Raw genomic sequence first — 71,014 nt, forward strand, 5'->3', positions numbered from 1 at the left:
GAATAAATTATGGGCAAGTTTTAGTTTTAGATTATTTAACTAAAAAATATATAATTTGGTCACTTCTTTGGTCATCTGCATATTAAGTGGCAATTTTTAATTGGTATAATAACAATTTTAATTCTCAACTTTTATATTTTATGTCAATTTGACCCATATTCATTATATATATATATATATATATAAACCTCAAATTCATTAAAACTTTGAAGTTCATATTATGGATTTAAGTTTTAGTTCTCTATTCATATTAAAAGAAAATTAAAATCTCTAAAACAATCAATTATAAACCATAAAAATAAAGTATGGTAATTAGGTTCAATAATTGCTCAATTAAATTCATACGATCAAATTAAAATATAATAAAATATTAGAATTTACAAGTTATTCCTTTCGACACAATTATTTTGTATTTTCATAATGCAGTTCGTGAAATTCATACAGTCATGTGTCTAGCTCGTATTGCTCCTAAAACTTGCTCTGATTTTTCGTTTTTCGCTCCTAAATGTTCTCCTAAATATAGAAACATGAATTTAAAGGATTAGGAGTATAAAATTTACTATTTTACATACAAAAACATATTAAAAATGAGACTAAAACATGTTATTTTTAGTATTTATCAAACTATAAATAGGAGCATAATGAATTTCAGCGAACTCGAATCCACGTCCCCTATATTGACAATAATACTTATAGAAGAAAATTCAAATTATTCTTAAACAAACGTAGTCAAATTTACAATATAAAAAGTCCCGATGTACAATACAGAAAGCTAAAACGTAGTGTAGGTGACGTAACGATCACGCGCACAACTGAGAGTGGGTTTACAATTGTTATGCATACACAAAATACATTGAAGAGATGAGATCAGGTGGCCGCGTCATTTCTGAGTAAGAAACCAATACAATATTAAATATGTAAAACGAATACAATCTCTGTCTGTCACTTTTGCTTTTATTCCATAAATGTTCTGTTGTTACACATAAATTCAAAAACCATATTTATGTGAAACTGCCACCTTTTTCCTTCACCAAAAACAATAAACTTGTCCTTTTCTTTCTACCTTCTGTTTCTAAGAGAGAATATGAAGAAGAAGAAGAAGAAGAAGCAGCAGCAAAGGTCTATAAGTTTTTGAACAGACATTTGCAAAGGTAAAATTTATTTACGTAAAGTATTTGCTTTTGACGTATCTCCTGACACCTGTAATCCCTCCCTATGTATTTTCTTTCGGTTTTTTCTGCATGTATTTCTTGTTTACAGTACCATAAATGAAAACTACAAACAAATTTGCTCTGTTTTCCAGTTCAGTCATTTTCTTCTATTTTCAAGATTTTGGTTTTCTTTTTCCTTCTTCTGTCCATCTATTCTTTTATGTTTCCTTTATACATGATTCTCTTAACAATTTGTATGTTTCTTTCATCTCCTTTGATATAGAGAATTCATCAGATAAAAGGAATCAACTTCTCTTTGTTATGTTGTTGTAGGATGATTTCTTTTGCAGCTTTTTAAGCTTTGCTTGATCTTCTCTTCTAGATATTAGAATGATTACTGAAGAACGATAGATTTTGGCTATTGCTGGTATAGACAGTATGATATGCTCGTCTACTCAAACTCCAGTTGTCTATATATATATATATATATATATTAAAGGTCTGAACAGCAATATTAGAAAGCAACAAAATTCACATAAATTTCTACGGTAAATCTGGGGAAATTCGTTTTTCTTTTCCTGTGTATGCTCTTCTTCTTCTTCTTTTTTATAGCAATCCAAAATTCACATCCTTCTCTTTGAAAAAGATGCTGATGGTAAAGCTCCCCCCAACTTAATTATTATTATTCAGAATTGAATAAGACTGTAGTGATGCTAACAGTGAGCTTTAGGGGTATGTCATTTTCTTTTATATATTTGTAGGGTCATACCTGAGGTTTAAAGGCATAAGCAACGAACTTACCTAGTTGCTTAGGTAAATGGACTGTTGTGGTACGGATGATAAAGGGGAAAAAAGCAATTATTAGGAACCAAATCCTTGTGTTAATTCAAAATCGTTTTGGTGTATTTTGTTCTTCCCTTTTTGTTTTGTAGCATTCATTCTAATCACATACTGCCTCCTGCTTGTGGGGCCCCTTTTTTTTTTTTCTTTTTATCTTTTGCGACTCCAAACAGACTATTGCAGTAGTAGGCACATGGTAGTGAAAAATGAAAATTTAGGTGCATCTATTTTCTCAAGCTGGGGTTCTCAAAGGATGATCAGAAGACTGTTGTTTTTGAATCCCTTTTCCATGCTTTACCATTGAGCCAAGAGAATTCCCACTTGCTTTGTTTCATTCCAGGTTTGGAATCGTAGAGCTTTACTTGTTTATACTTCAAGTTAAAAGGTTAAATACAAACCGTTCATGATCGATTAGGTTAAACTTACTCACAAGTGCCTGATAAATCTCCTGTAGTAACTTGTAGTTGAGGTATGTAACTTGCCTTTCTTCTTTATTAAGTACTTTGTTGCTCTGTTATTTGAATTTCTCAATTAGAAAAAGTAAATGATTTGTTAATGCTGTGCCATTATAACATACCTCTAAAAAGGGAGGAGAAAAGCATAGCCACAAAGCCACCTTTCATTATCAATTCATAAATATATAAGTCCCTGCAATTGATGGTCCTCCATTTATGTGCAGATAATTTACAGCCATAATGTGAATCTGATGTCCATCTATAAGGGATTGTCACATTAAGTGTCAACCTTAACTAGAAGATAAATCATCAAGAATCCCTCTTGTTTCTTCAAAAACGGTAGTTCTCTTACTCTCTTAGACAAAATTTAATAATATTGTCTAGCATTGTAATTAAAAGCTCCTTTAAGTCCACCTAAAATACACGTCTTCCAATATAGAAGTTCTTAAGCTTTCTCAATTCATTTGCTCTTATTAAACAAAAGTTTGGAAACATTTGCATTGCTATGTTTTACTTTGAATGAATTTTCCACAATAATTTTGGTTAGATTGTCGGGTTAACATGCTTCTTGCCAAAAGCAGCTAGATCATACATGATGTTCTCCTCCATCATTGTTGGATGGCTTGCATAGAAGAATGCGCCTTTGGCTTTTGCTTTCTGCATATCCTAGTGCAAATAGACTACTCTTACTTTCCTTGAGGGGGGGGTGGGTATTTTGAAGGTTTCTAGCTGATTAACAAATAGTAATATCTTGTCTACATATTTAAGTCGGTTTCAGTTTTGGAGGAAGGTCAGCTTCTGTCTGCCGTGAGAAACACATCCGGAGTATTTTGAAGCTGTGGTTTAAATGGCTAAAGCTTGTTGGCCATACTTTGATCCCGAGTATGAGACCCTAAGTGCCAGAATGAATCCTCCAAGGTTCTTTTTCTTTCTCTGTACACATTTCTAAAGATCATTCGTCAATTTTGTTCCAAAACGAACTGCATTCAGCAACCTTGATGGTTTAGTCACTATAATTCATTGGATTTACAGTTTGCTAAAATAGGTACTTTGATCAATTTTATGGTAGAAATTTGCGTGCTGGTGGTATGGGTTTTTTAGTACTAGAGGAAAAGCCAACTTATAAGACACTTGCACGCATTTTAGCTGCTCTCATCCTTCTATAATTATAACTCTTTGTTTCTCATACCTTTTCTGGCAGGGTGTCTGTGGACAACATTAGTTGCAGACACTGTACTGTTGTAAAGGTAAATTTCAATATAAATGAATTTTGTGCCTCGCTGGCTTTTGAACTTCTAATACTTTTAGTACCAACAAGTATTTCACCATTTTCATATAGATTCACAGCGTGAATAAACCTGGAATATTGCTGGAAGTTGTGCAAATACTAACTGACCTCGACTTCACTATTACTAAAGCGTACATCTCCTCTGATGGTGGATGGTTCATGGATGGTACGGATACTGCCATTTACCAAGTTCTTTTATATTAGGTTATAGAGCTTTGTACCTATATAGTCCCTTCCCTGTTTCCCCTAATCTCTTCCTAATACTAAGTGAATATTTGACAATGTTTTTATTTCTTTCAAACAGTGTTTCACGTCACTGATCAACAAGGGAAAAAGATCACTGATGGAAGAACAGTTGATTACATAGAAAGGGTACGACCTATCTTTTCCTTTGGAACTCTTATGTTCCTTGGTCTACTAAAATTGCCCCTAAACAAAGCTCAGCTAGTACTGTTTTGAATGTTCCTTTCGAAACAACCATACATATGCATTATGAATCCGTACCCGTTGCCTCTTATGATTCTTTTCTCATATTCCATATATTTTTTTGGTCCAACTTACATGTACTGGGGAATTTGGTATGGCTCCGTGCAGAACTCAGACACTTGTAAGTGGCAAGGGTTTCCATAAATGCTTCATTTGGGCATTTCCCTTATATGCTCTCATAATGATTCGGAGTGAAATAGGAAGCACTCACTAATTTATTTGAAAGATGCAGCAAGTGTTAAGATAGCACCTAATTTCCTCGTAAATTAATGACCCTGAGCTGTTATCATTCCGAATAGAGATGAAAAGAAAACAAATAAAAAATGAACCCTCAACAACCCTTTCCTTCCATTATTCTCCATGCGTCATATTCAGTGCACTTTCCTTATTACTGTTTTACATATTAGCTGCATTTTATTTCAATAGGCTCTAGGACCCAAGGGCCATGCAGCTGACGGGATGAAAAACTGCCCTGGTAAACGTGTCGGGGTGCACTCCGTTGGTAATCACACTGCAATTGAACTCGTTGGGAGGGACAGACCTGGTCTATTATCAGAGATCTCTGCTGTCCTTGCCGACCTTCAATTCAATGTTGCTGCTGCAGAAGTATGGACACATAATAGGCGAATAGCTTGCGTGCTCTATGTCAACGATTATTCCACAAATCATGCTGTGCATGATCTAAACAGACTGTCTATTATGGAGGAGCAGCTTAAGCATATCCTGCGTGGTAGTGAGGATGACGACAAAGTGGCTCGTACAAGCTTCTCCATGGGATTCACACACACAGACCGGAGGCTTCATCAAATGCTGTTTGCTGATAGGGATTATGAAGGCAGTGGAGTGACAAGTGAAGTTGATTATCCCTCATCCTTCAAACCCAAGGTCACAGTTGACCGTTGCGAGGAGAAGGGTTATTCTGTTGTCAGTGTCCAGTGCAAAGATCGAGCTAAGCTCATGTTTGATATTGTCTGCACACTCACAGACATGCAATATGTAGTTTTCCATGCCAATATCTCATCCAATGGCCCCTATGCTTCACAGGTATGCTTATCATTTGTCATAGCTTTAAAGAAAAAAAAGGGGGGGGGGGAGGGGGGGCATAAGTATTCTACTGAAATATCATTTTTGCAAATGTTGTTAATCAAGTATCCCAAGTTACCAAAAATGAAAAAGGCGATTTTGCTCACTTATGCACATAGAAACAAAATTACCTGCAAATATGGTATTTATGGCCAAATTTATACAGATACAAATCATCAATTCCGTTCTTCTACAATCTGAGGTCTCATCGTTTAGCTATATATATTATAAAGTTGGAAAGATTAATGACCTTTGGAGGAAATTATGGCTTATTAATGAGCACAGTTCAAATGAACAGAAGTTTCCATGGCTCAGCCAATTGTAGACTATTTGTAATGGCTTACATCCTTTAATCACTGTGCTAACTCCAAAAATCGTTTTTGAAGGATTACATATGCATAAATTATCTTAATGGCTTTCATGCAGGAATATTTTATCCGCCACATGGATGGCTGCACACTTGATGCTGAAGGAGAGAAAGAAAGAGTCATTAAATGTCTAGAAGCTTCAATTCATCGAAGAGTAAGCGAGGTGAGTTGTATATCTAACTGAAATGTTCTGTTCATGTTAAGCCATTGATTGTTTTTGTTGTAGCTAGGGTACCTTTCATTCAATTAAGACAACAAATGTTCCTTTTTCTATTGAGAAACATCTACTTGTCATTTAAGATTGGGTTTCAACGAATGCAGGGTCTAAGTCTGGAGCTTTGTGCAAAGGATAGAGTTGGTTTGTTGTCTGAAGTAACGAGGATTCTCCGAGAGAACGGATTGTCAGTAAGAAGAGCAGGGATCTCTACAATTGGGGAGGAAGCAGTGAATGTTTTTTACGTGAGAGACACTTACGGGAACCCAGTAGAATCGAAGAAAATCGAAGCACTCCGCAGGGAAATCGGGCACACGATGATGCTTAATGTAAAGAAGGATCCAGGCAGTGCCAAAGCACCCGAGGCTGAGGCTATTAGTACTGGATGGGCCAAGACAAGTTTTTTCTTTGGAAACTTACTGGATAAGTTGCTGGCATGATCAAAGAAAATGAAATATCTCCATGTTTGACTGTAACAGAAACTCTGAACTGTCTACAATAAATTCAAGCTTTTGCATACCCACCATGCTAAGAACTTGATGTCCCTGCTTTGTTAAAGAAATAAATGTTAAAAAATTTGTTTCAAAAATAAAATTTTGTTTGTCTGACAATCTAATTACTTAAACCAAACTTTGACAACCTACGTTTGTGCTCATGGGTTTTCCCCTTTCCTGTCATTGAGTACAAATTATTTAATGTGTTTATATCCTAGACACCCAACCTATTCTTGCTAAAAGTTGAAAAAAGTTCATAAATTTTTTTTAGCTGGAAATCGACTTAACTATTAGAATTTTAATAGTAAAGTAATTTTCATTAACTTTTTTCTGAAATATTTTTTTTGAACTTTTATGAAGTATACTAAATTTCAATACAAGTTGTCATATTAACATCATTAAAAATTTAATAGTTTAATTGATTGAGTTTTACTTTAGTTTTTATCGGCATTGTTATCAAAAGAGAAGAACATAAATTTTAGTGCGCTTAAATATATTTTATTTTTCTATTCAAGAGTTGAGAGATATTATAAATATGAATATTTTTAGGCATTGTATAAAAAAAATAACGGCCTAATTAATTTTTTCATTTGAAAAAAAAAACCATTTTAACTAAAATTTAGGACAACTAAATAAAAGAATAAAAGCTAAAGGAACTAAATTTATCATTTTATTAGGGTAATCTCGATTCCATTAACAAATTATTACTTAAAAAGAATTGTTAAATGACAAAATTTTCATTCCTCTTGTCTCGTTTAGTTACTAATTAATATAAGCTGATTTTATATACATTATATAATAGCTAATCATAAAATAAAAAATAGTTAACACAAGTTTAAATTTAAATTTTTCTCATGAGAATAATTGAATATTATTAATTAATATATTTATTATTAAAAAAGATAATACACTCATATTTATACTACAGGAAGGTGTTAGACCTTAGGCCTTAAGGCCTTCCTTCCTTGACAACAGTTCATTTCTATTTACTTTCTTTTTCTTTTCTTATGTAATAAGCTGTAAGGCCTTCCTTATTTGGACACTTTCTCCATTTTCATTTCTTCTTCTTGTTTATATGTTAAAAAAGTTTTTAATAAAATGTAAAAGAAATAAATTAAATCCTTATATTAAATTCACATTCAATTAAGGCTTTGTCATTAACTGAAATAATCACTTAAGCCCGTGTGGACGAAAATAGATCATGTCCTAAGCCACATTTCTTACCCAAATAGATACCAACTTAGTTTCAACAATTTACACATCAATAAGCCAACAATAGAATAAATGCATAATATCATTCATCAAATTTATACAAATATAAAATTTTAACTGTACGAACTTACCTTGGTTGAATTGTAGCAATTGCAAAAGTTTAGGGACTATTCTATTATTTTTCCTTTTTCACGAGTTTCTACAGGATCTTGATCTAAAATATAAAATTATTCATTCATTAGCATATATTTTACTTCCAATTCATTTCACAATTAATACCCTTTTATTTTTTGAATTTACACAATTACCCCAAACTTTTACAAATTTTGCAATTTAATCCTTTAATTAGTTAATCTATCAAATAACTCATTTTCCTCAATCAATAATTTATTCAAATATTCTAAGCCATTATATTGTCCCTAATAAACCAAAAAATCACTATAAACCCTAATATTTTAACATTTTCACAATTTAATCCTAAAATCAATATTTAACAAAATTACTTTATAAAATCATCATACAACACAATCAAAGCTCTAAATCCATGTTATTCATCAAAAACATCTAATATTCATCAATGATAACTTCCAAATTTTTTAATAAAATCAAAAACTAGGGTAATATTTAGTTGAACCTAATTGTAACAATCTCAAAAACATAAAAATTACAAGAAACGGGTAAGAATTGAACTCACTTGAAGCAAAAATATAAAAAAAAAAACCAGCTTAAGCTCTTCTCCTATGTCGATTTTTGGCAGAATATTGTAAAAGAAATGCATAAAAAGCTTTTCAATTTCAATTTGTTTTATTTAATTTCATAAAAAATACAATTTTGCCATTAAAGGCTTTATTTTATTATTTTTTTCTCTTATGCCGCCTCATCCTTTTAAGTTAGGTTTAATTGCTTCTTAAGTCCTCCCTCATTTATTTATCAAGCCATTTAATCACTTAAATTCTATTGTTAGCAAGTTTTGCATCTTTTTCAATTTAGTGCTTTTTAATTAATTAACTATTGAAATATTAAAAATTTTTCAACGAAACTTTAATACTACCTTAATGACACTCCGTAAATATTTTTATAAATATTTACAGCTCGGTTTATAGAAACGAGGTCTCGATAGCTCACTTTCTAAAACCACTTGATCTAATAAATCATTATAAAACACAAAATACTAATTCAAAAACCTTTTTAAAACCATATTTGACTCATAAATATCTTACTCGCCGAATTTGGTGATCCCGAACCACTATTTCTAACACTACTGAAAAATCAAACTGTTACAGAACCACTTTAAAGATTGGATATTTAAAAGATAACATAGCAGCTACCACACCCATCTAAACTACTACACATGCACGGCTTGACCTTAAAGATATATTGAACACCCTGAATCAATAAGTCAAATGCTAGGGTTCTAACCTAAATCAAATGATTCTAAAATATATATATATATATATATTCTAATCTTGTTGTCATGATGCGAAAGGAACATGAAGTTATTGAAGATAATAATTTAGAGAAAAGTATAAGACCCAAGCTAGATATATCAATAATGGACCCAATTTGGTTCAACTTATTTAAAAATCATCAATGATAAAAGAAATTCAACATCTATCAATCAATTATTATAGAAAATATATAAGCGTCCGTTAATAAATCAGCAAAATGCTACTGGTACAATAATTTCTTTTTATAAAATATAAGTTTAAGTTATCCTTCTTTTGTTTTTATTACTCCATAATCACCTACTCGGAGAATACGATCAAAAACACCAATCAGGTTATTATTAAAAAAATAATTAATTGAATAAAATTAAGGGTAAACTATTAAAATAGTTATTTTTATTTATTTTAAATTACATTTTAGTCATTTATATTTGAAATCTTATGTTTTAGTCACTTACATCAACGTGTTGTAATATTTTAGCCACTGAGCCATTAATTGTCGTTAATGGTGTAACGGTAAGTTGATGTGGCACGTTACATTATTATTTCAAAGAAAAATTTTAGGTTAAATTATAAACTTAGTCCCCATATTTTTTCGTTTTTAGCAATTTAATTTTTTCGTTTTATGTTCTTTTAGGGTTCAAGAACAAGAAATTTTTAGGCTTCAAGTCCCTGTGCATTAACCCCCCATTGAATGACAATTATGACCACCTTCACGATTTGCCTACACAAATTAGCCGCTTCCTTTTCTGAATAATTACCTTTGGTTATAATCCGAGCAAACAACTCCCCTCTGACACATAGTTCTATAATCAAATTCACTGAGTGTCGATCCTCATAAACAGCTTTTAGCTCAACAATATCCCTATCAACAACACCATTAACTTAAAAATCTTTAAAATGATAAAAATAAACAATAAGTTTTGCTTTGAGAGGGGCACCTGTGGCCAGTGAGATGATACATTATCTGAACTTCACAGCAGACATCTTCGATATCATTATGGTTGATAAGCTTACGACTGGAGATGGATTTACAAGCGAACTGTTGTTTGGTTTCCTTATGAGTTACCAAGTAGGTAATGCCAAACTGACCATAGCCGAGTTCACGGTCGAAGACGTAAGTTGACTGGACATCCTCCATGGGGCGGCTGAACACACGATTGAATAAGCTGTCTATAAACATAAAAAAAATTTTAACAAATGGAAAACATAGAAAAACTACGTTAAAAGATATGGAAAAAGGAGGAAAACAGAGGGAGAAGCAAAAAAGAATAGAAAGAAAAGAAAAAAAGTTAAAAATAAAAAATTACTTAAAACAAAAATATATGGAGCCCAAATGTATAATTTAACCTAAAATTTTTGTTTGAAATGATAATTTAACGTGTCACGTTAGCTTACCGTTATACCGGTAATAACAATTAATGGCTTAATGACTAAAATATTACAACATGATAAGATAAATGACTAAAATATAACATTTTAAACATAAATGACTAAAATATAAGTTGAGATAAAAAAAAGTACCTATTCAATCATGTCTTGAACTCAAAACTTTGCTTTTAAGTTTTGTACTTGTTCTTGTTTAATAAGGCTTTATTAGCAAAACATTTTTGGCGTATTTTAGATCAGCCTCATTGTTTGTTAGCCAGAGTCTTAAAAGCCCGTTATTATCCTTATTCTGATATTCCATCAGCGAAAATTGGATCTTACCCCTCATTTACCTGGAGAAGTATTTGCAGCGCTCGTGAGGTGATTAGAGAAGGGGTTTGGTGGCAGGTTGGGAAGGGTGATCGCATTAACATCTGGAACGATCCCTGGTTACCTGGAAGAGAGAATAACAGAATTCCAGTTCAGGTGATTAGCCTTCTTGGACTACTATTAATCAATTAATTATGACTGGAACTAGTACCTGGAATAGGGAGCTGGTTCATAACTTAGTTGATGAGAGTACAGCTGATCGAATTCTCTCTATTCCCATATCTGGAAGTGGTCCGGAGGATAGGTTGGTTTGGAAACATGAAGGTTTTGGGGACTACACAGTTAAGAGTGGGTATCGAGTCCTAAATAGAGAATACTTACAGGACACTATATACATGTCCTCTATTAATGAGGATTACAAAGATTTTTACAAAGCCTTATGGTCGTTGAACATTCCAGGAAAAATTAAAATACATATTTGGAGACCGGTGAATAATTTGGTGCCTCACTTTGGTAATTTGGCGCGTAGGACTTTGTGTATGGAAGTATCTTGTCCACTGTGTAAGGCAGAGCTGGAGGATTCTGATCACCTGTTATGGTCTTGTGGTATTCTGTAGTGGGTGTGGGCTTCGCTGCAAGTAAAGATTCCATCCTTTGAAGAGTCGATGTGTCACAAGCTTCGCTTTGTTAGAACATTTTCTGCAGCAGATGACCAACAAAAACGAATCATTGCGATTTCCATGTGGAGTATTTGGTTTCATAGAAATAAACTGGTTCATGAAGGGGTTAAATTTTCGCTGTAGGTGGTGTTGGGTTTATTCGGGGATATGAGCAAGATATTTGTCTAAATCACATGAATCTATGTCCTTCTCCTAGATCTATGGTTAAGGAGATCTGGAGAACCACAAACCATGGAGTTATCAAGTTAAATTTTGATGCGTCTTTTCTAAAAGAAGAGAGGCTCGCTGTAACAGCAGTTCTAGCCAGAGATTTTATAGGTGAAATCGTAGGGGCAGAAACTTATCTTTTTGAAGATGTTGCTGACGCGTTTGTGGCAAAAGCAATGGCTTGTGAAAGGGCTTTAATCTTTGCGAGTATGATGTGCTTTCGACGACTAGTTGTGGAAGGAGATTCTTTGACAGTTATAAAAAATGTTAAGAAAAATGAGGAAGATAAATCGGTGCTCAGACAGATTACACATCATATTTATACTTTGGGTATGCTTTTTGATGAGGTATCTTACCTTGCTGTGCCTCGATTGGTTAATGAAGCGTCTCACAACCTGGTGCTGGAAGGCCGAAGAAGAAAGATTTGCGGGAGTTGAGTTAATGGAGTGCCTGAATCTGTGAGGATGGCGGCATTGAATGACCGTTTGGTTTGGAACCAGCGGATCTAAGGTCATTTCATTTTTGCTTTGAAAATGGTGGAGGTTCGTTCAAAGTATTTGTTCTCTCATTATACTCGTTTCAGGTTTCAGACGGTGAGGAAAGTATTGGCTGATATTGGGTTTATTGAAGCAAAGCTGGTTGTTGGCTCAAGAGTTTCTTTTTCTGCTCTTTTGGAATTGGTAGTTTCTAGGCTTTGATTGTTCTGTCTTCTAGGCTTTGATTGTTCTGTTTGCTTGCCAGCTGTTTTCCTTTTCTATTGTGTTTGCTGGCTTTTCAGCTGCTGTTTTGTCTTGAGCCGTGTGTTAATAATATTAGTCTAATTTACAAAAAAAAAAAAAAAGCTTTGTATCACCCGACCCGCATCAAATAATTCTCTGTAATTTCTTTACATGTTTGATTATATTTCACAGCATGGGGACTCCTCTATTGACACCAAATAAAAGACCCAATGTTTTACGAAATGGATATCCAACGTCTCATCTTGACATAAAGTCGCAGGTTAAAAGTTGACAATGCCGTCACGTCTTTCAAAAACCCTTACTTGAAAAACTAGAATGGGAATCTCGTGATGTGAAAGTGCACAATCAAGTTCCTCTATCTCTCTAAAAGCCACTCTATCGACCAGGATAATGAACCTAGACAAGTTTTAGCGTCCAATTCAAGGGACAAAAGCAGTGATGGTAGGGGAGGCAGAGGTAAATAAAAATAGTTGATCAGCTTTAGAGAAAACAAAATACGAACTTTTTATTATTTTGGTGGAAGATTACATGGCAATGGCATTTATACGATATACAAACAAATAAAACTGAGAAACTGATAGAAAAGAAAGTTCCAGAATGCATTTACTTTTCTCCACATCTATATCTCATTTAACGCAGGTACGTATCAATGAACGATTTTTTAACATAAAAATATATTAATTTTTTTCAGATATTTTTATCAAATAAATTAATTTAATAATTTTTAAAAGAAATTAACGTTTTAACTTTAAAACACCATATAAAATTAAATATTTATTTTTAATATGCCAAAAAAAAAAACTATCATAAATATCATAAATATTATAATTTCAAAAATTAAATTAAAAACACTTGGCTTTAGTCTTATTTTTCAATACTAGTCATCCTAAATTGCACAATTTATTTTTTCATAAGATTGAACTCATCAATAATAGAATTTGTTAAAAATTCTCAAGTTATCTTTTTTTTGATATATGCCACCAAGTAAGTTGAAAGAAAATTATCATCTATTCTACTGTAAGATATTGTCTTCACAATTTTCATGGCTAAAAATTCTTGTTTAGTTGTTACTATAGACACAAGAAGAGTTAGCACAAAAAGAATAATTCTATCAATAAGATGATAAATACTTGACTTAAATGAAATACAGTTGAAGAGGAAGCAAATTATATGAAATACAATTTGAGTAGAGGGGCGAAAGTTATACAATGTGGACACCAAATCTAAAATACATAATAATTTATATATAAAACTAAAAAAAAGTGAAAATTTAAAGGGAACAACGACCCCGCCTCCCCTGAATCCATTCCTGGTCATGTAAAATTAGAAATTATTTTCTTATAATTAAGTTAAGCTAGTATTCATATTTTCTTCTTCTTACGTTGGTCTCTTTTTAATATGTTTTATTAGTAATAAATAAAAGATGAGGATACAGTTGCATCCAAATTCACTAATCTGCTTTCCAGTTGACCAAAGAGGATTCAGGGGCTTTATTAGATCCTGCTTCACCCTTTATTTTGATATCTAAATGTAATGACATTAATACTTTATTGTTTAATTTTGGCGGTAGGGTTATTTAATGGAAAATCATACTTAATTAATAATATTAATAATTAATTTTATATCATAAACTTTAAAACCTGAAAAAATAGCAAAATTTCAAGTTTAGGGTTGATTTAATAAAAATTAATTATTAATAATAATATTTTTAAAATTATGAGTTTTTAATAAATTAATTTTAAAATTTAAACTGAGCACTAAAAAATTAACATTGTTACACTTACATATTAAAATATATAACTTTTATCAATGTTAAAAAAAACACATATACTATGTTAGAGAAAAAAAACTCAAGTCTCAAAGTTTAAACCTTAAACAAAATAATAAAAAATTATCACTTAAAAAACTCAAATGTCTAGTGATTGAACCATGAGGATTTTATATTAAAAAATTTTAAAAAATAAAAAAAAATCAATAAAACCCTTGTATTAAAATTGCACTCCATTAAGCCTTTATCATTAACTAAAATAATTAATTAAGCTCTTCTGTTAACGATTTTCTTTGTTGATCATGTTGATCGTTAAAATAAATTGACGGGCTAATAAAATTGTGACACGTGATATCTTTTAGTTTAATCTAATATTATTTTCATAAAAATAAAAAATTAAAAAATATAAAATTGATATGAAGATATAAAAAAATTATACGGTCCCCTCATGCACTACTATGTTCATCTTCCAAACAAACCACCATCTTCCTCCCCGGTTAATCTGACTGATTAATAATAATACAAAAGATTTTTAAGGTTAATAATTTTGGGCAAGTAATACTCACCAGCCAAACAAATCTAAACTACCAAAAATGTTTATTTAATTCTATAATGAGCTTTGATTTCTTTTTATTTCCCGCCTTGATTTAATGCGACATCCACCCGAATTTTAAGAAAGTGGCATCTTTATTCTTTTATATTGCTTTCTAGTGCGGCTTCTGTTTTAAACAAAACACACCGAACTTTCTACATTCACCTCAATCCCTCTTTTTTATTTATCCATTTTTTTGGAAACAAAAATAATCTGATTTCTTTTCTCTCTTTTTCCCCAGAAAAAGAAAAAGGAGAGCTTTTGTTATGATTCCTTAATCATGAAAATCTATTGGTCCTATTACGTTGTCACGGATGGATTTCTGACACGTATCCCCTAATTCTCTTCCCGTACGTCTCTCTTTTTTTTTTAATCTCTCTTTTATGTCTTAATAACCCCCCCCTTTTATCTTTACTTGCTTCTCTGTTTTTCTTTCTAAGAACACAGAAAAACACCCAAACGAATTTTTAATAGAACAAAGCAAAGAAAACGAAGAAAACCCAGAGAAAGGTATGATTATAATCTGAGCTTTCCATAATTTTCATCCCTTCTTTTGTTTTCTGTTGGGAGTTATCTGTCGTTTTAATTTTTGTTTCATCCATTTCTTTTTGTTGCTTAAATTTGAGCTGCATGTTTTCAAGCTGATTCATTTTTAAATCTTTTAGTTGAAAAACCACAAATTTCTGAACTTATATAAAGTTGTTACTTTTAGCTACAAATATTTAGTCAAATAAAAGTCATGGTTTTAGTTTCCTTTTTCGTTTTCGCCGATCATTTCTGTACTTCTTTTTATGGCTATCACTCTAATATCCAGTTTGTTGAAATGGGTCTTTCTTATACCCCAAAAAGGTTTGCTTTTGTTTTTCTTATGAACTACCTGTTTTGGTATGTCCCTTGACGAGTTAAAGCTAAAAGGAAGGTAAATTTTTTAGTTTGGTCCAAGGTACTTAGAATATCCAAAAAGAATTTTTTTTTTTAGGAATTTGATTGTTTTTATGGTCCTCTGTTTTCTGCAGTTTTTCTAAGGTTTTGGCACATAGAGTTTGTTGCCTTTCTATACACTCGTCGTTTTATTAGGCTTTGGTCACTGAATTTAAGGTCTGTTTTTTGGTTATAGGCATAAAGGAATAATTATCTACTCCATAACATAAAAATATAAGTTTGTGTAAGGTGGTGGTAGAGAAAAGAGCTAAATGATAAGCAAGCAAAGGTGAGAAGTGAAGAGTTGAACTCGTGCTTTGAGAAGCTGCTGATGGTTGCTGCTGGAAATAGTGGCGTGGGAGTTAGGATGGAGGGAGCGGTGATCACTGAGTGGAAAGATATTCCTATGGAGCTGCTGTTGAGAATTGTGCCTCTTGTCGATGATCGGACTGCTATTGTTGCTTCCGGTGTTTGTTGTGGGTGGAGGGATGCTATTTGCTTCGGCCTCACACAACTCAGTCTCTCATGGTATGTGCTCTTTTCACTGTTTACTCTTATATAAACGTACCAACACTTGTGCAGTTGTGCTTTTATTTTTCCTTTTTTTCCCCATTTCAACCATTGTTTGATGTTTATGTTATGCTTTTTGTGCAGGTTAGCTATTATTATATCTCAAATAGTTATAAGATTAGAACTACTAAGTAATAGTATCTCCTTTTGATGTAACTGACGAGTACTGGCACAAGCAAACACATTATTTTTCCTGTAAAACAGTTTTGGGGGTAAGACTTAGATAATAAATAGGTTTTTGTTGTTTGTGAAAACTAGATCTTTGAATTAACATAAAGCTGATTTTCTGTTCCATGATTGTTTATTTCTAGCTCTAAGGTAAAAACCTTTTAGTAGTTTTGATCAAATTGCAGCCTATACTCATCAGATAGCAAGGCTTTAATCCAGACCTTTTTCTTAATGCTATGTCCATGGTGACAATATTGTTGCTCTCTTTGCATAATATCAATTCTAGATACTGTTCATATACATCAACCCCAACTTGAGGAATTGTGAATTTTCTTATTGCTAGTTTCTCAGACTGATAGGCAACAAGAGCCTAAACCATTCTCCCAAAGTACTCAATATACTGGATTGATTCACAGTGCTAGTTATCAAAATGAACCAACTGTTGCATCAGTCTCTATTTTTAAGTGCCTTTAAGGCTTTTCAGTCTTCCTCCTCAAGAATTTGTTTAGTTAATCTCATAAATTTCCATTTTCAGTTTGCTTCTGATTCATGCCTTTTCTATTTGCACTGCTCACTTTGTGTTTGAATTATGATAAGCCAGCAAACTTGCACGATTTGGATTGCTGGCACCTCCCGAGTGGTATATCCTGGTCAATTTTAGCATTCATAGCGTGAAGTATCTTACCTTTTGGCAGTTTAGTTATTTATTTGTCTTGGCTTTTTTTAATTTTAAGGAAGCTTCATTAGGGATATAAGATTATCAATAATATATTGGTCATCCCATGTTTTTATTAATATTGAAGATAGTGTCTGGTTGATTTTATCAGTACTCCGAACTTGTAATGCCTAACATCTCTGTTTCTGAATGGATAGCATAAACTTATGTGATCCATGAGCAGAAACCTAACTCCAGCTTGGGTTGATCAATTGTCCTAATTTACCGTTAATCATGGTTATGACAGTTTTCGTGCTCCACCTGATAGTTATTACATAACATGAAAAACATATAATCTTAATACTGTTAGGCTTGGTTTAGAAGGAGGATCTTCGGATATCTTAATTCTAGCTTGTTGGCCACAAAAGTTTTTCATATTCTTCTTAGCTGCATTTGCATTTTTTTGTGTTTGTCATGCATTTACTTCTTGTTTTCTCTCCTGTATGTAACTTGTTAAATATTAATTTTTTTGCCCAATTAATACTGTTTTAGCAATGAGTGACGTGCGATCCATTTCCTTATTTTATCTTTTAATTTATTCTTTGCTCGTATTTGGGAAAACATCAGATCATTTGTCCTTTGTACCTTTTTTCCTCAATATCCTACTTGTCATATAATTGGTTTGTGTGAAATCTTGCATCAGGTGCAGAAAGAATATGAACAACTTGGTTCTCTCTCTTGCTCCTAAATTCACCAGATTGCAAACTCTAATACTGCGTCAAGAGTATCCGCAGCTCGAGGACAATGCTGTTGAGGCTATTGCAAACTTTTGTCATGATATACAGGAGCTGGACCTAAGCAAAAGTTTCAAGCTTAGTGATCACTCTTTGTATGCATTGGCCCGTGGTTGTCCTAACATTACGAAGCTTAATATCAGTGGCTGCACATCTTTCAGTGATGGAGCTCTTGAATATTTGACTAACTTTTGTCAAAAACTAAAAATATTAAATCTCTGTGGATGTGTTAAAGCTGCAACTGACCGTGCATTGCAGGTACGAACAGTACTCTGAATAGTTATTTTTGCTGATTAAAAACGAGTTGCTTTAATTGATTATATGCACAGGCTATTGGACGAAACTGCAAAATGTTGCAATCTTTAAATCTGGGATGGTGTGATAATGTTGGTGATATAGGAGTGATGAGTCTAGCTTATGGATGCCCTGATCTCAAATGCCTGGACTTGTGCGGCTGTGTTCGCATAACAGGTATTCCTTGGATTCGGTGCTTAGTTGGTATATGTATATGTATATGTATATGTATATGTATATGTATATGTATATGTATATGTATATGTGTGTGTGTTTATAATTCAACATATTGCTTTGGTTTCTGATTCTCTAGCCAGATTTATATCTATTTTGTATTATATAGATATGTATCTTTACCTTGCATGTTTCTTCAGGGAATAGCCTTCTATGTGTTGGCGAGGGTAGCAGCAGTCTAATATAGTGAATATGCAGCACCTTGTCCCAATGCTAGCATATAAACTCAATTTTAAAATTATTCATACTTTTTATCGAGTTGAATTTGTCTTGCCCTTCGCTTTTCCTAGAGGTGATTTTGTCTGTCTTCCCGTCACAGCAGTATCAGATTGAAACATTATTTGTTGATTTAGGAACTAAAGTATGGCTTGTTTTGTCGATGAAGACTGATAAGCTCTAAAAATCTTATTGTAGATGATAGTGTGATTGCGTTGGCAGATAAGTGCCTCCATTTAAGGTCACTTGATCTGTACTACTGTCGCAATATCACAGACAGGGCGATGTACTCGCTGGCTCACAGCCGAGTGAATAACAAGCCTTCGTTGTGGCAGTCCATGAAGGGTAGATATGATGAGGAAGGTCTTAGAAGTCTGAATATAAGCCAGTGTACTGCACTGACTCCTTCAGCCGTACAGACATTATGCGATACGTTTCCAGCCCTTCACACTTGCTCCGGAAGGCATACCCTTGTCATGAGTGGCTGCTTGAGCTTAACATCAGTGCATTGTGCTTGTGCGGTCCAAGCTCATCGGACACTCAACACTATTCCCCATACTGCTCATTGAAGGGGATTTCAATGTTGATATTGTAAGTAAATCTACTTATCCAAGGGCTTAGGCCAAAGAAGAGAGAGAGAGAGAAAAGACGAGATCTTCTGTACGTAGGGTTGTTTTGAAATATATATTTATCATCTTGTTGGACAGCATGGATTCTATGCACTTTATATTTGGGTCTGGTTTTCTTCCATTACTTTGATCAATCTTTATTCACAAGTATGACTTTACAATTTATGTAGTCACGTGAATGGTAATGAGAATATATGAGCCGGATTTTAATCCTTATAGTAGCTATCTCGGTCAATTCTGAGTTCTTCTTAAAGCTTGTTGCAGCAGCGGATGTTGCCTTAATTTTGATGGATATTATTGTTTACCGAGGTCTATTTATCAAAAAAAGCTAATTTTTTTTAAATTTACTGAAATGGGCTCGGTATTTTATTATTTATCAGAATGAGTCTCTTTTCCCTAAATTACGTATACGTCAGTGCGATGTTAGGGGATGTGTCAGCAAAGCGCGGTCATGTCAGAGCGTTTTGATGACGTGCAACAAAGCGAGGCCTTGAGAGCGCGATTTGCTATCACGTCAGCAAAGTGTTCTGACGTGGCCGCGCTTTGATGACGTGACGCGTCCTTGGGACGCGATTTAGACCGCGCGTGAACAGTGTAACAGTCAAAAATTTGATCGTTGCCCCCTCCAACGGTAAAAAAAAAACTTATAAATACCCCTCACCCATTTTTTTTTTCATAAACAAATCTTCTCTCAAATTTTCTCTCAATTTCCTCTCAATTTCCTTCCTGATTTCTCTCAAATTCATATTTAATCTCAATTAGCTCCCAATTTCCTTTTAAATTTCTCTTAAATTCCTATTTTTAAATAATTTTAATTTTTCTTAAACCGAAAAAAATTACTCTTAAACCCTTAATTTTTAAACCAAAAAAATTTGTACGATTTCAGTAATGGACGAAGGATTGACTCGTCTTGATAAGCACTACATATCCGTGGAACAAATGAAGATGGTAAGTGTTAAATTTAATTTTTAAATATTATTTAAATTTTTTTATTTATGTATTTTTAGATAATTATTAATTTATTATTTGTTATAAAAGTCTGTAGATCAGGTATTGGAATGCAATATCCGGAATATGCATGCTCCTCCATCACCGTTGGTAGAGAACTACCTGCGGGAAGCGGGTTTTTAGCACGTGGCAACAGTAGGCTGGGGATGCACGGTGGACCCGAAACTAACCAGTGCGTTGATCGAGAGGTGGAGACCCGAGACGCACACATTTCATTTTTCATGTGGAGAGTGCACTGTCACTTTGGAAGACGTCAGCCTGTAATTGGGATTGCCGGTGGACGGGTACCTAGTCATGGGGTCTGCCCAATCTAGCGATTGGCCAGCGGTGTGCTATGAGCTTCTGGGCGCTATTCCGGAGAAAATGGACGGAGGTAAGATCGAGATGGGCTGGTTGCAAGACACATTCTCGGATCCGGATTAAGATTCAACCGATATAGAAAGAATCTGATATGCTCGGGCATACATTTTTTAGTTAATTGGAGGTTATCTGATGCCGGACTTGTCACGGAGCTGCGTACATCTAAGATTGCTGTTGAAACTCGTTGATTTTAGAGCAGCTGGTGAATTGAGTTGGGGGTCTGCCGTCTTGGCCACATTATATCGAGAGATGTGTGGGGAGACGCGACTGATGAGAGCAAAAATCGGAGGTTGCTTGTCACTACTGCAGTCATAGGCACGGTTTCGCTGTCCATTTCTACGTCTTCGAGTGGACCACCCATATAAATTTCCACTCATAATGCGGTAAATTTTATATTAGATTTTACAATTATTATATAGATATTTAAAAATAAAAGTATGCTAAAAGTTTATTTAATTAGGTGGAACCATTCAGCAAGTCATGCTTGATTACCTACCAAACTTGAAGATATACGGCTTCTATTAGACCAACAGCCGGAAGCACATGTAAGTATTAAATAAAATTGATATTTCCATCATTCGCTAGTCGATTGGTAATTAGTAATTAGTATTTAGTATTATATATATACTAATATTTCTATAATGTTCATATAGTTTCAATGGACATCATACGAGGATCCGACAATTCAGGCAGTAATTCCGGATGAGTTCTTACAAAATCGAAACGCTTGGTACGTGAAAGTCGCGTTGATCAACTATACGACCGTGGAGCCACACAAGTCAGACAAAGTGCTACGACAATTTGGATGTAGACAACTGATTCCTGTGGAACCTGAGGTGTTTGACGATCAACACAAAGTCAACCTTCGGCAATTGAATACGGATTGACCGAGAAATTGGTCCGAGTACATGGAAATATGGAAAGATCGATATGAATATATATCTACTCGGGAACCAATTATCATTCCGGAGTTAGCATGCGTGCCGGAATACATGCCATGATTTAGGATCCATGGCAAGCCGTATTTACTGACGCCAGAGGAGAGGCAGTGGCAAATACGTGTCCAAAGGGAAAGACGAGGGCCTCTAATCCAAGACGAGGAGACGACGACGCTGGCTCCTCAACGAGTCCCAGACATTCACCCGGCCCATCATCAGCGGCCATGCAATCATCAGGCCCAACGAGAGCACCGACACAGCCACCCGACCCAGCAGTTTAACCGATTATACCCACGGAACCGCCTTTTCAGATGATGCCAGGTGCGTTTCCTAACCTTTTTTTGTATCCTAACCCTTATATGTATCTTTTTTTTGAGTTCTATAGCAGGTTGGAGCCAATGGCCCGGTTCAGCTCCATTTCCTGTTACGCCGAGTGGACCGCCGATGTATAGGCAAGCGGCACACGAGGGATCGCAAGAGGGGTCACCGTATGGGTTTCAAACACCGTCACCGTTGGTGATGCAAACACCTCCATATTCACTATTCTTTCAAGGTGGATCATCGTCCCAACTCCGACAACCAGATGCCTTACCGGAAGAACCAGAATCCCCGCCGGAAGTTGGACAAAAGAGGAATCCAGCGCGTAACCGTCGAGGGCCGCCATATGGCACTAAATCCGGCGGGCACGGAGATTGATTTTTGTATTTAAATTTATTTGTACAAATATTTTAAATATTTTAATATTATTTGATGTAATAAAATAAAATTTTTTTAAGTTATTACTTAAAACCCTAAATCCTAACCTTTAACTTTAAACTCTAAATCTTAAACTTAAAAACCATAAACCCTAAACTTAAAAATATTAACCCCTAAAACCTTAACTTTAAAATCCTAAACTTAAAAACCTCATAACCCTAAACTTAAAAACCTCAAACCTCAAACCTTAAACCTAAAACATCCAACCTTTAACTTAAAACCCCAAACCTCAAACCTTAAAACTTTAACTTTAAAACCTTAACCCTAATCCTAACCCTTAAATTAAAAAACCATAACCTTTAACTTAAAAACCTCAAACCCTAAACCTAAAAACCCCACCTTAAACCTAAAAACTCTAAACTTTAAACTTAAAAACATTTAACCCTAAACTTAAAAACTCTAACCTTTAACTAAAAACCCCAAACTCTAAACCTAAAACCCTTAATACTTAATTTTAAAACCACAAACCCCAAATTTAAAACCTTAAACCCTAAACTTAAAAATCCTAAACACTAAAACTTTAACTTTAAAACCCTAACACTAATCCTAACCCTTAGCTTAAAAATGCTAACCCTTAACTTAAAAACCTCAAACTTTAAACCTAAAAATTATAAACCCTAAACTTTAAAACATAAAACCCTAAACCTAAAACTTAAAACCCCCTAACCCTAACCCTAAACCTAAAAACCTTAACCCTTAACTTAAAAACCATAAACCTTAAACCTAAAAACACTAACCTTTAACTTTTAAACCCTAAACCCTAAACCATAAAACACAAAAACTTTAAACCTTAAACTTAAAAACCTTAAACCCTAAAACCTTAACTTTAAAACTCTAACCCTAATCTTAACCCTTAACTTAAAAACCATAACCCTTAAATTAAAAACACTAACCCTTAACTTAAAAAACCCTAAACCCTAAACCTAAAAAATCTTAAACCTTAAACTCAAAACCCTAAACCTTAAACCTAAAAACCCTAAACTCTAAACTTAAAAAACCCAAACCTTAAACTTAAAAACATTAAACCCTAAACTTAAAAAACCTCAAACCTTAAACCTTAAACCTCAAAACTCTAACTTTTAATTTAAAAACCCCAAACTTAAACCTTGAACTTAAAAACTATAAACCCTAAACTTAAAAACCATAAACCCTAAAACCTTAACTTTAAAACCCTAACCCTTAAGTTAAATATAATTTGATGATTCTACTAACCATTAATACAATTATCAATTAATATTTTTACATTCACATAATGTTAGATTTGAAAAAATGTTTTGACTGGTACTAACAATTAATAATTTGATATAATTTGATAATTTTACTAACAATTAATACAATTATCAATAAGTAATTGAAAAAATATAATTTATTTACAATTAAATTCTACTATTCCGATTAGGGAATGATCGACTTGTATGGCCTGGATTCCTACACCATCCGCACAACTTGTGTTGACTGGCTATTTCTTGAATATCTATATTATTACGTATTCTAGTCGAGCAAGGTCGACCCTTTGGTTTACGACGCAATTCTCTATCCGGTAACAACTTAAAAGGAGCAAGAGATACGGGTGGCCATTTACGTTCATCTGGGACTGGTAGGAAAACTTGTCTCCAAACGCTGTACATGTTTTCTAATTTGTACACTTCGTCCACATAACTTATCGGATCTAGACGGAGATTCTGACAAGCTGCAATAACATTAGCGCATGGATAATGAAGTGCATCAAACATCCTACAGCCACAAGTCCTATTTCGTAAGTGTACACAATGTTGCCCGCCAACAACACCTTGGTGCGGTCTGTCAAACTCTGTTACGCGAAACCATAAATTGTCTCGATCGTGACACACTGTGTGCATGGTGTTTGCCCTCGCCTTGGCCTTGTTAATTTCTTGAACTACCTTACTGCACCATATATGGCCTCCCTGCATCTGGCCTGCATAACTTGCTATTCGCTTTGGAAATAGCGCCGCCAAATGAAAATATGTCTATCGCACAACTGATGTTATCGGTAGATGGCGCGTTCCTTTAAGAACAGAATTTATGCATTCAGCCAATTCGACGTCATATGGCCATATCGTAGGCCGCCATCGTATACTTGTGCCCACTGTTCGAAACATATGTTACAGAGGTAGTCCGCACCTTCTCCGTTAATTGAACGTAAAATTACCAACATCTCGTGAAAACGATCTTTATTTATTTCATACCCTGCCAATATAAGTTCATAGCGAATATTACATACCACTTCTACCAATAAAACTAATTCAAATTGACAAACGAAATAACACAGATATAGACTAAATACCCATGTTGGTCACTTGTCGTTGTTCGCTCTTAGATGGATATTGCCTGTAGTAGTTCGAAGCAACGTGTCTTAGGCAATATCTATGGTGTGTGCGCTGCCATAAGCTTCCTTTCGATCAAATGCAGCTAGTATACTGGTGCCCCGATCTGAAATAACACATATATCAGGTTGGGGGCACACATGCCTCCTTAACCTAGAGAGAAAGAAATCCCAGTCATCAGACGACTCCTCCGGTGTTATTGCAAATGCAATTGGAAGAATTCTCCCACCGCCATCCTGTGTCACTGCAAGCAATAGTCGATGAGTATACCTACCTAACATAAAGGTACCATCAATTTCTACCAATGGCTTGCAGTATGGAAATGCGTCTCAGCATTGCTTAAAGGTCCAAAATAGGCGTGTAGAAGCCCAAATTTGCCCGGGCCCATACCAAATAAACCAAACCAAAATCAATTAACAATCTATAAGCCCAGTACACTAAAAATTAACCCCAACTAAACTACCCAAACCCAATTACAAAACCCATTACCCAAAATAGGCCCAAAAACATTTTCAGAAAAAAAAAACCCTAGCACCACCTAAATCTGACACTGCCGCTGCAAACCTACCTCTCCGCGCCGCACGCCTTTTGCCCACCTGCTCCAGCGCCACCTGCAAAACGAAAGGAGCACGCAACAGACACAAATAGCAGAAACAAACAGTAGCAAAAACATATACTTGGCTATAAAAGCAAAAGTTTAATGTAATCAAAATGGGGGGATTTTTCTTTTTTCTTTTTTATTTTTCTTTTCGGCAAAAGCTGAGTTTGCTGTAAAAGAAGAAGATTTTTCTGTTCTTTCGGTTTGCTATGAACATTAAGATAAATAAAAAAAACCAAAACATATTTTGAAGGTGACTTTTTCTTCTTCTTTTTTTCAGATTTGCGTTTCTTCTTGTTTTATTTTATTTTTTTATTTTATCTTTTACATAAGAAATAAGAAATAAAAAGGAGGCAAAGAAAGCTTACCTGCGCAGCACCGAAAGGGAGAAGACGAGCGGTCTCCCATCGTTCTTCAGGCTTCGGACTCTTTTTTTTGAGGTTTGGCCCTAGATTTGTGCCTAAGACATGCCTGGCTTCAAAAAAGGATAAAAAAATCTGATTTTGGAGTCGCCGGCCACCGCATACGGCGGTTCTAAGGCGAAGGCACGCTGGAGGCCTAGATCGGCCGATGACCGGCGCCAGGGCCTGAGGGAACGCGAGAGAGAGAGTTCTCTCTCAGTTTTTTTTAAAAAAATGGTGAATCTAATTTTTTTGAGTTTTTTTTTAATATTTATACTAAAAGTGAAACGGCATCGTTTTGGTGAGGGGTTTCGCACGTTGACCCGACCCGACCCGGAGGGTCCGCGCGTTTTGCCTTAGGGGGATATTTGCGCCATAGGTCCCCCCTCCTTTGTGGCATGTTCGATAAGATCTCCTTTTTATTTTTGATTTTGGCTACGTAATTTTGCTTCTGTTTCGATTTGGTCCTTCGACCATGCGCTTGTATTCCCCTAGAACGGCACCGTTTCAGTGATGTGGGAATATTTCCTAATTGGCCCTTCTACTTTTTGCGCGCATCACAATTTGGTCCATTTCTTTATTTTTCAGTTTTGATTTCTCCCTAAAGATTTAGTTTATTTCCAATTTGATCCTGCTTTGTTTTTTAGCTATTTTATTATTAGATTAGCTATTTCAGTCTTATTACTACTATTATATTATATCATTAATATAGTATTATTATTATTGCTTACCTTATTATTATTTTTATTTACCTATTTATACCGCTTTTAGATTTTGTTATATACCTCCTTATATATATATTTTAAACTTTATAATTTATATATATACATATTTTTATAATATATATACGTACATATTTTCATAATTTACTTGTATATATATACACATACTTATACATATTTTTATATTTTATAACTTATATATATATCTATATATATCTACATATATATATATATATTTTTTTATAATATTTATACGTATTTATGCATCTTATTTATACGTTACGGTTTATTATTTCGCATGTTATCAATCTGTTCTTATTGTTTATTTTATTTTGGTTATTATTGCCTGTATTATTTTTATACTTCCGTATTCATTATGGTATTGCCATGCATATCGACAATGTAGTTAGTTTTCACATTCTTTATTATGACTTCGTGTTTTATTTTACTCGATATAACAAAATTTGTTTTAAAAAATGGCGTTTCGTGTTTAGATTCGAGAAGATCGTACCCTCACTTACTGGGTTTCGATTTTCACGATAAATCTAAATGCACGAATCTTTTCAAACTCAAGTTTTAAATGATCTCGGAAATTTAAAAATCGCGTCCTAACTTACTGGTCGTGATCTTCTTTTTTTAAATCTGAGATAGATAAAATATCTTTTAAATAAGCATTTTTTTACGTATCAAGAATTCGAGACATTGTGTCCTAACTTACTGTATATGATTCTCTTTCTCGATTAATGTGAAATATGCCCCCCCTTTTTCGAAAAATTTCAATATTTCAATACAAGGATCATATTTTTTTAAAATTCTTCAAAGTTTACAATTTTCGACATTAAGACATTAACTAATCAACTAGGTACCAATTTTGGGCGTTACGAGGGTGCTAATCCTTCCTCGTGCGTAACTGACTTCCGAACCCGTTTTTTCTGAATTTCGCGGACCAAAATCATTGTTTTAATAAAATCAAATTGTTTATTAAAAAAAATCACTTTTAAGGTGATCCAATCACACCTTATTAAAAAGGATTGGTGGCGACTTCCGTTTTTTCTTTCATTTTTCAAAACCCAAGTCGACCCCGTTTTAATCAAAAAAATGGTGTCAACAGCTTGGCGACTCCACTGGGGACTTTAAAAAATATATAAGAGAGTCAAGCCATATGTTGATTATTTTTGTCTTTTGTCGAAGATTAAAAACTTGACACGATCCTTTTATTGCATTTCACTTGCCTTTATTTCGGCCTTTATTATTTTGATTATAATTACTGCTTTATTTTGAGTGTAGATGTATATTTCTACACATTGCATTGCATGACCGTTGGTCACACCTTTTTAAGTGGGAGTGAGAAGCTACGCCTTCGTGAGGTTTTCACCTCCGCATGGGATAGTGAATCGCTTCTAAGATACATCCGTACCTATGTCTTCGTGAGATTTTCATCTCCGCATGGCCATAGGGAAATGTATTCCCCTGAACTGAACTCGGTCTGCATGAGCCTATAATAAGTGAGGATCGAGGAATCTGTTGGTTCGGGTACCCTTGCTTTAGAACCAAACCGCATATAATGAGCCTTAGAAGCCTACCCTAATTAGAATCACATCGAATGCCTAGAGGACACCCAAAAACTTGGTTTAAATTTACGATCATTTTGTAGTATGTTTATCCGTTTTTGTTACGATTATTATTACTTCGGTTTGTAATTACTTTATTGTTTTGAATTTTGATATATTTCTGCATATTGCATTACATAACCACTCGATTATTCCCTTTTAAGTGGGAGTGAGAAGCTACTCCTTTGTGAGGTTTTCACCTCCTTGTAGGATAGTGGATCACTTTCGGAGTACATCCGTACCTATGTCTTCGTGAGATTTTCGTCTCCGTGAAGCCATAGGGAAATGTATTCCCCTGAACCGAAATCGGTCTGTATGAGCCTATAATGGGTGAGGATTAAGGAATCTGCTGGTTCGGGTACCTTATCTCTAGAGCCAAACCTCATATAGTGGACTTAGGAACTTAACCTAGGTAGAACCACTCCAAATCTCTAGTATTTACCTGATTAGGTACTTTTTGTTTTCCGTGCTTGCTTATGTTTTGTTCTAACCCTTCTTGTTGTGTTTTGATTATGATTGCATTACATTGCATTCGCATCTTAGGAAAGAGATATTGATTCAAGTTCGATTACTAAATTAGAAAGCTTGTCATGGAATACGGATTCCTTGATAAAGTGGAAAACAATACGACTTCCCGAATATATTCTGAGAAACACAAGAATGGTGATGGAAAAGTTCGTGACCCTGTTTCGTGGCCTAAGGATTCAAGGCAATTGTCTAAGAGCCTTCAACATTCCACCCCCTTAAAGAGGCGGACGAGCCTTATGAGGACGGGCAGATGATGAATTGCAACCAAGATCAAGAGTGGAGCTAGCAATGGCATCTATTAGCGAGATTACCTCAAACATGCGGATAAAGAAAAAGACCGATGTTGTTTCTTAGAATATGAGGGTGAAGCCGTACATGTATCCATTTTATGTAAGGGAATTTGCTTTCTAGAAAAGTTTCCTAAATGTAATTGAATCAGAATCAACGTCTCTTTAGGCATTCATTTCATGCATTTGCTTTACATTGCATTACATGTATTAAAATCCATTGAAAGAGTCTAAACGAGTAAATTTATTTCAACTAACCTGGAAAACCAACCAACCAAACACCCTTACGATATCCAAGCAAAGACTAGAGAAATGGAACGAAGGTTGAAAAAATTAGAGCGAATGCAGATTCAGATACAGGAGCAATTGACTAAATTTCAACAGGAGATGAGAAATCAGATACTAGAATTACGGAGAACTATGATAAACTAGTTCAACCGATTGCTAGCTGGAAAGTCAAAAGAAGTGAAAGACTCGGTGGTTTACTTTGGGGTTGATAATGAGGATCTTGTTTATTCCTTAGATTGTACTCCGACAAGTGTCTAGGTTCAGCCAGATGGGCGTCTACAAGGAGCACTTTTTACTATCGAATCCCAATATTATCAGACTGGTACATCGACACCAGTGAATTGCCTGACAGGCTTAGGATCCAATTTGAGAAATGATTTAGCTAATCCTGTTGCTAATCTAGCCGAAATAAAGAAGATGAGGGTAGAGTACCCAGATACTATAAAGGCCCCAAGGAAGAAGGGGAATAAAAGGTATAATGTAGGTGGATATAACAAGGGCCACTCAAAACCAATCACTATGGGCAGGCCAAAGACGGAGACCACCAGCCATCAGAGTCTTTTAAGGCAAGAATTTGGAGTGAAACCAGGTACTGAGAAGCTCCAATTCACACCAATTTTGATGTCATATAAGGAGCTGTATCAAAGCTTGTTCGATGCGCATGTTGTTGCTCCTCATTACTTAAAACCCATACAACCCCCGTATCCCAAATGGTATGACATGAACGCACAATGTGACTACCATGTGGGAATTATGGGGCATTCAATAGAGAATTGCATTGCCTTCAAGAAGCTAGTCGAAAAATTCATCAACATGGGTATTGTCAAGTTGGGTGATTCATCTAGTGCAAAAATCTATCTACCCAATCATGTTGACAACGGGATGAATGAGATGTATGAAGGAATGTTGGCAAGTGTTCACACCAATGGCATATATGAGGACACAATTGAAAAGGGAACTTGTTAGATGCCCGCCCTTATAAATTTGGGAGTGTTCTAAGCGATTGGATTGCGGAAGAAATCCTTATAGTCTTTAGAGCTTATTTAGAGTAATGTTCAGAACATTTTTGTTGTTTTTAGCCTAAAAGTGATAGAAATTCCTTTGTGAAATAGGCTCATGTTTGAACGCCATTATTTTAATAAAATACATCTTTGCATTCACTTTTGAGCCAATATTCTTTCATTCTTTATGAATAATTATGTCTGATTATTTCATTCTTTTAGATTTTCTTCCACATCATTCATTCATTCATAATCATATTGTATAAATAATTATTCATAAATTTTTACTTTTTTTTGTATATTCTTTGGTACTTATTATGAGTCCCCAGATATCAATGACATGAGTGACACTGCTACAGACTCAGATTTTCCTTTTGAGCGAGGCATGTGTTTAGACGGATCTCATGACTTTGGAAATGACATAGATCGTAGCTTATCTCTGAACTTGTTGAGAATGGTAGAATAAGAGGATAGACAGATCCTACCTCACAAGGAATCATTAGAAATTTTGAGCGTGGTAAAGATTAGAATTGACCTGACCGCAAAGACGAAGCAAGACCTTGTTGAGTCACCTCTAGAGTTCAAAGATGTCTTTGTATGATCATACCAGGATATCCCCGGATTAATCACTGATAATGAAATCTGTACAGCAGCACATTTTCAGAAATTTGCAGTGAACGATGCGATTATTCGTCTGGGAAAATGCCTCTCTCGTTGACTCAGTATAGTTTTGCCCATTTGAAGTCGAGCTTCCATCTCTTCAAGTTTTGTGGGATTTTATCCTGATTAAAGAGGAAGATCAAAAGTTTTCTATTGTAATTTCACCCCAGAAGGCTCTATGAAGGAAATCCGATCAAAGAAGATCCTTCGAAAGGGATAACAAGGACTTGCCTAACCTTATGAGTTCAGATTCCATAAAAAAGTAAAAAAAAAAGGAAAAGAAAAAATAAAAATCAATCAAAGTCAAAAATAAGAGAAAAAGAAAAAAGAGAGGTCAAGGCGAAAACCCGTAAATGGCGCATTGACCAAAAGTGGATTTGAGTTGAAAACCCGAAAAGGGCGACTCAAATTTTGAGCGAAATGGGGGAGGGACATCACCATTATTGAATACTTCTAATGGGCATTACTTCATTTTTGAGATCATTAGTTACTTCGTCAAACGGGTAGAGGCTACTTCATGCGCCAATGTCATCATATACCGATATAGAATTACAGAGAAGATGGTATCATGAATGATAGCACGATAGCTGAGGTCCGTGATCAATTCAAAATCAGACATCACAGTTCATCACTGTAATGAATTGCAAACAATGACTGAGACTTACAAGGGTTGGCATGTGAGTTTACCATCTGCCTTCCTCGTTTTTTCGAATGGTTATCGGAACTCTGACTGGGGCAACATTGTTTTCTCTGGTTTACAAGACGGAAGTAGTTCTACCTATTGAAGTAGAAATCATTGTTCTCTAGTTTCAGTTGAGCAAAATAAATTCAATCTGATCAAAAGGAAAAAGACTAAAAGTTATGTAGCAGAGTCAAATGTGCCAAAGGAAAATGATACGAGCCCATAATGAATAGTGCCATCTCAGAGAATTCCACGAGAGGGTTGGATGTCGAAAAAGATCATTCCTCTCCAAAAGGATTCCAGGGGGAAATGAATACCAAACCAGGAATGTCCCTACGTTGTAAAGAAGACATTTTTCAGAAGAGCACTGATCCTGAGTGAGGTTGCTAGTCCTATAAACTCGGATCTAGTCAAGAAATACTTTGTTTAAAGAAGGAGAAATAACCAAGGTGAAAACCCGCGAATGGCACTCTGAGTAAAAAAAATGAAAAATGAGAATGAAAAATGATAAATGAAAATGAAAAATGGAGAGGCTAAGAGGAAAACCCGGAAAGGGCGCTTAGGCCAAAAGGGATTTGAGTTGAAAACTCGAAAAGGGCAGCTCAAATATTTGTTCAGAATGGGGCATGAGGTGATCTGAGCAATTTAAATTTTGATCAGATTGGGGCATGTGGTGATCTTGTTATACCTGAATCAACAAGAAAGGGTAGGCGACATCTTGAGGCATCGACAAAGCAATGTAGATCTCCTAAACACATGTCAAACTCAGAATGGTCTTCATAAAATTTGTACAGAGAAGTTCAAGCTGCGATATCTGGGGCACCCAATTCTCATATTATTTATATTGAATTTTTTTGTTCTTGGAATACTTCATTCTTTTCCAAGATATGCATTCCCAATCAATTTCTTTATTATCCTTCTTTACTATTTTGGATAATTTATTCATTTTGAGTTATGCTCAGAACCAGCTTTATTCTTATCCATTGTTATGCTCTTTTTGCAAGCATGTTGCATTGGAATAATGATTAATGGACTAATAAAACTTTCACAAAGGAAGTTTTGCATATTACTCTAAAAAGTTTCTAAATAATATAGGAACCTGAAATAGGACTATTGTTTAGAACACGCCAAATTTAAAGGTTGGAAATTTGAGAATGAAGAGTCTAAGTTTGGACTTTCTCTTTGGATTTTGTTGTCAAATGCATTGATTGAACAAAATGACAAGATGTCGTGTTAATGACAAAGCTTAAATAAACAAGCAAGCAATGATCACTAGGCAATAGGAAGAGGTTTCCTCCGAGAAGAAATTTTTTATGAGCATTTGGTATGACATCATTAGAATGGTATAAAGGACCAAAGAATTTCACATCATGTATCCTCGAATAGTGAAACGAGAAGGTTGAGGAAAAGCCATATATTTCTACCTTTAGATTACAGTGGGAGAGTGATGGTACAAATTTTGGCGTCCCAGTGGATATAACTTTGAGGTTTACAGTGGGGGCAGTCTGACTAAATGTTTCTTCAGAAAATGCCAGTCGAGAAGGAAGGTGTTATAGCACTTCGATGACAAAGTCTTAATAAACTTCGAGTAATGATAACCTAAGCGAGATCATTCACGAAAAATAAAATTCTACATTTATGCAAACACCATTCACACATGTCTAGTTAGGAGCATTTGATTCATTTTGATCATGCCATCCTAATCATTAGGCATAATTAGGTTCATTATACAGGTCGTGTTCCCTAGGGAATAGACCGAAGAATTTCAGATCTTATCTCCCTGAGGTTACAGCGGAGCAGATTAAAGCTAGTAATCTTATCTCCCTGAGATTACAGTGGAGTGGATTAAAATAAAGAATCTTATCTCTCTGAAGTTACAGTAGAGTAGATCGTATCAGGTCTTATCTCTCTGAGATTACAGCGGAGTGGATTGAAGCTAGTAATCTTATCTCCCTGAGATTACAGTGGAGCGGATTAAAATAAAAGATTTTATCTCTCTGAAGTTACAGTAGAGTAGATCGTATCAGGTCTTATCTCCCTAAGATTACAACGGAACAGATTGAAGCTAGTAATCCTGTCTCCCTGAGATTACAGTGGAGCGGATTAAAATAAAGGATTTTATCTCTCTGAAGTTACAGTAGAGTAAATCATATCAGGTCTTATCTCCCTGAGATTACAGCGGAGCAGATTGAAGCTAGTAATCCTATCTCCCTGAGATTACAGTGGAGCGGATTAAAATAAAGGATCTTATCTCTCTGAAGTTACAGCAGAGTAGATCGCATCAGGTCTTATCTCCCTGAGATTACAGTGGAGTAGACCAAAAAATTTCAGATATTATCTCCCTGAGGTTATAGTGGAGCAGATTGAAGCTAGAGATCTTATCTCCTTGAGATTACAGCGGAGTAGATCCAAGACACTATCCTATCTCCCTGAAGTTACAGTGGAGCGGATTAAAATAAAGGATCTCATCATTCTGAAGTTACAGTAGAGTAGATCGCATCAGGTCTTATCTCCCTGAGGTTACAGTGGAGTAGACCGAAGAATTTCAGATCTTATCTCCCTGAGGTTACAGTGGAGCAGATTGAAGCCAGATATCTTATCTCCCTGATGTTACAGTGGAGCATATTAAAGCCAGGGATCTTATCTCCCTGAGATTATAACGGAGTAGATTGAAGCTAGTAATCCTAACTATCTGAAGTTACAGTAGAGTGGATTAAAATAAAGGATCTTATCTCTCTGAAGTTATAGTAGAATAGATCACATCAGATTGAAGCCGATAATTCTATCTCCCTGAAGTTGCAAGTGGAGTGGATTAAAATCACAGATCTTATCTCTCTGAAGTTACAGTAGAGTAGATCGCATCAAGTCTTATCTCCCTAAGGTTACAGTGGAACAGAATAAAGCAAACGATCCTATCTCCCTGACGTAGCAGTGGATTGAAGCTACAAGCCGTACCTCTTTGAACTGCGGTGGAGTGGATTGAAGCAACAAGACATAGTGGACTGGAGTGAAGCTACTTGAAGAAAAGAACCAGGACAAGTCCAAAAAAGGCGAGACCGGGCAAAATTGGCCTTTCTTGGTCTTTGCTCTGTTCTTGTTACATGACAACGAGCAAAGAGGGGCAGCTGTAGAAGCCCAAATTTACCCGGGCCCATACCAAATAAACCAAACCAAAATCAATTAACAATCTATAAGCCCAGTACACTAAAAATTAACCCCAACTAAACTACCCAAACCCAATTACAAAACCCAATACCCAAAATAGGCCTAAAAACATTTTCAGAAAAAAAAACCCTAGTACCACCTAACTCTGACACTGCCGCCGCACACCTACCCATCCGCGCCGCACGCCTTTTGCCCACCTGCTCCAGCGCCACCTGCAAAACGAAAGGAGCACGCAACAGACACAAATAGCAGAAACAAACAGTAGCAAAAACATATACTTGGCTATAAAAGCAAAAGTTTAATGTAATAAAAAGGGGGGATTTTTCTTTCTTTTATTTTTCTTTTCGGCAAAAGCCGAGTTTGCTATAAAAGAAGAAGATTTTTCTGTTCTTTCGGTTTCGATAAATAAAAAAAACCAAAACATATTTTGAAGGTGACTTTTTCTTCTTCTTTTTTTCAGATTTGCGTTTCTACTTGTTTTATTTTATTTTTTTATTTTATCTTTTACATAAGAAATAAGAAATAAAAAGGAGGCAAAGAAAGCTTACCTGCGCCGCACCGGAAGGGAGAAGACGAGCGGTCTCCCATCGTTCTTCAGGCTTCGGACTCTTTTTTTTGAGGTTTGGCCCTAGATTTGTGCCTAAGACATGCCTGGCTTCAAAAAAGGATAAAAAATCCGATTTTGGAGTCGTCAGCCACCACATGCGGCGGTTCTAAGGCGGAGGCACGCCGGAGGCCTAGATCGGCTGATGACCGGCGCCAGGGCCTAAGGGAACGCGCGAGAGAGAATTCTCTCTCAGTTTTTTAAAAAAAATGGTGAATCTGATTTTTTTTGAGTTTTTTTAAATATTTATACTAAAAGTGAAACGGCGTCGTTTTGGTGAGGGGGATCCGCTCGTTGACCTGATCCGACCCGAAGGGTCCGCACGTTTTGCCTTAGGGGGATATTTGCACCATAGGTCCCCTCTCCTTTGTGGCGTGTTCGATAAGATCTCCTTCTTATTTTTGATTTTGGCTACGTAGTTTTGCTTCTGTTTCGATTTGGTCCTTCGACCATGCGCTTGTATTCCCCAAGAACGGCACCGTTTCAGTGATGTGGGAATATTTCCTAATTGGCCCTTCTACTTTTTGCGCGCATCACAATTTGGTCCATTTCTTTATTTTTCAGTTTTGATTTCTCCCTAAAGATTTAGTTTATTTCCAATTTGATCCTGCTTTGTTTTTTTAGCTATTTTATTATTAGATTAGCTATTTCAGTCTTATTACTACTATTATATTATATCATTAATATAGTATTATTATTATTGCTTACCTTATTATTATTTTTATTTACCTATTTATACCCCTTTTAGATTTTGTTATATACCTCCTTATATATATATATTTAAAACTTTATAATTTATATATATACATATTTTTATAATATATATACGTACATAGTTTCATAATTTACTTGTATATATATACACATACTTATACATATTTTTATATTTTATAACTTATATATATATATCTATATATATCTACATATTTATTTTTATTTTTTTTATAATATTTATACGTATTTATGCATCTTATTTATATGTTACGGTTTATTATTTCGCATGTTATCAATATGTTCTTATTGTTTATTTTATTTTGGTTATTATTGCCTGTATTATTTTTATACTTTCGTATTCATTATGGTATTGCCATGCATATCGACAATGTAGTTAGTTTTCACATTCTTTATTATGACTTCGTGTTTTATTTTACTCGATATAACAAAATTTGTTTTAAAAAATGGCGTTTCGTGTTTAGATTCGAGAAGATCGTACCCTCACTTACTGGGTTTCAATTTTCACGATAAATCTAAATGCACGAATCTTTTCAAACTCAAGTTTTAAATGATATCGGAAATTTAAAAATCGCGTCCTAACTTACTGGTCGTGATTTTCTTTTTTTAAATCTGAGATAGATAAAATATCTTTTAAATGAGCATTTTTTTACGTATCGGGAATTCGAGACATTGTGTCCTAACTTACTGTATATGATTCTCTTTCTCGATTAATGTGAAATATGCCCCCCCTTTTTCGAAAAATTTCAATATTTCAATACAAGGATCGTATTTTTTTTAAATTCTTCAAAGTTTACAATTTTCAACATTAAGACATTAACTAATCAACTAGGTACCAATTTTGGGCATTACGAGGGTGCTAATCCTTCCTCGTGCGTAATCGACTCCTGAACCCGTTTTTTCTAAATTTCGCGGACTAAAATCGTTGTTTTAATAAAATCAAATTGTTTATTAAAAATAACCACTTTTAAGGTGATCCAATCACACCTTATTAAAAAGGATTGATGGCGACTCCCGTTTTTTCTTTCATTTTTCAAAACCCAAGTCGACCCCGTTTTCATCAAAAAAATGGTGTCAACAAGGCGTTTGAACACTTGGCATCCACGTAGCAATCGGCCGTTGTAGTACGCATGTTCTATTTCAAGGTCTGTGATGGCACCTGGGACGTATCTCTTTAGCACCTGACACCACTGCCATATTTCATTATATGAGACGTCCCACCCACTATGCATATTCTTCAACGCCTTTTGCTTAGCTATCCAAGCCTCGCGGTAAGAGGGCGTGTACCTCATTTGGCTACGAATATTGACAATTAACACTGGCACTGAAGTCTTGGGATCTGCTTTTACCATGGGTAGTATCAAGCTAGCTAACATAGCTAAATCCATCTTGGTATGATCTTGTGAAACACCTATAAACGGAGTACATTAAATAATACAACATTACATAATAAAAGTATTATCCAGAAACCGTCAATACTGTACCTGCAGCACATGTATGTGGACCTTTGTACTTTTTAATCTCCCACAACCCTGTCTTTTTCCTTAACAAGGTGTAGATTTTCCATGAACATGTGTCGTCTTGCATCGCACACTTCGCCTCAAACTTATCAAATTTGGATTTAAAGACGTGGTAGTTAACGCCATTTTTGATGCTATGTTGTTTCAAAGCACCAATAAAACTATCATTGTTGGTAAACTGATTACCAACTTCAAATTCACCCGAATCTACCCCCGAACTTGTACGATCATACAACCAGTGTGGTAGATCTGGAAACTCTAACGCATCATCTGCAGACAGATCGACATTATGCATGTGGGCTGGAGGTGAGTATGCTCTGAATCGTGGATTTTCTTCTTCATCTGTACTCCTTTCAGCATTTTTAGGTTCTGTTGGAATAGGCTCCGGTTCAGAAAATAAGCCAACTTCTGCACCATCGGGCCCAGGCTCTCGAGGTGGATCTATATCGGAGTCATCTTCTAACCTACAATAATCTGCAGCGTACGAGGTCCCCTCACCGGTTGACATCGTAGGGAGTACATCATCCCTTCTTATGGGCATTTCATAACGTCCCCAATTGGATGTAGATTGCCGCCCACTAGAACTTGATGCCGTTCCCCAGTACGTATTTCCAGCATCAAACATCGAGCCACCGATGTACATGTCTCATCCACCGACAGGGTGTCTTCCAGGGGATGTGCATTCGACACCGCTACCAAACATGAGTTGTTCTATATTTTGTAACCCGCTAACCGAGTGTCGGTCAGGGGTCGTGTATACATCTCGAACACCGGTCGCAAGTACATCATTTGGCGATGTAAATTGTACATGTAACTCAATATAAGGTGCTTCACTAGCAAGATGAGTCTGCACCATTGCCTCCAAGCTACGAACACTTTTTATGTCGAACGAGTCATATGTCACCGGATCAACAGAAGAACAAAATCGATACGTGATAGACATAACTTTCATTGGCGTCGTTCCGAAAATTTTACGCCTAATTATTTTACGAAGTTCTGTCAAATCTATGTTCTGGTTAAAAACCGGTCGCACCGTATTCTCCGACAAAAGAACAACACCATTCTCAGTGTGGCAAATCTCACCATCGTAGTAAATAACAGCACTAATACGTTCACTCATATTTGAAACTCTAACCTTCTTAGCCTCTCTAAGTTGTTTCTGCTGTGACTTATGCATTCTGAGAACATTTTTTGCCTCATTTATAGCCTCAGTCCAAACATGCTATTGTAGCAAAAGCGCGTCCACGTGGGCGCGATTTCACAAATTCTTCTCATAAAGCATCCTAGCAGAAGCGATTTTATACTATTTGCTCAGAAACGTCAACTCGAAATTATTTCTTCCAGGACTAACTATAGCAAAAGTGCGTCCACGAGGGCGCGATTTCAGAAATTCTTCTCAAATAGCATCCTGCTTGAAGCGTTTTTATACTATTTGCTCAGAAACATCAACTCGAAATAATTTTTTCAGGACCTACTGTAGCAAAAGCGCGTCCACGTGGGCGCGATTTCACAAATTCTTCTCATAAAGCATCATGGTAGAAGCGATTTTATACTATTTGCTCAGAAACGTAAACTCGAAATTATTTCTTCCAGGACCAACTGTAGCAAAAGCACGTCCATGAGGGCTCGATTTCACAAATTCTTCGCATATAGCATCCTGCTTGAAGCGTTTTTTATACTATTTGCTCAAAAACGTCAACTCGAAATTATTTTTCCAGGACCTACTGTAGCAAAAGCGCGTACAAGTGGGCGCGACTGCAAAAATCCTTCTGATAAATCATCCTGCTTTGATTTTATCTTAAAAACCCATAAACATGAAACATAATCCAATTTTGAATAAATTTTAATTAATTTAATTACGAAACCTTAAACCCTAAAATTTAATAAATTTTAATTACAAAACGTAATTTAATTTTAATTAATTAATTAATTTCTCTCCAAAACCCTAAAAATCTAAAAAACCCTAAAAATCCTAACGTGGCGAAATCGCGTCCCCAAGGGCGCGCGATGTGGTAGCAAATCGCGTCCACGTCAGCGCGCTTTGATGATGTGGACACAAATCGCACTTTCAAGGACGCGCTTTGTTGCCGCGTCAGCATAGCGCGCTGACGTGGACGCGATTTGCTGACATATCCCCTGACTTTGCGCTTACATGGACGCGATTTAGGGAAAAAGGACCCATTTCGGTAAATAATAAAATACCGGGTCTATTTCGGTAAATTTAAAAAAAAAGACTTTTTTTAGTATTTTGCCCGTTTACCGACAGGAAATTGAAAAAAAACCAAGGAAATTCCCCAAACCCACTATTCCTAAATGGCTAATGGCTCTAAAAATAAGGGGTTGGGGGGGGGGCTACAATGATGTGCATTCAGAAGACTTTGACATTTGACAGGTATCATCGCAAAACCATACCTTTCTAATCATGAAAGGAACAAATTCCAAACTATTGAGAAGTTCTTTGTTGAATGTATTATTCCTTTCGTCTCTGAGTTTCTTTCAATGATGTTGCCATCTTTTCTTCTTTCTGAACAGCCTCCATTCAGGATTGCACAACGAGAAGTGCTGTTATGAATTACAGAAAATATGTTGCAACAAACTTAAAACAACCTAACTAGAACTGTTATTAGTTTGATGTTTGATAAGGACTGACCATCCATTTCCACAAAATGGAAATTTCAGGAATTAGTGGTAAGTGGGGGAGCCACACTTGCTTTCGGCTTATCGTGCAGTTTTTTGAGGATTGTCTATCTCAATGGCTAGTTCTGAAGAAGCTATTGATGCAACAACAAGGTGCACTAAACAGTCCTCAAAGAATTCACGTCCAAAGACTATTATTGGATCAAGCATGGTTCGTCTGAGAAACAAAAGGTTAGAAAAAAATTATGTTATGTTATTTGAATGCTCAAAATAAAGATAGGAGTTAATATTTGTTGTCATTAAGAACCAAGGTTTAGATCAAGCTACAAACAACTTAAAACGAAGTTGTAAATATGATTATATGCAACTATTAGTCATCAGGTTAGCATTCCTTTTGTTATCCAGGATTCAGTATAAGTCCATACAATCATAACACTGTATGCACGGACTTGGAATGCATATAGAAACTCTGCATGTTTTAAGTTTGAAGTTGATTCCACCACCATTGTTAAACATTAGAAGCAGAAATTAATTATCAACAAAAAACGCTGTTATAGATCGACCATTAGCGGCATTTTTTTTATATAAACGCCGTAAAATTTAGCGGCGTTGTCTATAACAGCGTTTTTGGAAAGCCGCTAAAAACCTAAAAACCTATTTGTTGCAGTGATCTGCATATACATAATGTCACCCTAACCGTCACAACATAAACAGAAGTTAATCGGGTGCAACATGTATGATCAACAAGTAATATCCACCAAGAACATACCTTGTATGGCATGTTGGATTTAGATCGAGTTAGACTAATAGTTATGTGGGTTTTGTTTTAAGTCATTCATGCCTCACTTAGCATGAACCTGAACCAAATAAAACACTGATAATAGATTATAATAATTTATTTTTTTGAGGGTGTAAAATGATTAATATATTTAATATTATAGTTTATATTCATACCACGTTGTACATGTGTTGTTGTAAGGACTGAGGCTAGAGAAGAAATTCAGTTACAACCGAAACATACATGTACCACCTAGGACTACATAATAGAATTAATAATAAGTAAAGAAAATAAAGTTAAAAATCCGAATCTAGTTTCACAGATGAGATACAAAGCACCGTTTCAGCTATAAAAAGCCTTACATTATTTTTGTATAGATTGAAGTTGAATACATTTCATAATTTTTATATCGATTGACTTTCAAGTCAATCAAACATGAAAAAGCTGAACATCCTTGGCCTTCAAAGGAGCATATTCTCCCTGCAGGTAAACTTCTAGGTGATCCGACAAGACAGTTTTGTCGATGTTTTCACGATGGTAAGATTTGCAGACGAAGAAAATCACTGTCTCGATGACTAATCTGAAAAGACTCATCGTGGAAAGCAACAATAAACAAATGATTGCATAAACAAACCTGTTAGCCATGGCCATGCTGGATCCTTCCACAACCAGCCTCTGGAATGCGATGACGTTCAATCCCCCCGCCAGACTGAGGATAAAGGTTATGGATATCGCCAACCATATCTTTCCTTTGATCAGGTTCTTGCTCTTCACCATGGCTGCGAACCCATATACCTCTTCTAGAACAGTGACAATGCAAGCCAAGTTCCAGATCGTGATCAAATACAAGAAGTACCCCACATTGAACAAAATGATTAAAATGAGGAACACTGCACCCATGATTTTTATTAGTCCCACAGGAATTCCGCAACTAATCAAGACAAGGGAAACTGCACCACAAGCAACCAGGACAAGGAAAAATACAAGGAAATAGACAAACGTGACAACGAAAATACACAGGAACGTGACGAGCAGCCGCTTCCAAACTTTGGGAACAACGCTTATGACTTGGTTGAAGGAGAGCTCCCGAGCTGTATATATGCAGGCGGTGGTATAAACAACTGCAGCAAGTGAAAGAAGGGAAAGGATGAAAGTCAACGTGAAGTAGGCTGCGTTGAAAAGCCAAAGGTAAACTGTTTCATGGGAGATAAGATGAGATAGTTTCTCGAATTTTGCAGTGCCGGGTGGTGAATGATTCAGTTCTAATTTGTTGAGGATAATATTCCTTGAGAATAGACTTGAAACTTCTAAATGAACAAGGTAGATGAAGGATAGAGGAAGGATTAAAGCTAAAGTGATCTTGGCGAAGAGTTCTCTCGATGATGATATGATTTTGTAGGATTGTTTGAATATGCCAAAGAACCCTACAAATTGCATCTCTTCTTGCTCTCTATCCATGCTCTTCTATTTTTCTACAATTTTCTTTTCAATGAAGTGTTCAGTTGGAGAGAGGGAGATATTTAAAAAGAAACGTCCTTGCTCAACTCAAAATTCAGTCGATGAAAAATAATGTTACATTTTGACTTATTCCATTTCCTGTGGTTTGGTTAAGAATATTCTCAATCTAATAAATTTCAAAATGTTTGATTTCTTCATTTTGACATTTAAGACCAATTTATTCATCTTTACTATTTAACTTTTTCCACTTTAATACACAAATTATTCTTATTCTCATCACAATTATCTACAATAAAAAAAGCCTGAAATTAAAATTAAGAAAAGTTTAGATATCAAAATATATATAAAAAAAATTCATTTCACTTTTAACCCTCTGTTTTTTTCGTTTCCCCGTTAAGGTCTTTTGCTTTCTCTTTATTTCATTATTGGTCCTCTAATTTTTAAATCTTTGTCCAACTGCTTTAAATAGATCAACAACTTTTTTATTATCTTGCAGCCCAAAAAGTTAATTTTGTAGCATATGCTTATAATTACTATTTTCCAATTATTTTTAAAGTCAACTACCTCTTTCATAGATTGAATTAATAATAAAAAACAAATCCTTTTTTTTTACGTGTCGATGCCTTCTATGTAATTATGCTCGTTAAAATATATTATATATATGATTTGATGTACTCTATTTAAATTGTTTTAATATTTTTTATTACAACTTTATATTACTTTTTAAATCAAAATATTAAATATTGAAACATTTTTAATATCAATATATCATTAATTGGGTATTCCATATAGGTTGCAATTATTTATTTCATTTATATTTTATGCCATAACAATTTAATAATATAGGGAGAGAAAACAAATTAATTTAATATTTTATAAAATTGTAGGAAGTGTGAGCTATGTCCTTCCCCCGGAAAAACACGCTTACCAAGTTCCCTTTCCCCGAAGTTCCCTCAATTCTTCAACTTACCAATTGTCTTATATTTCACAAAATTCAAACCAAAATACAATCAGTAAGCCAATCCTCGAGTTGGTCTACTTTAAAATATATTTTCATAAAATAATATTATTTCATTTATATTTTATATATTGCACCAAATATAAATCATATATATTTAACTATAACAAATTAAATCATTAATTTTTTTTCAAAAAATATAACTTAATTATTTTTGAGTTAATGGGGAATATATGTTGATTTAAAAGAATATTTAGGGTTTTAGGTCAAATTTTTTCATAAAATAGGGAAATAGACTATTTTTAGAGAGAGGGGATAAAATTGCCTCCTCCAAGGAGCGATTTTAACTGACGTGGTAGGAGAGAGAGTGAAAGTGAGGCATATTCGCCAAATTTTCACTCATTGTGCAAGAACCTTAATTTCATGTAAGGCAAACTCGAAAACACTCTTGTCTTTTAACCCTTGAGTAAGTAATATCATACATACTTATGATCTCCAAAAAGGCTTTGGTGTTCGTATTGGTCGGGGTTGGACTTGTTTTTCTTTTGTTTTGAAATGTATCTCTTCTACTTAATCATACATTTATGTATATAATATTTGCAAAAACATCTCCTATAGGGAGTATTTTTAGCTGACGTGGCAAAAGAGATGGTGAAAATTATGTGCTTGTAAAATGCATTTTTATTTCTCTCCAAAAATTATTTCCCTAATTTTTGAAAAAATTAACCTAAAACCTTAAATTTTCTTTAAAATTGGTATTTTTTATTGATAAATGTAATATTAAAAAATTTATGGCAAAATTTGAACCCGTATCATCTGAGTGTCTAACAAAAATTCTAACCATTACTACAAATAATTCTTGGCTACACAATTATTAACTCAATTCTAAGTGATATGTTTAAATCAATAAATTAAGAAAAGTTGCGATTTGATCATTTTTCTTGGAGTCTTAAAGACTTGCATTCCTTCATAATGCAGATACAAAATCATATATAAAAATCATGTGTCATTTCTTTGTTGACTGGAGGTCCAAAAAGGAGTCTATAAAGCTTTCTCTGTTGGGAGATAGACAAACCTTTGAACATGTCGATATTATTCTTGATAAGGGTTTTATCTCCCTTAAAAAATATTTCTAATACTTGAAGAGGTAACTTAAAGAGATAGTAGATTCAATAGAGTGAAAACATTTTATGGGATGCTTGACAAAGTGGACCATACTTCAATAGGGTGAAAACATCTTATTGGATGATTGATAAAGTGGACCACTGCATATGACCACTCACCAAAAAAAAATGATACAATTTTTTTTTAACAAAATTTTAACGTATTATTAGGGAAGAATCCTACTTAAAATGTCTCCCTTAAGGCTTAAATACCTTTCTAAACCCTATATTCCTATAACAAGACGCAGACACTACTCTATCAACACAGTTTTCTCCTGTAACCTCTGCACCATCTCCAACATTATTTGCGGCTCTTCGGCCCATCGAAAGAACATCCACAATAGCTACCACCAACATTCACCCTTCAAAGCAATCATATTTTATTGGGGTCGTATGATCTTAAATTAAATTTGGAATTTGAAATATAAGTCTGATGGATTCATTTTTATTCTTCCAACTTCAGTTTAGAGTGGAAGTTGAATTTCGTTGATCATTCGGCATATTTAAACGTTGAGTATAACTCATATTTTAAATGGGTTTAATTTTTTTTATCGAAGCTCATTTTTGGGATTAAATACTTTTGTCCAAACCTTCTAATATTTTGGATGAACCTTCAGACTTAAGTGAGTAGTTCAAGCCTTAAATAAATCTAAACGTAATATGTGGGTGAAAAAAAATTTAACAATTATAATAATATCTTATATTCAAATTCCACCATATTTGGGTTTTTATTGATTTTATATAAAATATAAAAAGATAAAACTACCCTCATTTGAGCTAGTACCCATTTTAACTCGTGACACCAATTCAACCAGAGTTTTAACTATAGTATAGATTAATTTTGATATTAACACTATTTTTTTGATGTGGGTTCAAGCGTGATGAAACATGTTTATCTTCTTATTTAAAGGTTAAAGAGGACTTACAATAGTTCTAAGTATTATATAAAAAATCATTACAAATAAAGAAAGTAAAGGTTTATTATTATTATTTTTTCTAATTTTAACACGGGTTAGCAAGTGATTCATAATGTTGTAACTTGATTTAGAGGTTCCATACCTTTTTATAGAATAATAGTCTAGTTTAACACACAAACAATATTCTGTATTCTGCAAATTATTGATTTATTGTATAGAAGTACTATTGTTCTTATTCGAGGCCTGCTATTTAATTAATTGTTTGTTATTGTTATCGCAAAAGAATATTATCATTGTTGTGTCATCCCCTCATCTAGGGGTGAGCATTCGATCAAATCGAATCGAATCGAATCGAAAATTTTGGAGTTAATCGAGTTTTCGAATATCATTTTATCATCCTAACTTTATTTGAAGTTTTATCGAATTGAATCGAGTGAGATGAAATTCGAATAGAATCGAATCGAATCGAATCGAATATATTTGTTCGAGTTAAATTTAAAAAAAATAAAATTAGTGTTATTTATTTTTATGTAAATTTAAAAAAAATAATTTTCTTTAAAGTTTTTAAACATGATCATACAACAAAAAATGAAGTAAATAAGTGAATAAATAAAAGCAACACAACATCAACCCAAATAAACAACATGATTCCAAATAAACAACAAAAATAATACAACAAGATTATAATAAAAAAACATAAGTAAAAGTCCAAGTAAATAGCATGAGTCGAAATAAACAACAACATTATAAAAAAAAAAACATAAGCAAAAGTCCAAAATACAATAGAAACCTACACCAAAAGAACACAACAAAAGTCCAATTAACCAACAACAATAACAAACCAAACCAAACTAATAACAATAACACATCAGTTCAAAAATCATTATAGAAACGTTTAAGTTTTTTCTTGTGCTTCAAACACCGTTGATAATCTTGAAACATCTAGTAAGAATGAGTTAGTTAAATGTTTTTTTTTTGCAAAAATAAATTAAATAAACATTTAACTTTATAAACTAATGCTAAGTATGTTACCCTCTTGATCTTCGGGTATTTTGGATAAGTCTAGCAAATTTAAAAACAAAAGTGTTAGTTAAATTATGGGAATGCTTACTAATATAAAGAATACAAAAGCTTATTTTATAAATTAAAATTTATATATTACCATCTTCCATGGTTTGAAGTTCATCAACATAATCTTCAAGATTGATGGCATCATTAGATTTCCGAAGCCAATCTTGTATGCAAACAAAGCTTCGACCATGAGAGGAGTTAGAGAACTTCTAAAACTATCGAGAACATGTCCACCCATGCTAAATGCATTTTCCGAGACAACTGTTGAGATAGGAATTGTAAGAATATCTCGAGCTATTTGTGCAAGAATAGGGAATCTAGGACTGTTCATTTTTCACCACAATAGTAAATCAAACGAACTTAAATTGTTTACTTCTTCATCCTCACTCAAATATCTATCCAACTCAGATTTGCTTTCTAATCCAACTTGTTTCTTCTTCTTAAGGTATTTTTGTTTGGCCAAGCCCGTTTTCATTTTTGACTGATCTATTTCCATTGAATTGCAAAGATTTGTCGAAGAACTAGATCTACCTTCAAACAATTCAATTCTCCCGGCATTAGAAGAATACTCATTGAACAAGCAATGCAAATCTTTATCAATCATTTTCATAATGTCATTAGTAACATCAGGAAAAAGCAAGTTGACCCCAAAGTCCAAAAAACTCATTTTACATCACGGATCAAAGATGACCGCCAAGTAAACTAGCATGTTGATCTTGTTTCATTCACCCCAATACTTATTATATTTCTCTCTCATGTTGGAAGTCATAGAAATTATGTCTAGATCTCCACAATCTTGCCACCCATCAAAACGACAATGCACATCCGTCAATACTTCAAAAAGTGAATGAGAGGTAACATGCAAAGATCCGGACACCTTCCATGTAAGATGATAAAAAGGCTCTAATACTTTTATAACTCTTCGAACAATTTCCCAATCATCAAATGTAGGAACTCCATCTCTAGCAGGAAGGTTAAGAAAAAAATTATGGTCATCACGTACATATGATTCAAATGTACGCTCATATTTTTCGGCCACCTTTAACATCATAAATGTTGAGTTCCATCTAGTAGGCACATCTAAACACAATTGAGCCTTACTATCTATCATTTTTTCTTTTACCCGTTGGTTGAATTTTGTCAACCTCAATGGTGATGCTTTTATATACCTCACAACACGTCTAACTCGATCCATAGACACAGAAGCATCCTTAATACCGTATTGCACAATGAGATTAAGAATGTGTGCAACACATATCATATGAATAAATTTTCCATTTGCAACAGAAGCATTTCGATGATTCAATTTCTTTCTCAAATATTCAATGGCAACACTATTGGCGAATGCATTATCAATTGTAATAGTGAAGACCCTCTCAATCCCCCAATCTCGAAGACATTTTTCAGTGGCTTAACCTATGCTTTCACCTCTATGAGCGGATATTGGGCAAACATTTATAATCTTTTTTTGCAACCTCCACTCATCATCCACCCAATGTACTGTTAAAACTATATAAGATATCTTCTGAAATGAAGTCTAAGTGCCCGTCGTCAAACAAACTCTACTTATATCTTTTTCAAAACAATTCTTCATCACACTCTTCATGGAGTTAAATAAATCAAGACAATCCCTTCTAATTATCCAATGAGATGGAAGACTAAACCGTGGGCATGCTATAGAAAGAAAGTATTTGAAACCCTCTCCCTCTACAATTTTAAAAGGTAGATCATCCATAATTATCATACGAACCAATGCTTTTCTAACAGCATTTTTATCAAACACTCAAGTTGATAAATTCGTTGTTTCTTAGCTAACCTTCACAAATGTTAATTCTAATTGCTTCGGATTAGAAGTATTACCTCAAGGTCTTTTTAGGTATGCTTTCAAATGGTTATTCAAATTCGTTGTAGAACCCGAAGTTGATTTCATTGTGTAAGTAGCGTCACATGCATTGCACCTTGCTCTCATCTCCCCCTCTTCAGTCACAAATTTGGTGAAATGGTTCCAACAAGCTGCCCTTGTAGTAATCTTTTTTTGAACATTTTCCTTGGTTGTTGTTTGATCATCTCTACTTGGGGAAGAATTTTGTGAACTTTGAGTGGAACCATCTCGCTTTGGATCACTCATCTACAAGTAAACATTTGTTGCAATCACTAATCATGACCAAAAATTGGTTTAAAATCAAACTTAATAAATCGATTAAATTAAAAATTAATTAATATAATAGTACAACAGCATAAATTAAACAAAAAAAAGTATGTTAAACTACATTTTAAACTTTAAAGTTAGTTAATTGAAGCCTAAATTAATATAATAGTACAATAGCATAAATTAAACTAAAAAAAGTCTGTTAAGCTATCGTTTAAACTTTAAAGTTAGTTAATTGAAGCCTAAATTAATATAATAGTACAATAGTATAAATTAATTAATTGAAGCCTAGTTTTCTTTATATCTAACTTGCCAAAAAGATTTATTATTAAAAGATTTAGGTGTCTATTAAACTACAATTTAAACTTTAAAATTAGTTAACATGGTATTCAAAAAATTCTGGTGGAGTGTTATTTTATTTATAAGGTCTGGTATTTAATATTTAATATTTTAATTTTTATTTATAATTTAAATATGATAATCCAATATTTTATTCATCATTTAATGTTATTTTATCGAATTGTATTAGCAAGCTGCAAAATCCTTTAAAAAGAAGCACATTTTATACATTTTTTCTCTATTAATATTATGTTATTACTAATATAATATTAATACTAATATTACATTATTACTTTGGGAATTGGGAAATTAATTGGCTAACATTTTTTCTCTATTATTATTACATTATTACTAATATTATATATTTATATTAGGTTGTACTTCCTGCTTAATTATTAATAATAAAAAAAGAATTTTACATCTTCCAAAACAAAAAAAAGACAAACAACAATTAAATGTTTCATTTTTAATTATTTTAACAGTGTAATTAAAGGTTTCATTTGAGCGGGGAGGTATCATTTTTAATTATTTTAAAGCTAAAAATGGCTTTACCAAGAGATTCCAGCAGTTGCACTCAAAGTCTCAAATAAAATAAGTTAAATTCTTTCATTTTAAAAAATTAGCCCGATGATGATTGTACTGTGCCAGTGTGCCCTGTTCTACAACAGCAAGCAGGTAAGTGGAGAAGGAAAATAGAGCGAAAATCATTCAATAGAGCAAAACAGATGCAAATAAAGCTAAAATCATTCAATAATTCAAAAATATTTCAAGACAAACTTTAAAGATGCAAAAAATTCGAGCTTACAATGGAAGAGAACAGACTGCCTCGGTTAGAAGGAATAGCAATTCGATTTGGAGGTAAGGATTTTGATTTGAAGGTTTATTTTAAGAAGAAGAAGGGTTTATTTTAGGGTTTTTTGAGAAAAATAAATTTTAAGGTTTGAACTTTGAATGAAATGGAAACAGAGAGAATAAGAAAAATAAATGGGGGTTTGGACGATGGAATTTGCTGAAGGTGATTTGGGGGGAGGAATTTGAATTTGGGAAAATAAATCTTTGGGGCATGGGCAGACGGGCTTGGGGGAAATTGGCAATTGGGTTAAAGACTTAAAAGTAATTAAGTAAAAGCCTATTAAAAAATTAAAAAAATATAGTTTATATTCGGTTTATTCGAATTATTTGAGTTATTCAAATTCGAAAATTCAACTCGACTTGAACTCGAAATTCGAAAAAAAAATTTGAGGTGATTCGATTAACTCGATTCAAATAATTCTAAATTCAAATTTTTTTTCGATTTTTTTCGATTTTTTTCGAATTGAATCGAATTTTGCTCACCGTTACTCTCATCAGGCCAAAAATCCAAGAAAATAGTATCTCTTTATCACTCAACCAATGAAAATTTAATGTAAGAAAAAAATAGATTATTAGGTTAACAAATGAGGTAAAATAAACATTTATCAATCACAGACAAGACAACTATAACAATATGTTACATTGAAAGTTAATCAAACACAAAAAAGCTGAACATCCTTAGCCTTCAAAGAAGCATAGTCTCCCAGCATGTAAACTTCCAGGTGATCCGACAAGGCAGATTTGTCGATGTTTTCGTGGTGGTACGATTTGCAGACAAAGTAAACCACTGTCTGGATGACTAATTGGAAGAGAATCCCTGTGGAAAGTAACAAGAAACAAATGATTGCATACACAACCCTGTTAGCCATGCCCATGTCGGTTCCTTCCACAACCAGCCTCTTGAATGCCATATGGTTTAACCCCATCGCCGGTTGCAGGATAAAAAACAAGGCTATCGCCAACCCTAGCTTTCCTTTGATGAGGTTTTCCCTCCTCAAGATGGCTGCAAACCCATATGCCTCTTCTAAAACAGATACAGTGGTAGCCAAGTGCCAGATTGTGGCCAAATAGAAGAGCCCCGCGGTGAACAAAACCACTAAAACGGCTAACACTGCATCAGCCATGACGTCCATTTGTCCCACTGAAATTGCTGCCCAAATAATCAAGACAGGAGCAGCTACAACGAGATAGATAAAAATGGCAACGAAAATACTCAAGAAAGTAACAATCAGCCTCTTCCAAACCTTGGGAACAACTCTTATGATTGTCTTGAACGTGATTTCCCGAGCTGTATATATGCAGGCGATGGTGTAAACAACTGCAGCAGTTGAAAGAAGCGAAAGGATGTAAAACATAGTAAAGTAGGCAAAGTTGAAAAGCAAAAAGTAAAGGGCTTCATGGGAGATAAGGTTAGATGAATTCTCGTATTCGGCAGTGTCTGATGGAATACGATCAAGTCGTAATTTGCTTGAGAATAGACTTGAAACTTCCACATGAACAAGGTAAATGAAGGATAGAGGAAGGATTAAAGCTAAAGTGATGTTAGTGAAGAGCTTTCTCCATGACGATATGATTTTGTAGGATTCCTTGAATATGCCAAACAACCCTAAAAATTGCATCTCTTCTTGCCCTCTATCCATGCTCTTCTGTTTTCCTACAGTTACTTTTTTCAATGGGACAGAGGGAGATATTTAAGAAGGGGGGAGATGAGATGAGAAGATTATAGGAAGTTCTTTTCCATAATAAACTATTAACAGTCTCCACATTTTGACTTTTGGACATACTGTTATTTAAAGGGCGAATTGAGTTGTTGTTTTGCACATTTTGACTTTTGCATTTGTGTAATGATTGAACTCACGACTAAAAATGTTTAATTATATCCTTTCATTGCAACTCAATTACATATATTTATAAAAATATTTTAATATTATATTTAATTATTATTTATATATTTAATTGAATTGGTATAGCACATTATTAAAACACCATTTTTTTTATAAAGTAAGAAATATTATTATTATTTTTATATAAATTAAAAAGAGCATAAATGATAGGATGTGAACTTAATGCAACATTATTTTTAACATATCTCAACCTTATTGTATCGACTAAACCTCATTTTTTTTATATCAATATTTTATAAGTAATTTTGCTATATAAATTTTCCACTTAATAATATGGCAACTTCAATAATAGATTATTTGTTTTTAATAGAATGTGCTGAAATGTAAGAAGACTTTTGAGTATTATATAAAAGGAATAAGAAATTAAGAAAGTTTTATTCATAAACAACAATAAGAAAGAAATATGTTATTCATATATTGTTGGGTTATTTTAATCAAACAAATAAAAAAATTGTAACTTGATTTAGAGGTTCCATACCTTTTTATAGAATAATAGACTAGTTTAACATATACAATGAACAATATTCTGTCAATTGCAAATTATTGATTTATCGTATACAACGATTATTGTTCTTTTTCAAGGCCTGTTACATAATTAATTGTTTGTTATTGTTATCGCAAAAGAATGTTGTCATTGTTGAGTCATCCCCCTCATCAGGCCAAAAATCCAAGAAAATAGTTTCTCTTCATCACTCAACCAGTGAAAACTTATTGTAAGAAAAAAAATAGATTATTAGAGGTAAAAGAAACATTTATCAATCACAGACAAGACAACTATAACATTATGTTACATTGAAAGTCAATCAAACACGAAAAAGCTGAACATCCTTAGCCTTCAAAGGAGCATAGTCTCCCAGCATGTAAACTTCCAGGTGATCCGACAAGGCAGATTTGTCGATGTTTTCGTGGTGGTACGATTTGCAGACAAAGTAAACCACTGTCTGGATGACTAATTGGAAGAGAATCCCCGTGGAAAGCAACAAGAAACAAATGATTGCATACACAACCCTGTTAGCCATGCCCATGTCGGTTCCTTCCACAACCAGCCTCTTGAATGCCATATGGTTTAACCCCATCGCCAGTTGCAGGATAAAAAACACGGCTATCGCCAACCCTAGCTTTCCTTTGATGAGGTTTTTGCTCTTCACCATGGCTGCAAATCCATATGCCTCTTCTAAAACAGAGACAGTGGTAGCCAAGTGCCAGATTGTGGCCAAATAGAAGAGCCCCGCGGTGAACAAAACCACTAAAACGGCTAACACTGCAACACCCATAACGTGCATTTGTCCCACTGAAACTGCCCAAATAATCAAGACAAGGACAGCTACAACGAGATAGAGAAAAATGAGAACAAAAATACTCAAGAAAGTAACAAGCAGCCTCTTCCAGACCTTGGGAACAACGCTTATGATTGTCTTGAACGTGAGTTCCCGAGCTGTATATATGCAGGCGATGGTGTAAACAACTGCAGCAGTTGAAAGAAGCGAAAAGATGAAAAACAGAGTGAAGTAGACAAAGTTGAAAAGCAAAAAGTAAAGGGCTTCATGGGAGATAAGGTTAGATGAATTCTCGTATTCGGCAGTGTCTGATGGAATACGATCAAGTTGTAATTTGCTTGAGAATAGACTTGAAACTTGCACGTGAACAAGGTAAATGAAGGATAGAGGAAGGATTAAAGCTAAAGTGATGTTAGTGAAGAGCTTTCTCCATGATGATATGATTTTGTAGGATTCCTTGAATATGCCAAACAACCCTAGAAATTGCATCTCTTCTTGCCCTCTATCCATGCTCTTCTGTTTTTCTACAGTTACTTCTTTCAATGGATTTTTGAGTTGGACAGAGGGAGATATTTAAGAAGGGGGGAGATGAGATGGGAAGATTATAGGAAGCTGGGTTCCGATTCCTTTCCATGATAAACTATTAACAGTCTCCACATTTTGACTTTTCCACATACAATTATTTAAAGGGAGAATTGAGTTATTGCCACGTGGAATTGACTAATGATTCAACTGGTTTATCAAAATACCATTTCGTGAGAAAGATTATATTATATAAATTCTAAAAGAATATTTAAATTTAAAGTAAGATTATTTTTGACATTTCAACTTTATCGCCTCATTTTTTAGTTTTTATATTAATATTTTTGTTATATAAATTTCCCGCTTGATATGGAAACTTCCTTGTGAATAATTTTTTAATTAATATAATAATGATTAAACAGAGTAGAAAGTTTCCCATTGGAAAATCCACAAAAGATTCTTTTCTGATACCTTTAGTTGTATTTTTATATAATTAAGGCAAGGGTAATCTGGGAACTGGAATTTCGATGCTTTTATTTCCTCCCGAAAACACGCTTTGCTCTCTCTCGGACAAGTTTTCTCATTTCTTCAACTTACCAAATTGCCCTATATTTCAGAAAATTAACAAGAAAAAAGAAGCGAAAATTCAAAGTTGGTCACCCAACTTTCACAGCTTTTTCATTTACAGCATTAAGAGTAAAATTTTTGCAAAAAGGGGACTACTATTACTAACCATTTTCATTTACCGACCTACCTTCCATCATCAAAAATGTTTCCAAAAACCACTATTCCAACTCTTTATTCATCTGATTCATCCAAAATTTAGAGTCTTTTCAACCCAAATACACTCACTAGTCACCACCAATCTTCAAAAACTTTCATTCATATCATAGGTGTAACATAATTTAGTAAATTGAGTCCTAACTACAATATCGGAGTCTCGTACCTCCTCCCTTTATATATATGACTGTTCTTAATTGATGATTTATGAGCATTTCAAAAGTTGGCATCATGAAAATTTTGTAGGGATTCAGTGTGTATTCCATTTAGCATTGTTCCAAAATAGATATGAAGTTGTTTGGTAATTAGTAACAATTTTATGCTAGGGACTCAAATAAAATAACACCCTTTAGTGTGATCATATTTCAAATCTATAAATTAGAGAAAAACAAGAAACTGATTAGTTCTTGTAAAAATCAATTTGTGAAATCAAAATGGAGAGAGAGTAGTTTTTGTTGAACTATGATTGAAGTATCATAATCTATATTTACTTTTATTCCAATATAAGTAGAACACGGATGTTAAACATAAATATTTAAAATAAAAATAAAAAAGTTGGAATAACATTCTCCTTAGTTAAAACTTAAAACCAAAGACGACAATGTAGTAGCACATTCAACCTATTATTTAGAAGAGAAGGCAATAATCTGTGTCACACTGCATTTATTGCAATCTTCATTCCAGACTCACAGTGACCAGCAGTGCTGCACATAAAGAAGTTGAGTCCCTTGGCCAGTTTTATCTTATCTTTCCCTGAGTTGTACACTTTTGCACCTGCAGGTGTGGTACAATTAGTGTACCCTCGTCTGTTCACTGCTACTACATTGTGGATAGTCGCATCGTAGTTGAACACTGCAACATCACAGTACAAAGTTTTTTTTTTTTTTTTTGAATTACTTCAGACACAGACTAGGAAATATTTTCATCATTTTGTTTAGTTATTTGGAGTTACCTAGCACGTCGCCGGCCCTGAACCGCTTCCCTTTTGGCCAAGTAGCCGTGTTAAAAGTCCAACCATTAGAGCCACCGACAGTGTAAGTAGCTGCATCAATGGTTTCCAGGCAAACCATTAAGCACAATAGCAATGCAATTGCGGACATGGTCGCTTGACTTGCACTGCCCCTTCCCTGCGCCATCTCTGAGAAAAGCTAAAGGTTTTAGAAGTGGAAAAGGCTGTTGGAGTGAGCGAGGTGGGGGGAAGCACAAGTTTTTATGCCTATATAAGCAGTTTCAAAACTGGGACTAGACAATCACAAAAGTGGGGGGGCTTTTGAGATTGTCATTGATTAAAGTTGAAGCCAACAACCGCATTAACGACTATTAACTTTCGGTGTTGACAATAAAGATTTGAAAATAATTAGAGGTGAATGATGACATTAATTGGGATGGGAGTATTCAAAAGAGAAGATTGTTTAGTGGTATGTGAAGGGGGTGTGGTGGACTATGGCACTCACATGGAAGAGTTGTAGCAGCAGTCACAAGCTGTGAACTGAGGTTGAAGTTATTGGGCGGAAGCTGATAGTTTCAGGGGAATAATGGGATGTCAATTCAAAAGGCAAAAAGGACAAGATTTTCAGGGACTATAAAGATGGCTAGCTTGACTAGTTGCTTAAATTGTGTTTTAAGAACAACAAGCAATGAAGGAGCTGATGTCTAAGCTTCCATCATGTAACAATCTCTTTAACCTTTTCTGTGGCGTCCGGTCCCGAGAAGGTTAAAACCGAATCTTGGTCGGACATCTAACTTATGCCCCAATCCATTTATCATACCATTACTTAAATTTCATTTTAATGTTTAAATTGATCCATATCGTTTTTGGTTAAAATTACTAAGTAGGTTTGACTTTCATTATACAAGTACCCCACTCTTTTAAAAAATTTTAAAAAATTTAATCGACATTTTCAGCTGATCATAAATGAACAAGTGGTTTAAATGATGATTATTATTTTGCATATGTGGATTTTATATTAGAATATTATTCTAATATCCTAAAATATTTAAAATTTTAATTTAATTTAATATTATTTTAATATATTGAGAATCCAAAGTTTTCTCTCTTGATTGTCTTCTTCGGTTCATGACTTGAATTATCTTCATAGGAATAAAAAGATTAAGATAAAAATTTAGAACTCAAACCTATTTGGTTGGAATCCTCTTGTTAGTATGATGGTAACCCATAGCTATATTTTTTTTGAAACCCATAAATCTCTTCATGTAGCTCCTTTCTCCGGTTTGTGTGTTTTGAAGGCTTAAAACCAAAAATTCATTTTGATTGGAACTCAAATCTTCCTCACTCATCCCAGTTTAAAATTCTATAAATCAATTGGTTAAAATCTTTCGGAAAACTTCAGATGAATTAAAGGGGTTGAATCCTAAATTCCCAACTGGACCACGGAAAAGCATCTAAGGCTTATTTGTTGAAAAATGGTTTCCCAATCCTGATCAAATTGATGAAGCATAAACACGGGTAAATCTCGAGCATACTCCAGTAAGCAACAAGTTCTTGAATTTTGATTCAAGATGAAGAAGCAATGCTCCATACACGGATCAAACAATAGTCAAAATGTTAGGTACTTTTTTTTTACCACATCTATCATAGTTTTTGTACAATAAAATAATGTTTTTATTAAAATTTGGGTAAATTATATTAGTAGTCACTCAATTATGAAAAGTTACAATTTTTTTTTTGTTATCTAACTATGAAAAGTTATAAAACGGTCACCCAAATATTCAATTTTGTCTTTTTTGATTACCAACTAGTAGAGGTGATCATGGGTTGGGCTTCAATAGAATTTTAGGCCCTTTTTTAACCTTGGGTCAGGCCTAAAAATGAGCCTAAAATTTTGTCTAAGCTCGGCTCGAATAAAAAGGCTAAAACTTGAGCTCAGTCTGCTCATGTTGATTTTTTATATAAAAATAAATTAAAAAAATACAATACATAAAATATACTAAAAACAATAAAATAATTGTTTCCCAACAAACTGAAAATAAATTTTAAAAATTATTTATACTTAAATAATACTAAGATAGGTACAATTTAACAAGTAAATACCTCTAAAATAGTAGCAAAATTAATAATAAAATAAGAGTTATATAATACCAAACAATAACAATAAAATAGTATCAATATAATAGCGATATGACACCAAAACAACAGAGTAAAAATAGTAAAAACAACAACATGTTTTTTTTTTTTTTTTGCAAATTTGGGTCAGGCCGAGCTAGGCTGAGGCCAAAAAAAGCTTACCCAAGGCTTGACTTGTTTAGAAAATGGGCTTTATTTTTTAACCCAACCACATTTTTCGGGCTTATATTTTTTTCCAAACCTTTTCACTTTTTGGACGGGCTAGGTGGCCCGACTCATGATCAGGTTTACCAACTAGCTAATGTAAAAAATGGAAACATGTGACAAAAAAAATTAATTATTGAATGATCAATTTGTAACTTTTCATAGTTGATTAACAAAAAAATATAATTGATATAACTTTTCATGTTTCTAATATTTTTTTTTTCGGCTCACCGCTCACCTTGCTTTTTCATCCATCACTCCTCTTCCAATCAGTCATCGCAAATTTTTTTCCAAGGTTTTTTGAAAGTAGGGGAAACATTTTAGTGATGTCTTCGCATCCTGTTTTTTTTTTTTTTTTACTTGTCAATTCCTCACAAAATTGAATGGTAAAGATTATTAAAACTTTTACAAACTTACTACTCACCTTCCGTTTTTCATTTTTAAAAATTTTTTTCTTGTCAATACCTCAAAAAATTGAATTAAATGATTGGTATAAAAGTTAGATTGGATTTAAAGAACATAATTTCATTTTCCTTTAATTTTTAGATTTTCTCAAAAAATGATAAATTTTACTCAACTACAATTCAAACTCAATTCTCACTATCCTAATAATTTTATTGACTGCTGTAACTTAATTTAACTATTTGTTTCAACTAATATTTGCAATTTATTTCAAAAGATTGTTCAAAAGCGAATAAACTTGTATGGCGTGATAGGCCAAAAAGGAGTTAACTTTGTTTAGGTTTCAAAATCTGGAAAAAAAAATTGGGATTCAATAAGCTTACATGGTGTGATCAGCAAAAATATCAGTTTATTGTAGTATATTTCAATAGCTTGTTAAGATAGTTCCAAAACCTGAAAAAAAAAGTGCAAGATGAATGATTGTAATAGAAAGGAATGATAAGTGAAAAAGGTGAGTAGTAAGGACCAGTTTTTCATTGCTTTTGAAAAGTGCTGTGGAAACGTACTTTTTAGAAATGCTTTTGAAAAGATTGGTTTAAAATTTGAATGTTTAGCATTGCTATCAAAAAGTGCTTTTGAGAAATAAAATGTTCATTTTAGACATGTTATTATCAAGTAACAAATATGCATTTAAATAATATTTAAATTAGTTAATATTATTATATTTTAGTAAGAATATAAAAAAATATTATAACTTGTTATTAATATTTTAATATATGAAATATAAATTTTAAATATTTTTAAGCAATAAATATTAATTATTTATAAAATTTAATTAGAATATATAAACTATATTTTAAATATTTAAATATAAACATTAAATATTTGTAATTAGTATTTTAAAATTTTTTATTTTTAATTAATGATTTTAACACAATTGTAATTAAGCACCAAGAAAAAAAAATCATGTTATTGGAGGGGTGAAAAAGTAATTAAGCACCAAAAGTGCTTTTGGGAGAGAAAAAGCTAAAATTTTTAGCTTCTCCTTTTCAGAAGTGTTTTTCAAAAGCACTTCTGAAAAGCTAAAAATTTCAGCCAAAAGTAGCTTGTTCTTCACAACTTTTCTTTTAAAAGTACTTTTTGAGTCAGAAGTGCTTTTTTTAAGTAATGAAGAACTGGCCCTAAATCGGTAAGAGTTTTAACGTTGTGTAACTATTTTCTTATCTCATGGGCTGCACAAAACAGTCCGTAATTAAGCGTGTATATTTCAGATTTTTCATGGTTTTTTGGGTGATTCGGCCCATCAGGATTGACTCATCACTTTAAAAAAATTTAAGGTTTATCTACTTGAATCCTAATTGAATTAAAACACTTTAATAAATTATATTTTACCAGGATAATTATGGTAGATGGGAACTAATTTCAACCATTGATTTAATTTAATCTGTACAATTGGATATGAGGAAACTCAACTATAAATATATGCCTCCCCTTCATTTATAATAACTTCATTCTCTCTGAGTTAAAGAATAAATTGAGAATATATATTCAAATATCTTGTGTGCTTTATTTTCTTGTTGTTTTTAGTTTTTTCGTTACTCTTTTGTTTTGAGGTACTTTCATTATATTTTTCGATGCCCTAAAAAAATTTGTGGAAGAATTTTTACTTTTCGAATTTTAGGTTGACTTGGATAGATTTGAAGCGAAGAAATCATTAAGACCGCGAGATTTACTAGATTAAAATTCTAACCACATAACATAATTTTATAAGACAAAGATCATGACTATAGCGATAAAAGGCCTACCTAATAATTTTTTGAAAAAGATGAAGATGGATTTTTATTCTTTTTATACAATATTTATAATCTCACCTCAACTTTTTTTTATTAAAAAGATAAACATGCATGCTTGATTCCACGCCATTTAATTTTTTCTTTCTTTAATGAAGGAGATAAAAATAGGATTTCATTATCCTCATTTATTTTCTTTTTAATTAAACCTAATTTTTTTAATAATTAGTAAAATCAAAATAAAGTAAAAGCATTTTATTTAAAATAAAATATATATTTTTTATTTCCATCATAGAAATTAGGTGGGTTTTTTTTTAATTAGTTAAAATTCATAGTTTAATCTGAAATAGATTATATATCCAATTTTAGTATTAAAAATTCTAAAGATAAATTAAATTTAGATAATAAGCATTCAAGGATTAATATTTGTAATAATTGAAAACTTCAAATATTATTTGAATTCATAGGTATCCTTAAATATCCAATTTAAATGTAAATTTAGCATTTAAGAAGTAATTGAAAATTTTAGCTTTTGCTTGGTACTAGGGGCGAAATCAAAAAATTTTGTTAGGATGGTCGAAATTAAATTGTAATTTTTATGATACAAAAAATGCAATTTAATCATTTTAATAGCCTATATATTTATATTTTTAAAAGATTAAATCAAATATTTATATTTTTAGAAGGTTAAAATACAATTTTACTTACTTTTACTAATTTAAAATTTTAAAAAATTTAAGAGACATCTCATTTTAGGGAGGCCTTGCTAGCCCCCTAGGTTCACCCCTATTTGGTATGAAGGATGTGAATCATGTATACAAATATGAGTAGGTTTAGATAAAATTTTAGGGTTGAATCAAATTTAGATAAATATAAAACGGAGTAACTTCATGCTTAAACCCGATTTAATCAGGTACATGAACTCTTAACAACCACTTTGAAATATGCTATTGAATTAACACAAGTCATAAGCTTAACCCCATAATTTCCAAAAACCCTTCACCAAAACTGCCGCAGGATTTATGCATATCAAAGTTGGAATGCCCTTGTGATGCCTTTCCACCCAACATTACCAGAGATGTATCTATTCCTCGCAAACGCATAGGAAATAATGTGATGAATATAGTTTTATTTCTAAAGTAGATAATTACTTAAAAGTTGAAATAATATACTTTGTAAATTACATTTTATTATTAAATAATTTAAATTACAAATTTGGTGAATATATCTTAGCTTTTAGGTATTCAAATTTCCTACATTTTATATTAAATTACTTCCTTTTGTTAAGTATTTAACTCAACTTTTTTCGATTGATGTGAGATAAAGAATAAATGGAGGTTGATATGTTTATTTTTAAGCTCGAGAATTAAACCACACAATCTTAAATGATAGGGTTTTTTAAATTATGGGTTGGTATAATATATTCCTAATCAATAATAAAATGAAGCAGATTTATTTCATCTGAATGGATGATCTCAGAAAATAATTAAGATAAGACTATATTTCATTTGATTAACAAATACTTGGTAAACTTTTTTTATATTCAACAAATATCTCCAATCAATAAACTGAAAAATTAGATACTTGATAAATTAATATTCTACTCTAAATATCTTTAAATTCAATACACTCTAAGAATGCTATTTAGAAAGAAATATTTTCCCACTTATTTATTTTCATCAAATTCAAGTGAAGTGCTATTTAAAAAAGAAAGCAAGTTTGTGGTTCCTTAATCGGTAGTTTTATACATAAAGATCTCCACGTTTCTTCTTTTTGGTAAATAAAGAAAAGAAAAGAAAATGAACCCCAACAAGTCTATCACCATGTAGAATACATATTAAGCATCAAGATCCATTATTCTGTATGGGGATTTGTGTATTCATGGCCAAATTTGTAACCCACAAACATCATCTAATGTACCCATCCTACAACAAAACCCTTAAACATGTGTAAACATTCTCCCCAGTTGTCTCTGTGTGAACATTTTTCTGTGGCAGATACTACTAGTGAATAAAAGTTTGAACCTAGTGTCACATATCTAGTAGCTGGCTAGTTGATGTTGATGCATGTCTCCTTCAATCGGCCCAAGCTACATGCAAAATAATATATATGATGATAATGAAGCTACACTATATATAGTGGCTGGTGACATTCCCCTTTTTCATTTTCATTTCTTGATTTTCTTAGCTATTATCATAAGCCCTTTGCTTCAAACTCACAAGGGTACTGTTCATTAAATTAATCAACCTGTGTATGTATGTATTGAAAGGAACTTCCAACAAGAATGATTTTTGACCCTTGTCTTCTACTTGCACATCAGCAACTCATGATAGTTTCCTACGAAATCTTTAGCTCTTAACAACATTGAAAACCTTTTGATTTTCAATTTTAATGTAAGGATGCAACTGCAACCAGCTGTTTAGGTTTGAATTTAGAAATTTTATATATAAGCATATAGCTGGAGTTGCATATATTTATTGACATATTTCCACCACCACCTTTCCACTTTAAGGAAAACTTATAGTACTTCTGTCATCTTTTTTTCCTCAAATACTTGATACAGATCAATTGAGGAAAAAAAATGCTAATGATTACTGTTTTTTTAGCACTTTGATGCATTACATTGAATGCAACAACAGAAGATATATTGAATCAATGAAGGATCCCAAGGACAAAGAATTGCTAGCCTGGAGACCAATATTCATGTCCTATACCAATTAAAACTCATAACTTGACTGAATTGTCCGAAAACTTGCACACAGACCTTATTAAAAATATTGGATATTGAAGAAAAATGTTGTTTTTCTTTTCCTCTAACTGCTAAAAAGCTAACATATTGTCTTTTCTGCTTAACTTTGCATGTTAATTATCAACATGTATGATCATAATGATGCAATGGAAAAGCAAAGCTAGTGCTGTTATGCATACCAGGAAAAATAGTTAAATAAGATGGGATTTTTTTTTATGATCATGATGAAATACCAACACCAAGAAAATCTATGAAAGGAACATCCTTTGTTTTGTCTGATTCATCTTCTTGCTCCTGCTGGGAATTACTCACTCTAAGATTTGAAGACTTGGGTGCATTATCAGTAATGCTCAGAAACTCCTTTGTCATCACACCATTATTGCTTTCAAAAGTATCACCAAGTTTAAGGTAGCCAAAAGGACTTGGAACCACCCTCCTGTAGCTATGGATTCCAAATGCACTGGAATTTCTGAAGCTGCTACAATATGCCGAGGCATTTGAATGATATTTATAAAGAGATTGATCTAAAAGCTTTGAGGTATCCATGGAGTAATAACTAGAACCAGACCGCAGTAAATGATTTTTCCCGTCTCTTATTGATAACTGAGCTGAAGATGGGTTGTTTGAAGCCACCATTATTGATGAAGCAAAATTCCAAGATGGTGAAGAAGTAGTCGATGTGGATGAGACTGAGAAAATCTTATCTTTACCTTGGTTTTGAAACTGGTCGAAAAACCTACTGTCTCCAAACCCAAATCTGGAGCTAAAAGCCTCTTGACATCTTGCTAATTTCCTTGAAGTACTAAAACCAGTAGAGCTTAGCTTAGAGTCGCTAAATGCATCTTGAAAACTTCTCTTCCCACATAGCTTGGATTGTTCTCTTTGTTTTCTAGCCATTATAACGTGCCAGTGATTCTTCACTGCATTGTCGGTTCTACCAGGAAATAATCTAGCTATCAATGCCCATTTGTTTCCATGGATATGATGAGCAGCAAGGAGCCTTTCTTCTTCTTCTTCTGTAAATGGTCTTCTGTTGATTCTAGGGTCAAGTTGATTAAACCACCTCAATCTGCAGCTCTTCCCTGTGGAAACATATGCACAAAGATTAAGCCATATGGATATGGGGGTAAATATTTGCATAAGTGTATATTATATATACTTACACTCTAAAATTAAAGGGAAAGAGAGGAAGAGATCATCCTTTAGTTTATCATGAGTTCATGATTGTAGATCAGAAGCAAATTAATTATTAATCATGCATATCTTCTCCTGTGCTATTGAAACTTAAGAGACTATAATTAATTAAAAAAGGTTGGTTAAGTAGGTAGATGAGAAATATTTGACATATGTGAAGAAAAATGAAATCTAAAAATATACTAATCAACAACCTATATGATCACACCAACTCAATCATGGCGGAAGAAACATCTTTTTCTGATTTAATCTTAAGTTTTGAAGCAGCTTATTAAAATTTTGCATGCTTCTACATCATACTTTTAACAAATTCCCCTAAAGACTATATTTAAAAGAAAGTTAAACCAAGTTAGAGGATCAAGAAATAGCTTATAAATTAACCAAGACTCTAATATATTCCAACAGTAATGAATTATAAAATGATCACCTGATCTTCCTTGGAGCTTTTCTGCAATAGAGTTCCAGTTTTGTGCACCATACTGTTCAACAAGTTGCCTGAGCTTTTCATCTTCAGCTGGCCTCCAGTGTCCTCTAGGACAAGTCTTGTTGACATCATCACTAGAAGCAGCTCCTGAATCCTCCATGGATATAACTGATATAGATAGATATATGTTAATCACAAGCTAGCTATGGGAGAGCTGTAAAATTATTTGTCAACAAGCACAACAAAAAGGAAGCCCCCAAGAAGATATATATATATAAAGGAGGTAGCAAGGAGAAAGGGGGGAAAATAATGAAGAGAGAATAACAAGAAAGTGCGGTTGGTTTAGGGTTGTGGATGAGAAGTCACTTTTGTTGGTTTTACACGACACATTAAGCCCTATATGTATGCATCTGTAGAACCACTGACTGACTTACCCTTTCTTTCAACTGTTATGCTATTGGCCCATGAACCACTCTTTATATATCAATATTTTCCCAACTATGTCTATCACACACACACACATATATTGCTTTCTTAATTAATTGCTTCCCTCAATTTCTCTCTCACTTACAAGTTTAAGCCATGGTATTACGTTAAATCAAGCCTGGTGATTAGGGCAGCTAGTAGTTTTTATTAAAGGGACAGCTCTCCTGGTCCAAATTCATTAACAAGGGATCATGATTCATAATCATGATTTATCACCTTTAATATACTTTTATTTCGTTTTCGAAGGGTGTTTTGTCATGCATATAGTGCATGGATGCTGCACCTTCACATTATTAATCAATACTCACCCTTTTATTTTTAATTACCCTGTTAGCATGAAAAATTGTCAAGTATCTTATTTGTATAGCTGTGAATTACATCAATTTCAAACTTAGTTAACATTCGAAACCCCTAATTATCAAGAACGAAACTCAACTAAAACAAAATGCACTGCGGGTTGTTATGGACAAAAAGATACCTTAATGACCAATAAGTTCAATTGAAGAAAATGATCAACTAATAATACATAAATAAGGGTTAAAGATTGAAATTTTCTATGAAATTGCATCTGGAATCACATAGTTAAGTTGAAATCAGTGGGAAAAAAAGGTAGGTAAAATTGGAAGCTGTCATATACCAGAATCGGGAACAAGATAATAAATTATGATAAGCAGGCATTTTAAAGCATGCACATGCATGCACTATGCTAAATCAGATGAATATTCCTAATATAGGGATTTCATTTGTTTGTTTTTTGACATGATTATTTTTTATTTCCAGAAAGAGTTGCTCTCTTTGTTATACCGACTTAAAATCAGCCATTTTCAGTTGAAAGACATCAAGTTTTAAGTATTTTAACAATGTTAAGCTAGCTGTCCAAGTAATTATATCTTTTCAGTCTATATGAATGCTTCAAAGTAGACTACGGTCTAAGAAGCATGGAATACAGGTATGAGATGATACGGTTCAAGGTTTAACATAATTTGGTTTCTGACTTACGATACATGTATTTGACAAAAGTTATGCATTTTAATATTTAAAGGTAATAATGTTAACTTTTTAGTATTTAATTTAGATTTTAGAGTTGATTTGTTGAAAACTCTTAATTGGTTAATTAAATCACATCCATCATATTGTATTTGACAAATTAAATGCAAAATTAAACAAATTCACAATTAGCATTAAATTTATTTTATTAACAAAATCATGAAAACTCCAAACCTAATAATATTAGCAATTAACTTTTACCAAATCAATTCTAAAACTCAAATTAAACACTAAAAAGTTAACACCATTACCTTTGGTACCAATATATATATATTTCAAATATAAGTATCAAATTGGACAAAATATAACATAGGTATCACATTAGAAGAATGTGTCAAACTAGGGTACCAAATTCTATATTAAGGCAAAATTTAAACATTATGTGTGGATATGATCAATGTGAAGCCAAAAATCATTTTAGGAAGTTAAATTTGAATTATAATTTTTTGGGAGAGCTAAAATATAGTTTTACCGTTGTATTAACTTTGTGTGTATATATATATATATTAATTTTACAGAGACCAAAAAAATTTACAGAGACTTTAAGGCAATTTTATCATTTTGAGGGGCCACCGCCACCACCAATATTCCTCTAAGATATGCCACCAGGTATGATATAGTATGAAAATAAAAAATAATTTATAGAATAAAAATGTAAAAAATATATATATTTATGAAAATTTTATATTAAAACCAAGTGAGTCATTGTTTGAAATTGTTAACTTAAAAATTTAGAATTCATGTGTTCCAAGTTTAAATCCCATTATAATAATATTTTATTAAAAATATGAAAAAATAAAAATACCCTAATATTAATATAAGTTATTTTGCATATAAAAGGGTATTTCAACCATTTTCTAATTGAGTTGGTACAAGGGCAGCACTAGAGGAGCCCAAGTAGGGGCCATGGACTCCTAAAATAGAAAATTTGTGTTTTAACCCCTCTAAAATCCAAAAAATTATAAATTAATACATGATAAAATTATATTTTTGAGCTAACAAGGAAAATAATACATTTTGGCTCTCATAAAAAAATTAATTTAATTTTAACTTAAAATTGATATTAATTTTGGTGTAAAATTAAGAAATTTGGATTGCCATGTATTTTGTTAAATAAAATTTGGATTTATGCATTGGAATAAATTTGTTGATTGATGAAAAAGAAAATAATCCTTGTTCGTATGACCAGGTGTGTCTAACAAGACCTATTCTGGAACCAGCAGTTAGTTTGTTCAACATTCCTTAATATTTTGATGATAATAACAAATTTATATGACAAGACAAAAGAAGCTTACTTCCTGCTTTGTCTTCATATATTATATTACTTTTCCCCCATAGTAAAAATAGTATACGTAATTTCTTCAACAAAGTCCTCCCCGATGCCTGGCATTGCACGCTTGTCTTTCTTGTTATAGCAATAACATGTCAAACCAAGCATAAGTAATATTTAAATAGCAAACTACAGAGACTATTTCAATTTTATGTCGAGGTTCACAATACTGATGGATCCAAAATAATTGTGCGCTCATAATCTAAACCTTTAAGTTTGTTGTACAATGATGCCTATAAAGCAATGAATAGTTGGGAGAAAATGACATAAATAACAGTTGGGGCATAATAATAATAATAATAATAATAATAATAATAATAATAATAATAATAATAATAATAATAATAATAATAATAATAATGTTAGAGAAGATTATTGGTGATGAGGAAATGTAATCTTACACACAAGGGTTAAAGCAAATGCCGTGCAAGGAGGGCATCAAGAAAAGTATGGGTAAACCGTCTGCCTTTTTTCATACTTGCATGCAGATGGCAAGTCAAATACAAACGTTGAAACATTATCATGTTGAAAATATAAGTAGCTATTTTATAAAGAAAATTATTGGCTTTTCTTAACTGATTGAGATTTTATACCCATGAAATTAAAACATCTCAAATCGCTTCTAAATCCATTAACATCATCAGGTGTAGTAGATGTAGAACCCTGACGTTCTTAATGTAGAAGGTATGTAAATTGGTGTCTAATTCTAATTCGTTGATGGTGTTAGTTTATCTATACTCCGTATTCCATCACACTTGTATCATTTATAAACCAAAATAGAAAGGATTAATAATGTTCATTTCATTAGTTAATAGAAACCCAAACTCGATCCCCAATAACCAATTACATGATCATGTGCGACTTTGTACACCCCCCCAACATCTCCATATTATTCTATTTTAAATTTCAACATCATTCATCTATCCATCCAAACTGTTTAATGCTTAAAGCTCATTTGATATGTTGTTGAACCCTTTGTGATGACTATGAGGACGATGAATTAGTTTTTGGGTAGGTAGGGGAGGTTGTCGATCAGGTTTCATGTACAAATCAGTATAATAAACCCAGAGATCAAAGTTTTTGGAGTGTATTGCAATTTTAGAAATTTCCTACTGATATAGAACAACCTCAAAACCGCTCTCTTTAACTCTTATGCTTGACTTCAGATTTGTGTGTATATATATAGCACAAATGACCATTTCGTTGATGTTTCTTTCTGCCAGTATAGCAGCTTGAGGGACATGATTGAATGATGCCAACTGACCGGTGAATCTCAAAGCAACTTTAAGAAGGAATGACTTGTAATAGTAATGATTGCAAAATGATATATTAATAAAGTCTCTTTGTTAATGACATTTAAAGCAATCTAATTTTCAAATATAATACTTATATATTTATATTTAATGCACATCAATATATAAATTGTTATACGTCTATTAGAATACGACACATGGTAAGCTATTGGACAATTCACAAAGCGATAACCCTCCACGAGGAATGGTTCGTAGGTGACCTCCACGAGGAATGATTTGCGAGCAAGCCTTCAAGTGGGACGGTTCGTAGACGACTTTGCATGAACCCTTTCTAAGTCAACCTAGATACAGTCCGCTACACACCCCTCGCTAGGACCACCAAGGCATACCTGCCTCATACGACCTTAAGGATGGAAATGATAGAGCAAGACCACATAGTACACTCCATGGCAACAACGAACCTACAACAACACTGCCACCTAGCCAACCCGCACAACCATGTAGGACACAGTGTTGTCGACTATGTCTTACTATAGGACAAGGGGTGACCCCTCTATATAAGCCTGAGTGCATAAAAGGCCAATGATCGACTTCTCTCCCTAGTAACCCTTACATAGCAACCCTAGTGCATCCTTCTCCTTCCTCATAACACCGACTCTTTGACAACCACAGATGAATCGACACTCTTCTCCACCATCCTTTCCTCCCTATTGATAACTCATACCAACATAAATTTAAATATGATTAATTACATGATGGATATTGTTGGGGATCAACCCGATTAAGCAACGAACAAGTAAAAATAGCGGAAGAAATTGAGAAATTAAACACAAAAATTTAACGTGAAAAACCCCCTCCAAAGAGGATAAAAAACCACGGGTAAAGATAATTTTACTATAATGACAAAATAACGAAGAGTACAAAAGATGGAGATAAAAACTAAACTCCGAAACTCGAAAACAAAGAACCCTTAAAATGTAAACACAAAATTCTCCAAATGTGTTATGAGTTCTAATCTCTAATGGGTGTGAATTCTAAGGTTGTAAAAGAGCCTATTTATAGGCTAAATTCATAGGTCAAATAATAATAAAATAATCTAGACTAATCAGAGTTTGATTGAAACAAATAAATAGAGTTTAATTAGAAGATTATTTATCAAATTTGACTGAAATAGGAGTCATACTCAACAAATCTCCACATTGACTCATATTTCCACAATGTCATCTTCGTCAAAGCCCTCAACGAGCCTGTCTTTAACTATGCAGGGGAATTAACTGAGTTGAATCTGTGCTTAGAAACTAGAAGACTTCTAGCCTTCGACTTGTACACTGCCAAATCAAAACTAACCCAGGTCTGATTTTCACGAACATAGTGTCCTAACTTTTCAAAACCTGCACCTAAAAGAGAACCTCTCTTCAACGAAACGATCATACCTTTTTCCCTCCTATGACCAAGTTGCCTCTGCTCTAAACGAGTTGACTTCGACTCCGTAACAAACGAGGGACGTTCGATTTCACCGGTCACTATAGAACCTTCTAGAATATAAAGACTACCAGTTCTTTTACCTTTTAACAAAACGAGAGCTCCACGAGATACTTTAATGTCGCTCGACTCGATGTTGATTTTACATCCTTTCAAGTCTAAAATACTCAAGGAGATGAGATTCTTTCGTAAATCAGGTACATACTTGACATATGAGAGTGTCCTAATCGTCCCATCGTGCATTCTAATTTTAACAGTACCAATACCAATTACCTTACTGGATGAATCATTTCTCATGCACACAACTCCACATTCAATTGAACTGTATGTGGAGAACCATTCTCTATTGGGACACATGTAGAAAGAACATCCTAAATCTAGAATCCACTCAGACGTAAGCTCGGAGCTTTCGCTCGTTGACACTAACAAAAAATCATCACCGCTTTCGTCGGCCAAATTAGCATCAGCTACATCTTCCCCGTTACTCTCAACATCTCTTTTGTTTCGCAGTTTATACCAATTTGCTTTGACGTGACCTAACTTTTTTACAATAGCGACACCATTTGTCTCGCTTCTTTGATGCTACCAAAACATAAGCTTGTCTATCTGCCTTGCCATCCAAACCAAACTCATTGTCGAGTTTGTCTCTACTCAACAAATAACCCTTCACATCTTCGAACGAGAGTTTGTCTCTGCTATAAATCAGGGTCTCCCTAAAAGACTTGTATGAAGGGGGTAAAGAGCACAATAATAGCATAGTTTGATCTTTATCTCAATCTGAACGTCAACGTTTTTAAATCATTTAAAAGAGTAATGAATTGACTGATGTGATATCTAAGAAGCTTACATTCGTTCATGCGAAACATAAATAGACGTTGTTTCAACACTAAACAATTAGTCAGAGACTTAGTTGCATAAAGAGTTTCTAACCTTTTCCACAAGGCGGATGAGGTCTTCTCCATCAATACCTCCGGCAATACCATATTTGCGAGGCATAACTGGATTGCAGACAAAGTCTTTTCATCAAGTTCTTCCCATTCTGTTTGATTTAGATTCTCAGGCTTTTTCCTGGTAACAACTTTTTTCAAGTCAGTTTGAACTAAAATTGTCATCATCCGAACTTGCCATAGATTGAAATTTGTCTCACCATCGAACTTCTCAAATTCAAACCTTGTTGCTATCATCTCTAAACAGACTGATCTATGAAAATTGAACTAGCTCTGATACCACTTGTTGGGGATCGACCAGATTAAGCAATAAACAAATAAAAATAGCAGAAGAAGTTGAAAAATTGATCACACAAATTTAACGTGGAAAAACCACTCCAAAGAGAATAAAAAACCACGGGCAAAAATA

At 33.6% G+C, this 71,014-nt stretch overlaps 8 protein-coding genes and 1 long non-coding RNA gene across 24 annotated transcripts; 3 read left to right on the top strand and 6 right to left on the bottom strand.

The window, feature by feature from the left end:
- Positions 1-999: 999 nt before the first annotated feature.
- On the top strand, positions 1,000-6,474 carry LOC107914132 (ACT domain-containing protein ACR3). 10 transcript variants are annotated; one of them, XM_041094344.1, is made up of 11 exons: positions 1,000-1,151; positions 2,165-2,331; positions 2,407-2,460; positions 2,671-2,785; positions 3,225-3,364; positions 3,648-3,693; positions 3,786-3,900; positions 4,039-4,106; positions 4,647-5,264; positions 5,730-5,834; positions 5,993-6,474. In XM_041094344.1, the coding sequence occupies exons 5-11, from the start codon at positions 3,294-3,296 to the stop codon at positions 6,323-6,325; spliced, it is 1,356 nt and encodes a 451-aa protein (XP_040950278.1). In that variant the 5' UTR covers positions 1,000-1,151; positions 2,165-2,331; positions 2,407-2,460; positions 2,671-2,785; positions 3,225-3,293; the 3' UTR covers positions 6,326-6,474. The 10 variants fall into 10 exon arrangements, with proteins under 10 accessions (XP_040950278.1, XP_040950277.1, XP_016698403.1 ...); XM_041094343.1 differs by having other exon boundaries at positions 2,165-2,460; positions 3,215-3,364; XM_016842914.2 differs by having other exon boundaries at positions 2,165-2,460.
- A 3,216-nt stretch (positions 6,475-9,690) lies between these two features.
- LOC107914134 (calcium-dependent protein kinase 1) lies at positions 9,691-12,564 on the bottom strand. 4 transcript variants are annotated; one of them, XR_001688709.2, is made up of 5 exons: positions 11,978-12,564; positions 10,946-11,867; positions 10,758-10,858; positions 9,978-10,184; positions 9,691-9,901 (listed from the first exon to the last, which is right to left on the bottom strand). XR_001688709.2 is itself a non-coding variant. In XM_016842919.2 (5 exons), exons 2-5 carry the CDS (start codon positions 10,965-10,967, stop codon positions 9,694-9,696), a joined length of 549 nt encoding a protein of 182 aa, XP_016698408.1. In that variant the 5' UTR covers positions 10,968-11,867; positions 11,978-12,564; the 3' UTR covers positions 9,691-9,693. The 4 variants fall into 4 exon arrangements, 2 of the variants coding, with proteins under 2 accessions (XP_016698408.1, XP_016698412.1); XR_001688708.2 differs by having other exon boundaries at positions 9,978-10,209; XM_016842919.2 differs by having other exon boundaries at positions 10,747-10,858.
- A 2,248-nt stretch (positions 12,565-14,812) lies between these two features.
- On the top strand, positions 14,813-19,418 carry LOC107914131 (F-box protein SKP2A). Of its 4 annotated transcripts, none has more exons than XM_016842911.2 (6): positions 14,861-15,071; positions 15,162-15,231; positions 15,839-16,170; positions 17,739-18,087; positions 18,159-18,300; positions 18,772-19,418. In XM_016842911.2, the coding sequence occupies exons 3-6, from the start codon at positions 15,974-15,976 to the stop codon at positions 19,140-19,142; spliced, it is 1,059 nt and encodes a 352-aa protein (XP_016698400.1). In that variant the 5' UTR covers positions 14,861-15,071; positions 15,162-15,231; positions 15,839-15,973; the 3' UTR covers positions 19,143-19,418. The 4 variants fall into 4 exon arrangements, with proteins under 4 accessions (XP_040950283.1, XP_016698400.1, XP_016698402.1 ...); XM_016842913.2 differs by having other exon boundaries at positions 15,892-16,170; XM_041094349.1 differs by having other exon boundaries at positions 14,813-15,231.
- Positions 19,419-20,034: 616 nt separating this feature from the next.
- Positions 20,035-22,283, top strand: LOC107914130 (uncharacterized). Its single transcript, XR_001688706.2, has 4 exons — positions 20,035-20,150; positions 20,241-20,953; positions 21,031-21,115; positions 21,224-22,283. It is a non-coding gene; the product is annotated as an uncharacterized lncRNA (long non-coding RNA).
- An 18,968-nt stretch (positions 22,284-41,251) lies between these two features.
- LOC107915954 (uncharacterized) lies at positions 41,252-42,280 on the bottom strand. Its single transcript, XM_016845133.2, has one exon. The coding sequence runs from the start codon at positions 42,278-42,280 to the stop codon at positions 41,252-41,254; it is 1,029 nt and encodes a 342-aa protein (XP_016700622.1).
- An 8,044-nt stretch (positions 42,281-50,324) lies between these two features.
- On the bottom strand, positions 50,325-51,394 carry LOC107915294 (uncharacterized). The gene has a single exon (XM_016844464.2). It carries the CDS (start codon positions 51,367-51,369, stop codon positions 50,383-50,385), a length of 987 nt encoding a protein of 328 aa, XP_016699953.1. The 5' UTR covers positions 51,370-51,394; the 3' UTR covers positions 50,325-50,382.
- A 1,042-nt stretch (positions 51,395-52,436) lies between these two features.
- Positions 52,437-53,420, bottom strand: LOC107914375 (uncharacterized). The gene has a single exon (XM_016843277.2). It carries the CDS (start codon positions 53,418-53,420, stop codon positions 52,437-52,439), a length of 984 nt encoding a protein of 327 aa, XP_016698766.1.
- Positions 53,421-54,678: 1,258 nt separating this feature from the next.
- Positions 54,679-55,455, bottom strand: LOC107914734 (basic blue protein). The gene is made up of 2 exons (XM_016843744.2): positions 55,165-55,455; positions 54,679-55,064 (listed from the first exon to the last, which is right to left on the bottom strand). The coding sequence occupies exons 1-2, from the start codon at positions 55,346-55,348 to the stop codon at positions 54,865-54,867; spliced, it is 384 nt and encodes a 127-aa protein (XP_016699233.1). The 5' UTR covers positions 55,349-55,455; the 3' UTR covers positions 54,679-54,864.
- A 7,022-nt stretch (positions 55,456-62,477) lies between these two features.
- Positions 62,478-64,503, bottom strand: LOC107914819 (transcription factor MYB64). The gene is made up of 2 exons (XM_016843858.2): positions 64,064-64,503; positions 62,478-63,524 (listed from the first exon to the last, which is right to left on the bottom strand). The coding sequence occupies exons 1-2, from the start codon at positions 64,218-64,220 to the stop codon at positions 62,662-62,664; spliced, it is 1,020 nt and encodes a 339-aa protein (XP_016699347.1). The 5' UTR covers positions 64,221-64,503; the 3' UTR covers positions 62,478-62,661.
- Between the last annotated feature and the right edge of the window lie 6,511 nt (positions 64,504-71,014).

This window comes from Gossypium hirsutum, chromosome D05 (genome assembly GCF_007990345.1).
Source record: "Gossypium hirsutum isolate 1008001.06 chromosome D05, Gossypium_hirsutum_v2.1, whole genome shotgun sequence".
Lineage (NCBI taxonomy): Eukaryota > Viridiplantae > Streptophyta > Magnoliopsida > Malvales > Malvaceae > Gossypium > Gossypium hirsutum.

What these genes read in the sequence shown, in the direction of transcription:
- LOC107914132 (XM_041094343.1), top strand. Translation starts at nt 3,294, where the DNA reads ATGGCTAAAGCTTGTTGGCCATACTTTGATCCCGAGTATGAGACCCTA. An exon ending in GCCAGAATGAATCCTCCAAG is followed by an intron (nt 3,365 to 3,647) that starts GTTCTTTTTCTT and finishes CTTTTCTGGCAG; the next exon opens with GGTGTCTGTGGACAACATTA. An exon ending in TGGTGGATGGTTCATGGATG is followed by an intron (nt 3,901 to 4,038) that starts GTACGGATACTG and finishes TCTTTCAAACAG; the next exon opens with TGTTTCACGTCACTGATCAA.
- LOC107914134 (XM_016842919.2), bottom strand. Translation starts at nt 10,967, where the DNA reads ATGAACCAGCTCCCTATTCCAG. An exon ending in GAACCAGCTCCCTATTCCAG is followed by an intron (nt 10,859 to 10,945) that starts GTACTAGTTCCA and finishes TCTCTCTTCCAG; the next exon opens with GTAACCAGGGATCGTTCCAG. An exon ending in TATCATCTCACTGGCCACAG is followed by an intron (nt 9,902 to 9,977) that starts GTGCCCCTCTCA and finishes TGTTGTTGATAG; the next exon opens with GGATATTGTTGAGCTAAAAG.
- LOC107914131 (XM_041094349.1), top strand. Translation starts at nt 15,974, where the DNA reads ATGGTTGCTGCTGGAAATAGTGGCGTGGGAGTTAGGATGGAGGGAGCG. An exon ending in CAACTGACCGTGCATTGCAG is followed by an intron (nt 18,088 to 18,158) that starts GTACGAACAGTA and finishes TTATATGCACAG; the next exon opens with GCTATTGGACGAAACTGCAA. An exon ending in CGGCTGTGTTCGCATAACAG is followed by an intron (nt 18,301 to 18,771) that starts GTATTCCTTGGA and finishes ATCTTATTGTAG; the next exon opens with ATGATAGTGTGATTGCGTTG.
- LOC107915954 (XM_016845133.2), bottom strand. Translation starts at nt 42,280, where the DNA reads ATGGATAGAGAGCAAGAAGAGATGCAATTTGTAGGGTTCTTTGGCATA.
- LOC107915294 (XM_016844464.2), bottom strand. Translation starts at nt 51,369, where the DNA reads ATGGATAGAGGGCAAGAAGAGATGCAATTTTTAGGGTTGTTTGGCATA.
- LOC107914375 (XM_016843277.2), bottom strand. Translation starts at nt 53,420, where the DNA reads ATGGATAGAGGGCAAGAAGAGATGCAATTTCTAGGGTTGTTTGGCATA.
- LOC107914734 (XM_016843744.2), bottom strand. Translation starts at nt 55,348, where the DNA reads ATGGCGCAGGGAAGGGGCAGTGCAAGTCAAGCGACCATGTCCGCAATT. An exon ending in CAGGGCCGGCGACGTGCTAG is followed by an intron (nt 55,065 to 55,164) that starts GTAACTCCAAAT and finishes GTGATGTTGCAG; the next exon opens with TGTTCAACTACGATGCGACT.
- LOC107914819 (XM_016843858.2), bottom strand. Translation starts at nt 64,220, where the DNA reads ATGGAGGATTCAGGAGCTGCTTCTAGTGATGATGTCAACAAGACTTGT. An exon ending in AAAGCTCCAAGGAAGATCAG is followed by an intron (nt 63,525 to 64,063) that starts GTGATCATTTTA and finishes ATGTTTCCACAG; the next exon opens with GGAAGAGCTGCAGATTGAGG.